This window comes from Trachurus japonicus, chromosome 5 (assembly GCF_045865225.1).
Source record: "Trachurus japonicus isolate A0001 chromosome 5, Traja_1.0".
NCBI classification, from domain to species: Eukaryota; Metazoa; Chordata; class Actinopteri; order Carangiformes; family Carangidae; genus Trachurus; species Trachurus japonicus.
In genome coordinates, this window is record NC_140911.1 from 6,779,488 (window position 1) to 6,851,576 (window position 72,089).

A 72,089-nucleotide genomic window follows, 5' to 3' on the forward strand; every position below is an offset into this window, starting at 1 on the left:
TCCATTTTTGTTCCTTCTCCTTCCTTTACCTGTCTCTGTCTTCCTCGCAGGTTTGGTTCATGCCCTACAGCTTATCTTTAAACCTCTGCTGCGCTGCACCGTGGATTGTGTTGCCACAAGAAGCAAAAGAAAAAAATGGAAACTGGCTGAGTGTCTTTTGGAAAGTTGAAACTTTGTTTAATCTTGTGCTTTTAGCGAACTTCTCCGTTAGTCAGCTGGGAGGAAACTCACTCTTGACGCTTAAATCCCTGTGACATTTGGTTCTGGGAGAGACCCCATCCTAAGCCTATTACAGACACACATGCATGCAGACAGACACACACACACACACAGACAAGCACACATGCAGAAAGAAACACACACTCACTGGCATGCACACATCATGAATACTAAGCAGAAACTTAGTACCATATACTTGTATAAGGTGAGCCAGGGTGCAGAGCAACACACAAAGAGGTTATTCTTGGCGTGGCACAGTGGTGTTTGGCATAAACCTGAGGCTGAAGCTATGAATATAGTTCTTAATGCTCATCTGGACACACCGAGCTTTAGGTGTATGTGTGTGTGCGTGCACGAGAATGTATGTCTGCAACCGTGTTTTTATGTGTGTGAAGACAGATTTGGACACACGGTTGTGTATCTGTATCTGTTCCCTGTGCATGTGCATAGGCTTGTGATGCTAAAATCAATATTCATGTGTGTATGTGATTGGGTGTGTGTGTGTGTGTGTGTGTGTGGGTGGGTGGGTGTGGAGGTGCTGCTAGTCCCAGCAGCTTGGAGAGCAGAGCACTGAGGTCCAGGCAGACCCTATGAGTCACAAAATAAATTTACTGAGAGCCATGCTGACATCTCTCTCCGTCTCTCCCTCGTTCACTCACTCTGTCATCCTCCCTCTCCCCTCTTCTTCTCCTTCCTCTTCTTCCCCTCCGTGTCTGTGGCTGCGTGCGTTCACATGGATTTGCTTATTCAGTCTAATGAGCTGAAACTCCCTCTCCCTCTCTCCCTCTCTGTCCTCAGTCTACATGCAAATGGTCTGTTGAAGGCTACAAGTAAACACCCAGGCATTCATATAGTAAAACGCTCAGTTTGGCCTAGTGCACTGAAAAAGAAGAAGAAGATTTACTTATAAAAGTATCAAGCGCAGGATTCAATCATGCAAACTTTGTAGTACTGTGGGTCTAATGTTGATTGGAGCAGCATGGATCAACTAAACCGTAAACATTTGATCACATTGATTCCATGAAATAAAAAGCTTAAAATCGTGTGTTTTGTTGCTCTCATTGATTGGGGCTGTATTGAACATATTAATAATAACTTGCAAAACTCCAGTGAGAGACATCTGAACTCCATTGGGCAGTGGTATCTGCATTTTTTTATTTTTTTGGTGCATTAAAAGTGAAAATAACACCATTTAAATAAACAGTATAATGTTTACACAAAACCACTACATTTCTGCTTTGTGTTGACCTCTGAAACATGTCTTCACTACAAAATCCTGTCCATAAGCTATTTTGATGAAGTGAGTATAAAGGTTAACTTAAACAGAGTTTGTAATTTGAGGATTAGAGAAGTTATTAAAGAGAGTTATTAAAGAGAGTCTCCAGGATCCAGGTGAATCATTCATTCTTAAAAATGTCATAAAATGTCTTTTATCATCTGTTCTATAAAAAATACAAATAAAGACAATTTATTATGATATTAAATGGTTGATTAAACAGCAGATGTTTGGCATTTATGCATGAAAAATTGGGCTTATGTTGCAAATTGATTATCAAAGCTGTTGGGATTAGTTTAACTCATTAATTGATCAATCCCTTTAATTGTTTTTTCATCACTTGATTGCCTTAATAAAGTATATAAACTGGTCGATTCATCTGTTTGGACTGAATCACGCTGTAAAACTTTTTTTTTTTTTTTTTTACCCACAATGACTCGAAAGAAGCTGAAACGCAGCAGAGAAATCACCATCTGGAGAACAAAAACAAAAACAGGAAGAGGACTTATCAATGCAAAAGAAAAAAAACTACAGAACTGATCAGATGTGAGAGTGAGAGCAACATCAGAACTGAACAAACACTGGGTCATTGTGTTGGTTTCAAAAACATTTTTTTAAATCCTCCTATTGTTGTTGTCTCACAGGTATCTCTGTTTCCTCTGAGACTCCATGTGTGGCAGAGAGAGAGAGAGAGAGAGAGAGAGAGAGAGAGAGAGAGAGAGAGAGAGAGAGAGAGAGAGAGAGAGAGAGAGAGAGAGAGAGAGAAAGAGAGAGCGAGGGCCCCAGCTACAGAACAAAAGCATCTTTGTGAGTGATTGGAACCACATTTTCACCCTCCTCCCTCTCTCTCTCTCCTCTCTCCTCTCTCTCGCTCTCCCAGTCACACCAGCCTGCTGCTCAAAACCACTGAAACAATCAGCGTCAAAAGTTTAGAATAATACTCAGAGACGGTCTCAGCAGAAGATCTGTGTGTGTGTGTGTGTGTCTCCAGTTTCACATCTCTGCGAACACACACCTACACACACAAACACACTCTGTTCTCACAAACTCTTTCACTCTCTCTCTCTCTGCTTCTGTCTGGACTCTCAACCCTTTTTCAATCTCTACATTTACTCCCCCCCCCCCCCTCCTCCTCCCACCTCCTCCCTCCTCCTCCCTGTCTGCCCCTCCCACCCTGCTCGTCTGCTGATCTGATGCTGCATGGTTCGGTTCCGGTCCGGATCTGGATCTGGATCTGAGATGTGGCATCTCAATGTTGAGTTGTTGAGTTGAGATTACTTTATTTATCGCATAGGGTAATTCTGTTTCTACAGTTGACCATTGCAACACATTCATATGCACGAGCATTCATACAAGTGAGAAGGAAAGTGCGAGACAGTACAAATAGAGACCAGGTAAGATAAAAAGTACAATAAGTATAATAAATACATAAATAGAGCAATATTGTACTATGTACTAACTACAGCTTCAAGCCAGCTCAGCATTCAACAATTTAAAGCAGAAGTAAGCGGAATGTTTGTGTTAATATAAGTCTTAAATAGTTATATCTTCCGACAGCAATCACTTACATGGAGTGTTTGGTCCGAAACACGGGTCTGTCAGTCACTCTGCTCTGCTCTGAGCTGAGGAGAAAACGTCTTGTATACTTCCTTGTATCCTACAAGCTTTATCCAATGAGGAGAGAGAACCGCATGAAGGGCTGTGTGTGCAGCCAAGGGATGCGCATGAATGTGGTGACGTAGGGACGAGGACCAATAGATCCATGACGAGGGCGGGGACTGCTAACTCCATCGGCTGACAAAAAGTTAGTCAAAACGACCGGATCGCTTACTTCTGCTTTAATGGCAGAAGGCACAAAAGACCTGCATGTAACGCCGACCTGATGGCATCAAGGTAAATTCATGCCGTCTGGTCAAGAAGTCCTGGGAGGAGCAGTGGAGCAGCAGCTCTCACCCCGGCCGGCTGCCCGCCCGGCGCTGGGTGGCTGCAGGAGGCAGAACCTGTTCTCTCTCTGCTGCTGGGCGTCAGTGGACTGGAAAGCTCTCCAGCCTCTGAAGCCTCCGAGGCCCAAGCCAGACAAAGAGCAGGTCTACGTGCTGAGAGAGAGAGAGAGAGACTGCACTGCTTTAACTGTAGTGAAACATGACAAGATTGACTTGGTGAAGCAGACCTGTGCAAATGATCACAAATTCTGCCATTAAGGTGCTGACAATGCAGCTTTTCTGTATTAGTTAGTCTTTCTTTCTGTCTTTCTTTGCGGATAGGGAAGAGAAAAGGGTTTTCTATGGAGTTTTTCCTCAGTCGATGTGAGGGTCTAAGGGCAGAGGATGTTGTTATGATGCCATGTAAAGCCCTTTCAGACAAACTGTTTGTAAAAACGGGCTATACAAATAAAATTGCCTTGCCTTGCCTTGCCTTGCCTAGCTGAGCTGTTTGATCATCTATAGCACAATGAATAAACTTGTTGATAGGAAGAAAGGGCAAATATTAAATGTAAGAAAGAAAGAAAGAAAGAAAGAAAGAATACCTGGGCTGGCTCACAGGTTGTAAAATGTGGCACAAAAGAATAAACTTGTTGATATTATTGAATACAATGAAATCAAATTCTATTTCATTTCAATGATGCACATGTTTTTATTTAATATCAACAAGGTTATTTTATTGTGCTACAGCCCAGCTAAGATAAGATAAAGTAAGATAAGATAAGAATGACTTTATTAATCCAGAATGGTAATTCATTTGCTATCCAGCGAAGAAAGAAAGAACGAAAGAAAGAAAGAAAGAAAGAAAGAAAGAAAGAAAGAAAGAAAGAAAGAAAGAAAGAAAGAAAGAAAGAAAGAAAGAGAGGACACCAGACTGTTCATTATTAGAAGCTGGTTTGATAGCACTGTTGGAAGTGAGGAATGTGGAAGGATGTTGCCATATTCATACACTCAGTGCTGCAAAGTGTCCCTGTTCACCTTTACAGGAAGCCGTCGATCAGAACCAGAACAAAGACGAGCATTGAATGCACCACAGATCAAATGTGTTTACATAAGGTTTGATAAAGTTAATGCTGACTACCTGTGAATTTAAGTAATAGAAATGAAAGCTTTCATACCTGGCTGCAGAAAGTCTTGACTGGTTAAGTGGGTTTGAGTCCGGAGGAGCGGAAGTACAGTAAGAGGATCTTTTCAGGAAGGTGATAACAAGTCCACTCTCATTGTTCAGAGCTGGGAAAGATGGGGAGACTGAAGCTTGTACAAATACACAAGAATTTAATGTAGCAACGATCTAATATCAACAATCTGCAGGCTCTTTTGAAGCTTTTATTTGGTTTATTATTGCAGAGTGTTCCGTTATGGAGAGATCTGATTTTTTTTTTAATGAATAGGAATTTCCTCATTAACACATTTAACACATAGCGATCTCGTGAAGTAGCTGAAATGAACCCTCAATTTAAATTTAGGGTAGTGCTCTTGTTCGACCGTGTTAAAAAACCCTACAGTAAATGGCAGACTGGTTAAGTTATGCATGTGAAGAAGCAACGGGGAGGGCAACTCTTCAAAATGTGTTCATATGAATTTAGCTCAAAAAGATTTTGAAATGCTGCTGATCATATTTCGTATTTTCACTGGAAGGTTTTCTTGCAGTAAAATCCCAATCTTATGTCTGTGCGAATTATGTGCAACTAAACATTTGGATCACAGAGTCTGATGATCAGCTGAACTGTAAAACCTCATCTGTCCTAAATGGAATACCGAAAATCTCAATTTCTTTAACAAAACAAAAAAGAAGAAACAGACAAAAAAAAAAGAAAATGTATTGGAACGAGACTCTGATGCGACTGTTGCCCACACCATCTCTGACCCTCGTGCCCAGACGGACACTGAGCGCCCACGCAGCACAAATCCTACAAATACTTGAGTGTCACAGCCGGGAGACTGTAACAGATGAGTTATACTGTACACAGATTGAATGGGAGGTTATCAAGCTGTTAGTGAAAATGAGACCTGTCTCTTTTCTTTTCTTTTTTTGCAGCCGTGAATTACCTCGCAAACCTCCACCACGCCTGCAAGCATCAATCACAGAAAACACACACTGCAGCTCCAATATGGCAGGAGGAGAAAGAGGAGGAGGAGACCAGGCCTGTCTGTCGAGGGATTCCTCTGTTTGCAAAAAGAAAGGTGTAAATAGATAATACAAAAGTTAGATGAGTCATGCTTTTCTCTGGAAGAGGGTTTAAAAAGCAAAAAAGAAAAGGTTAAGGTTCAGTCTGAGTATTATTACTGTTGGATTCCTGACATTAACTTAATCTAGCTTTTCTTCTTCTGTACTACTTATCCTCACTGGGGTCATGGGAAAGCTGGAGTCTAACTAACTCAGCTGATTTAGGGCGAGAGGCGGGGTGGGGTCCACCCTGGAGTGGTCGCCAGTCAATCACAGAGCTGACATACACAGACAGACAACCATTCACACCTACGGGCAATTTAGAGTCGGCCAATTAACCTAACCTGCATGTCTTTGGTCTGTAAGAGGAAGCTGAAGTTCCCTAGATAACTCACGCATGCACAAACATGCAAACTCCACACAGGGATTCTAGGTTTCAAACCCAGAACCCTCTTGCTGTGAGCCGACAGTGCAAACCACTGCACCACCGTGCCGCCCACAGTGGTGAATCTACCTTATCAGATCAAATCAAACTTTGTTTATAGAGCCTGCTTCATGCATGAGGCAAACTCAGTGTGCTTTGCAACAAGTGCACGCACAGAAAAAGACAGTGCAAAATAGTGCAAGAAGTGCAGAGTATACAAATGAAAACCCTATAAATCACACACACACATGCACAACTTAACCATACACTATTGTAAAGAGTGTTCACTGATCTCTCACTGTCTCAAGCACTTTATGTTATTACAGAATAAAAGACCTTGTGTAAGATAGAGTCTTTTTGATATTTTGGGACCATAATGTTTTTCCACATGTTGTTGTTTTGATGCAGGCCTGTTTTTTTGTTTTTGTTTTAATTTTTACAAGGTGGTAGCTAAAGAAAAGTGCAAAAAAATAACCAGCTGGTGTTAAAGGCTATGTAGGTATATGGTGGGGTGGTGCTTTCAAGGGTTTCTTGTAATTACCCCCGAGTACAATTACCGTGCTGAAGAGGAATCATGACTCATCGCTGACAATAGGAGCTAGTTTCGTCTTGCACTGGGACAATTTATATAGCCTCATGTGGCTCGTGCATGCCAGACAGATTGAAGGCAATTCCCACAGTGAGTCACAACAGCATGTGAAGCTAAAAGCAGTGACCTTTTTATTCTGGGAAAACAAAAGTCTGGGTAACTTGTCAAAGTCTACGACACATGTAGGTATAGAGGCCTATTTGTCATTTTATGACGATTTAATACTTTAATTGGGTGAATTACTTTAAACTATGTTCAGTCCTGTCTGTATTATCATTGTGCAGAATTGCTTGACAGGTCTGAGTAGATGCAGAGTTAATGCTTTATAATCTGACATCATGGTCTATTAGATGGTATAAGATGGTGAAAATCAACTTAGCACTGATACACAGCATAAAACAAATCATCTTCACGGATTGTTACTAAAATATTAATGACAAAACAAATGGTGCCTGATGAAAGCTAGCTTGTGTTATTGCTGTGTCTGGTTCGGGTTAAGGGGGTAATTATATGACAGTATAGTTCAGCCCAACTAGTTTGTAGCCTGGAGGAAGCACAATCACTGCTGACTGTAGTTTCCTGTCCAATAGCTGCAGCACAGAAGTCTGAGGCAAGTTACAGTGGGAGTGAAGAGAGAGGAGAGGAGAGGCGAGTGCACAGGACGGACACTGAGCTCAGTTGGAAGGCTTTTGGAGAAAAGTTTGTGGAAAAGAAAAGGTGTTGAAGTTCGGATTTTGTTTGCAAAAACCAAAGGCGAGAAGAAAGGTGCAGGAAAGCTACGGTGCAGACAAAAGAGTTGCGGAGCGTCAAGCGAAGCTGCCTGCAGAGAGAGACACACAAACTTCCCAACATCTGGTCCGCTGGAGGAGGACGGGGCGAGCCGGAGAGGGAGAGAAACTTTTTTTGGAGGCGGAGAGAGAGAAAACTATCTCCACTGGAGAAAAATGCATTGAACTGGTGGGTTTGGGACACCTACATGAGCCGAGGGGGAGATCTGGTGGTCGGGGTCGTGTGAAGTGACAAGAGTGGAGAGAGAGAGAACGAGGTTGTCTCGGAGGGCGAGAAGTCCACCTGGAGCGGGACAGAGAATGAATTAGTCCAAAGCCTCGGCTGCTCACAGTCCCAGCCAGAGACAAGGTAAGAAAAGAGGCTGTTTGTTTTCCCTGAGCTGTTGTCGTTAAACATCAAAGCTGAAAGTTATTGTGCAGTATAAACCGAGGCAGAGGAGGAACGAGCTTCACTCTGGAGCTGAGCACGGTCTCAGCATGCACGGACTCGTTTTGGGAAAACAGGGCGCAGACCTGCAATAAAGGTAAACAGAATACGCCCGTTATTAGTCAACGGTGACTTTCAGTGAGCCTGTAAGTCATACTTCAAAATATTCAGCTTCATTTTATTTAGAAAAAAACAGACCTTATTGTTTTTAAAGCGCTGGCACCAGGACAGATCTAGGCCATAAGTTTGGCACTAGTTTCTAAGAGTGCGGTGCCATGGCTTTTCTTTTTCTCGAAACTTATCAAAACTTTTTATTTATTTACCTATTTTTTATTAAAGTTTCTAAAGTCGTCCGGCTGTAAAAGTGGAGAAAAGTCGAATGAGTAACTTATGAGTAATAAAACAAACACGACTTGATGTAAAACTTCGCTTCGTTTACGTGTGTTTTCACAGAAACCTTAGCTGTAGGTTGTCAAAAACTTTTGGATGGCAGGGAGCGAGCGAGCGAGCCGCGGGAGCGCGCAAACAGCTGTCCAGCTGAGCAGCTTTGGCAAGGTAGGCGCGCGCCAAACACGTATTGGCACGTGACCTATATATTTTGTGAACTTGTAGCCCAGCGGACTCATTAATGAGTTTTTTTTTTCTAAAGAAGGTTCTCGATGGTGGCTCCTGATTGGCTGCTGGAAAAACCTCCAGAAAACTACCTGAGAAAACACACCTGCGAGCTGATTATGAAAAAAGACTCAAGTTATAGGCTCTCAGGTCGCTTAGCAACCATTTAGTGAGAAATGTAGGCCTACTGTTCTTGCTTTTATTTGATACCATTATCTTCTAGTTACCAAAGTGTTCAATAGTACTCTTATTATAGGCTATTTTATTGATAAGTTGCCTCAAGCCTATAACATTTAGTACATATGCAATTCTGTCTGCTTGTTGCATGAGCTGTAATGAAGCAGTTTCACTCTGGGATTGGCTGAAATAGCCTATTCATTATCCATGATTTCAGTTTTTAGACACATTTTTCCCTGTAAATCAGCAAATAAAGTTTTGTAAACGTACAACAATGTGTTTATCCAGCTTTTGTTTCACTTCCCCAGTTTTGTTGTTTTTATCAGCTCTAATATTCTCCTTGTTTTCTGTTTTTCAATTAATTACTTATTAGCCCCCAATTCCTCCTTTGCTGCTGTGCCACTGTGTGCTTTTATTTCATGTTTTTAAAGTTCATTGAAAGATTTATCATGATTTGCTTCAATAAAGCATCTGAGGACTTTCAGAAGTGTTTCCCATAAATAAACACCACCATTGTTATTATTTGCAAAACATAAGCTGAAGGAGTTTTAACACGTAGGCCTAATTAAAAAGGAAAGCTGTGATTAGGCGTTTCCGCTGTGCTCATGCGAGCAGTAAGTCAATCTGCCTCTTTAGTCATTTTTAAATAGCTGAAAGGGATTCATGCTGGTTCAAGTTGTGACTGACTACACCTCCCTCCATGAGACATGATCTGTTGGCTTCTTGCTCATTTTATAAGACAATGAGATGTTTTTTTTCATAATCCCTCTCTCCCTCCTTCTCCCTCTGGTCAAGGCTCACTCCGTGGCCCCTCCACCTCCTCCCATAAGAGCCCGGCCTACGTCCATGGATGAGGAGAGGAGCGACCCCGCCATCTCCCCAGAGCCGCCTGTCGATGGGGACGCCGGTCTACCTGTACCGCAGCCGAACTCGCACAGCACCCCCTCCACGGAGAGAGCAAACAGCTGCACAAACTCACAAAAGCCCCGTGCAAGTGAAGGTAGGAAAACAGGTCGACAAAAACAGAAACAGCAAAAAAAAGAAAAGTAAATTAAACCATGTTTCTGTGTCTTAGAGGAAGAACAAAGGATTAGACAAACAGCTGTGTGATGATCGGTCTGAGCATGTCTACACAATCAGCTCACATTTAACCACAAACACCAAGCTCTGCTAAAGCCCCTTTGTTGTTGTTTGTGTGTGTCTGTGTGTGTGTGCACGTGTCAGTGTGTGTGTGCATGTCTCAAAAAGAAAAAAGTCAGAGAGTAGTTATTAACAGATTAAGGGATTTCTGGTGAGAAAGAGGAACTAGTTGATTAGTGCTGAGGAAGAAGACCTCTCCATGCTCTTTCATGCATGTGAACCTCATTATGGTAAGAAGTTGGCCAGTGTGTGTGTGTGTGAGTGTGTGTGGAGCTCTACGTAAAGCGCTTTCATTTCGGTCCAAGCTATAGGAGAGCTTCTGACTCCGAAAACAACAATAGCTTTTGTGAAAAGCTTGATTGATGTTAGTTTTCCAACAAAGTTAAACAAAGTCTTAAGACTCTGTTGCGTTCAAAGCCTGGGAGTTAAGTAATCATAAACGCTAAACTCAGGAGGGCTGTGATCATCATACCTCCCACTAATACCTAGAAAAATCATTGTGTGTTTTGAGCTGTCGTAATGATTCATGAGGTCAGAGGCCTTTCTCACCGAGGGACACAGCGGTTGTGTATGGAGGCGATTGGAGCTTGGGGGACGTTAGCCTACCTACCTCCTCGGAGATCTGAGGGGTTGAGGACCGACTCGGCGCTGCGTAACGCTTAAAAGGTCGCAATGATGCTCCTGGGGATTCGGGAATGAACCTTTGACCCGTCCCCCTTTGTGTGATTGGTCATGGTTAGGGATGACTGACATGGGGAGGCGGGACTGGGAGGATATGGACCAACTCAGGGCCTGAGTGACTCATCCAGACCAGAATCAACCAGAAGGCTTCAAGTTCGCTCAAGCTTCGGTGCGAGTCAAGAGACACGGCGCTGACTGCAGATCAAAGTGCAGGTCCTATGGGGTAATTTGGGGAGGTGTGGTGAACAGTTAAGGGGAAGTGTGCAGAGATTTAAGTGGCTTGTTGGCATGGGAACTCGCCACAAAAATCTTTGGATGGTTGATGGAGTTCTTTTATTTATTTTGTTTCCTTTTTTTTTTTTTTTAAAGGCAGGTCTCAACCTAATCTATTATGATTACTGTTTTAAAACACAAAAAATCCACACACGTCACGCAACACATATACACCTCTCCTCCACCGGTACGTTGCGGTTTACCATGATGTGTGTAAGTACAGCATCAGATTTAATGATAATACCTGAGTGAAGTTATTAAACTGTAGCTTTGCGTCTCGACATGTTCTTGTGGCTCTGCTGACTTGTTGCTGACTTTACCTGTTCGCTCGAAGCCGGCACAAAGTTTAACTGTGGCTTCGCCCACTAAAGTTAGACTGCTTGTCTGGCTGACTGGTCTAATTTGTGTGTGTGTGTGTGCTGTGTGTGTGTGTGTGTGTGTAGGCTGAGGGTATGTAGGTGAGCCAGGGTGGGGAGGAGAAGATTGGTCAGACTACCGCTGTGGGCAACAAGGCGCTGCTTTCAGCGCTCTGCCTCACCCCCTCACCCATCCCTCGGCCCGCAGAGTTCAGGACTCTGGGACAACACAACAGGCACACACAGATCTGCCTGAGACTCAGCACAAACCGTTTGCCCCACGGGTGCGTTATTAGAGCTTGATAACGGGTAACAAGGAAAAATTTGCACAAAGTTCAGTCATTTTTTTTAAATTTCTCCTCCCTCCTGATTCAACTCGAAGCTGCACAGCCCCATGACAAATGTGCATTAGCGTCTCTTTTACCCGTTCCTGACCCCTGTAAATTGGACTGAATTGCCATTTCATTTCGTTTCATTTCATCTGACACCGAGTTAACCGAGCTCTTGTTGGGAGCGCGGCCTTTTGTTTTACCCTAACCAACCTGCAGCCACTGACATATCTGACATATCAATCTCATTTTCGCTTGACGCAGAGCTGCAGAAGCGGTTGCCAGAGGCAGTTAACTGTAGTGTTTATTATAATAATCAAGGAAAAATATTGAGAATATTTATTTTCAGGCAACACATTCAACCTTCGCTGTGAGAGAGGAAGCTGATATCCCAACTCTTAATCCCATCGTCTAAACTCTGACTGGTCGTGTTTCTGTAACCAGCGTTAAACAGATGTCAGTGGGCGGACCTGTTTATGTAAATGTTAAGATGTGGGCGGTGGTGGGTGCTGAGTCAGGGGTCCTGAGCCGGATTACCTCCCAACAGTTTGTACCAGACTTCACCAGACTGAGAAGACTGAGGCTTTGAGAAGGTCTTACAGATGTTAAAGTGATAATATTCAACTTAAAATCAAGCAAGAGCTAGCATGATACTGACTGCCAAGAGTCCCCTCCCCTGAGTTTGGCCTTTTCTGATTGGCGTAAAGAGAGTATATCTGCACTGCTGCCAATGGCTCTGGGTCACAGAAGGCTTTGACAGCAGATCTCCACATCGTGATGTGTTTTGGAGCATATTTCAACTAAATGCTGCATGCTGAGATGCTCATATTTTTGTGGTTTAGAATAAAAAACATTACAATAAAAAAGACATGGCTTAGCATGCAAGTTCATGATCATCTGGTCAAAGGCTTCACTGTCATGTCTATATTACAATATAGGCCGCAGCAGATTCTTGTTGCAGTACCACATTTGGACACTGTGGCAGATTGACAGCAATGTTACCACAATATGTTGTGATACATAAAGTGTGATTACAGATGCACACAATCAATCAGGTTGCAGGTGATAAAATAATCTGTTTATATGAAACAAGGTCTCACGTTTTGGCGATAGTTTCTGAAGCTGCAGGTTTAATTATGACAATGCAGCCTGGCAGAATCAACATGGCAGCAGGCCAATCAAAACGCACCAGATGAGTCCAGAGAGACAGCCGAAGCCCTCCTTGTTGTCACCCCCACAGTCTTTTTTTCTGCTCTAAGTGAAAAAAGCTCGGCTCAGTCATTACAAGTGTGAGTGTTGCTCTCACTCAGGCATAAAGACGCAATGGGGCTGTCTGTTTATACAGGAGCCTCTTACCACCACATGCCAGACTCTCATTCTCTTTCACCACTGGCAGCTTAGTTACTCCCTCTGTTTTTTTTTTCGTGCCCACTTCTCAGGGCTTTTGTGTCTGTTTATCTTTCTTTCTGTCACTTTCTGTATAAGAGCAGAACTATAATTAGTTTTTACATCCAAATCGCAAATTTGCAAGGGTTCAGTTTTAAATTCCAACAACCACAATTTTTTAAATGGGGGGAGCGGCACGGTGGTGGTGCAGCGCGGTTGGTGCTGTCACCGCCACCGCTGCACGTTGAGATGGTTCTGGGTTCGGAGCCGTCGCTGGGTGGAGTTTGCATGTTCTCCCTTTGCCTGTATGGGTTCTGCAGCTACAATCCAAAGACATGCACATCAGGTTATTTGTTTTGAATTTCTTGTATTTTCATCCTTTACATAACCTTTAATGTGTGTTTTGCTTATTTCTATCCACTTGCACCATCATCAGCAAGTCAAATTCTGCTTCTCTAAATTCTGCTTGGTGATAATTGACTTTTGTTAAATGAATTGGTCTGACCTGCAGAGATTAGCAGAGGTCCGTGCGCAATAGGCTTTATGCACAACTCCACTACTTCCTGAATTTAAACAAGCTCCTTTATTTCCTGTCTTACATTATTGGACAAACTGATTAATCCAGGTGTGTTTGCTGACCATTGTTGTGACTACTGAGGTCAGAGTCAGACACACCTGGATTAATCAATTATGTAAAACAGGAAATAAAGGAGCTTGTTTAAATTCAGTAAGTAGTGGAGCTGTGCATAAAGCCTATTGCAATGAGCTCTATGCACAGCTCCACCACTTCCTGAATTTAAGGCAGGTCCTTCATTTCCTGTCTTACATTATTGGACAAACTGATTAATCCAAGTGTGTCTGAGTAGTCACGCCCGGTTGTCCTACTTCCATTAAATGCAAACATGTGAACGTCATTTCCACTCACCTGCATTGCAACTCACCTGCTGTGTGTGTGTGTGTGTTTGGTCAAACGGAGACAAAGCAGTTCCGGTTGTGAATATAGTCTGTCATCTTGCGCGTTTTCTTGATCACGTGAGTGGTATTCTTATATATTATTCTTTTCCCCCTTCGAATAACTAATTAATGGAAGGAAAATATTGACAGATAATTGATCAAAAATATATATAACTTAAATTGTGGTTGAATGTATAATCATGAAAAGTGTCTGGATGTTGAATACATAAATTTTCTGTGTAAAGATCAGGCTCAGTGGGTGGAGCTATAACTTTAAAAGAGAGAGCTGCCTTGGCCTGGCTCTGCCAGTTGTGTCACAGTTGCAGAGAAGAAACCATGTGTCCATATAGTGATGGCACCACCAATGATCCTAGAAAGATAAGTTTGCGAATACTTACTGTTGTTTGACTAATATGATCTTAAAGCAAAGAAGTAACAGCACAGATTTTCTGGTTTGAAAACATAAAGGACAGTTTCTGTCTTTTTGCTCAAAAACAGTGGTGTGTTCAAGTTCTCCTCCAGATACACGGTTGTTGTCTGAGTTTTCTTTTCAGAGATAAACCACCAATGCCTGGTTTCAGACGACATCATATCATTCATGTTTTATTCTGGACCTTCATGATTCAGACATATGAAGCCTCTCTCTCTCTCTCTCTCTCTCTCTCTTTATACACTTGGCCTCCGTTGCCTGTGTGTGCAGGGTTAGATTTTTAAATAGCATTTGTTTGTTTGTTTATCCTCGTGTTCCTCTTTGTGAAATTATTCCAGTCTGAACTACATTTATTTTCTCTCTGTACATGCAGCTATTTGCCTACTTGTCCCTTTTTATTTTTTTTTCATCCCTGAGGTTTGTTGAGGCTTGTGTCTAATTTGGTTTCTCACAGAGATTGAAATAAACTAGCAGCAGTTTGAGGCATTTTTTACAGCATATTTGAACTACAAAAATGAAGTTTTTTTTTTTTTTTTTTTACCCTCCTTCACCACCTCGCAAACATTCGAGAAACTTTTGCCGCTGCTCCTGGAAGTGTAGACTACTCTCTCTCTCTTTCTCTGTCTGACTTCAGGACAGTCGCCAAATCTCCATAACCGATGTCTGCTGGGAAACTGTTGACAGATAGTGTCAACATACGATATATATAAAAAAAAACATACACATAAAATGTCTGTCTGCCCTGTTGAGACAATGACAAACCTCATGGCTCTTCTTCACTTGTAGCAGAGGTTTTATATACCGTAGTCCAATATAACCAATGTTTTCTGGAGCAAAATATTTAGTTTTATCCCAAATATTTTATTACAACCTACTCTGGACTTAATATCAGGATGTAAACATGTGCATTAACACTGTATATGTTTGCCACTGCGGCTCCAGCTCAAAGCTTGGAGGGGTTTATTCATGTGTCTCTATTAATTCTGCCACTCTCCTCCTAAAGTCTTACTCACTCCTGTTTATCCTCAACTGTTTATGCCTGTTTGTTCTTATTTCCATATGTTACACAGCGCTCAGTGTGTGTGTCCATGTTTAGAGAAACCGTAGACATTTCAGGTTTTCCTTGTGTTACATGCAACAGCGTAACAAGGGTTCAGTTCAGTTAGCAAAGCAGCTGTATTTTCCCATGGACCAGAGGAATTTCAGAGACAAAGTAACACAATTAAATTCCCCTTAAGCCTGTTCAACAGCAGACAGTTTTTGTCTTTAATGAGCTTACACTGCTTCATTCTCTCAGCAGCTATAATCTCTGATTTTGGACATATTCCAGTACTGCACTCACACACAGCCCCTCTCTGTGTGTGTGTGCGCGTCTCTGTGTCTCTGTGTGTGTGTGTGTGTGTGTGTGTGTGGTTTCAACTTTTGGCTGCATGCAAATAAAAAACACACCACCACCGCTGTTAGTTGTGTGTTCTTGTGTTCTCTTCTTTTGTTGTGTCCCTCGTCCTGATCAGAACCTCTAGTGGTTTGCGTGTGGTTTCAATCAGTTCCAGTCATTACTGAGCTACTACTGCATCGTCTCCACTGACTCCACTTTATTCTGCTCCGTTGCTCTTCACCTCGTCTCTTCTTCTTCTTTTCCAATTCTCTCGACTCTCATCTTTTAATGTTTTTTTTTTTTTAGAGATGAGTCAGCACAGGGTGTGAATCAGCACAATCCATTTTCTTTTGCGTGTGTCTGAATGGTGTTCTTTCAAGACGAGCTGCAACTGCAACTACGTCTATTAATGATTCATCTCAACACAGTGAATCTATTAAACTTGTAATCCAGAAAATTTTGAAGTACCATTTAAACATAAGTTGAGTTAAAGGGCAAAACCTTCTTGCAACCAGACGCACGCAGCTCGAAGCCGCAACTTTTCAGTATTAGAAACAGTTGCAGCTATAAAAAAAGTTTGACTTCATTAACTCATTTGCCGTTGGGTGAGGATACGTACTGTACGCCTTTGCTCCTCTCGTGCACACAGTAACACATGGTTATCTCAGCTGTAGAAACACACACATGGCTTGAGGCAGAGAGGCAGCAGGTAAAGTCAGCCCGGCCCCCTACACCCCCCCTCAGATCGCAGCACTGCACTCTGCCTCGGGTGACTCAGGATATGTCACATGATTTGCCCGCTCATGTGTTATTTTTTTTTGTTTGTGTGCATGTGTGTGAGAGTGTGTCGGAGCTGTGTTTATGCTTTCAAACGCTCTATGTGATCCATATGTTTCTGCTTTAATGGTTAACTGTTTGTTTACTGTGAGACTGAAATTCCTCCGAATCCCCCCTCTAGGTCCCACTGACACGTGTACTAGTACGCACACATACGTGAATACACACACGCATACACACCGAAGCATGTACAAACCAATACACGTACTCACCCACACGTGTAAACACGCAGCCAGATCTCTTCAGCGGCTCTTGATTGCTCTGGTCTGATTTGAATTAGAGGCTCATCTTTCTCAGATCTCAGAAATGGCTCTGAGGTCGAGCGGTTTGGTGGTTTGATGCTGATGCCAGCGCACAGTTGGTTGAAGGCCTGCTTGGATGGCACTAAGGGGTTTGGTGGGGATGCGTTTAGCTCCAACAATCGCGGTTTCTGAACGTTTATAGAGGGAGAGCTTCGACTGAGTCACAGGACCTATACACGCTTTTAACCCATGGTGCTCTGCTGCTGGCATGCAGCTGAATGAGAATACACTGGGCTGAAGCATGTGCAGGTGTTATATAGATATTCAGAAGTATTTATTGTGTATCTGTGACATTTATTTACTGTATCTAATGAGTGTGCTGATATTTTTTCTCAGATCGAGTGGTAATGGATTCTAATTAAAACAGTTAACGTGAAGTCATGGGACTTTTCATTGAAGACGTCCTCTATCCTTCCCCGAAGTTTGCTTATTCTGGGCTTTTGTGTGGCTTTGATAATGACGTAATGGCCCCTAAAAAAAGCAGCTTCCAGACTATGGGAACAAAACAACACGAAGAATGAGGATCAGTAAAAACCAATAAACGCCACCTAAGGCGCTTTTTAGTTTAAATCATATTCACTGATCTCACTTTTTCTCAAGAACCTGCCAAACGTCTGAAATCGTTAGTCATACGTTGCCCGCCAGCACATGGTGGATTATTAATTCTTTATTATCCATCCTCAATATTATGATAGAATGGAAACCAGCTGCATAGAACAATGGGTGATTATAGGTAACTGATTGGTCCTGATGTGTTACTTGATTAGTCATTAAATGATTAGAGAAGTATTAGGCCTAATGTTTTAGATTAATCGGATAATTTCAAATACATGACAACATGCATGTTTGGCTGTCTGAGTCTATGGATGGAGTTACGTATCATATATATAATGTCTTTTTGCTTTTTGAAGCAACTTAGAAATCTTGTCACACAGAGAAGAAAGTCTAATAGGAATGGAAAGGAGAATATATAATATGAGACAGGCTTATGCATTGCATGACATATATCCCATAATACACACATATCTCCAAACTAGACATTTGGCAGTGTCGAGGGCAACAATTCTCACTAGCGGCTTTCATATCTAAAGCGGGCTGATTGAGACTGATGGATACAACATGGGCTTTAGAAATGGCTTCCACATGCAAGAGTCAAATGTGTATGTGTGTGTGCGTGTGTGTGTTTGTGTGTGTGCAGAGGAGCTGGGGGGGGTGGACAGAGCTCGTATTAGATATAAGAACATTCGAGAATACAGTATGTGGTGGTTCGTGTGTGTGTGTGTTTGTGCACAGGTATGTTTGTATTATGGTCTAATACGAAGGTCCTGTTTACATCTCCTCCAACTTTACACAGAAATCTTACCACACACAGAAACGTCTGCAAATACATACACACAGACACACACAAACTCGTGGAAATAGGCAAAAGGCAAACACAAATCCTGCGATGATGAAGACACAGTTCCCCTTCATTAAGTTTCAGACCACCTTACATAACCAAATACTTCTGATATCCTTTTGTTTTCTGTGAAAATAAAGACGGTGGATCTCTCAGGCCGATCGAAAATTCCCCAAAGCCAGGACGATATTGTGGATTAATCCTGTCGAGCCGCACAAAATCATATAACAGAAATCAGATGGTCGACATTTTAGCTTCACAATTTCAGTATGCATTTCTCAATATGTTTATTTATGTTGATTTATTTTGTTAAATTAGTTTCATCAGCCCTTATGTGTTATGTGGGTTCTCAAATAGCATCAGAAAAAGGCAGAAAAAGACTTCTCTGATCAGTTTAAGTCACGATTGATCAGGAATTTTACCATAATTTGATTATAGAGAGAGAAATTACCAATAATAATGAAATATAACACTACAGTGATAAAATCAGAACATAACTGATTCTCCCGTCAGGTTCAGGTTAAAGCCCCTGTACAGACTTTTCATTTAGTGTTGATTTTGGTGGCCCCTGTGGACGAAAGCGTTTTTTAGCAGCGTAATGTATCTATTCGTATCGTTTCATCAGCGGTCCGACCCGACCATGCCTTCCAGAGGTGTAGAATTAGACTACTTAGAAATAGCGTATCTTCACACTGATGGGCTCATTTACTGTTGTAGGTAACAGAGACACATCAGCAGAAACCAGAGACTTTTGCGTATCCAGTTAAAAGCTCCGTACAGGGGCTTTAAAGTGCAGTTGTATGTAAAATACAATATATATATATCTATCTATATATATATATATATGTATATATATATATATATATATATATATATGTATATATATATATATATATTGAGACAGCTGTATATGCATTTTGATTTGATATGCAGTGAGATCAGCTGATGGATCAGCTCACCTTGTCAGTTTTTATTTATCCTTTATTTAACCAGGTAAAACTCATTAAGATTGAAAAACCTCTTTTTACAAGAGTGACCTGGCTAAGAAAGCAGTGCGCAAAACAACACCACATAGAATTATACAACAAACAGTATAAACATTTACAAATTACAGAGGGCAAGCACAAGAGTCAATGGATCTTCATTCTCCTTTATCCTTTAGGACTGATCTGAATTGAATCAGTTGAGACCATGTTCCTGCCTGAATCTGCACAAGCGCCATGTTTGCTTCTCCTCGTGCGCTAATGAATGAAGCAAACTAGTGTATACAGTAGATATCATACAAAAGTCTGTGCAGGTTCGTTTCTCAGTCATCCAGGTCATTCAGTGCTAAAATTGAAGGCAACAGGACTTCGTTTTCACTTTTTAAAGACGTTTTGCCTCTCATCCAAAAAGGCTCCGAAACAAGAACTGAAGAAACTTTTTGGATGAGAAGTTAAACGTCTTACTCAGCTACCTTCAGCTTTAGCACCTCACATCTATTTGGACAAACTCATAACAGAAAGAGACATCTACACATCTACAAACTACTTCTTCATTTCTTATTTTGCATCTTTTCTTTCAGTCGTCTTACTTTCTGAGACACCGTCTACGTTGTAGCTGTGTGAAAAGTGTGGATTAAGGAATTTATGTGTAGAAGTGAAGAGGGAGTGTGAACTGGAGACGAAGAGTATGAGAAGCAGGGGACAGGAAAGAGAGGACAGATAGAGAAGTGAGCAAGAGTGGATAGAGTAAATAAACATAGCCGGGAAGTGTTGAGTCCACGCACAGGACGTGGTTTGGTTTGTGTGCGCGCGTGCACGTTTGTGTGTATGTATGTGTGTGTGTGTGTGTGTGTGTGTGTGTATGTGTGTGTTTATCAAACCCAGCTGGCTCCCATTTGCCCAGGAATGAGTCTGCACCTCTCAGAGGCCCAGGCCTGCTTTGAAGGCCTCTGTGTGTAGTGTGTGTGTGTGTGTGTGTGTGTACGTATGTATGTATGTCTATGTGTGTGTGTCTGTGTGTGTGAATAATAACAGCTTCATTAGAGCTCTGTATGGCACCGGTGAACACATAAAATACCCAGACATATTTACTGTATGTATATGATGTGTACGTCTTCTTGTGTTCACTTTAAACACACGTACGCAAACAGACACCCACGCACAACGCACACACACACACACACACACACACACACACACACACACACACACACACACATAAAGCCACACAGATTTCAGGTTTCACAAGCATGCACATAGACCCCTAAACAGTCCCAAGGGGTTGGATTTAACTGCTTCCAGATGCAGGTTCAGGACAGAGCGCACACAGCAACACATACAGACAAAATCTTCTGCTCTGTTGAAGTCAGCACAACTACTCCGCTTAAATTAATTAAGTGCTGGTGGATGGGAAATGACATGGGAGTAGACAAGTTTATTACGAGCTGGAAAACAGCTCACTGCTGATAGCTGATAATAAGGAAGGAACCCGGGAACCTGAATGAACTTCAAAAAATACAGTTTACATCAGTGTTTTTCAACGTTGGGGTTGGGACCCCACGTGGGGTCGCCTGGAATTCAAATGGGGTCGCCTGAAATGTCTAGTAATTGATAAAATAAAAAAAAATACTGATAAAAATATTTGTATTCTTTTTTATCCTTTTAAAATTATGATTAAAACACCACACACAATCTTAAACAATTGTATTCTATACTTTCACTTTCTCGAATATAAATCGAGTTCAAATAAAATGCAGCATATACAAATATTTTGATTGACAGCTGCGATCACATGATGTCAAAATGGGCTCACGAGCCAAAAAAGGTTGGGAACCACTGGTTTACATAAAATATATTGTTTTTGTTGTTTTTAACTATGTGTTTTGTTGTTGTTGTTGTGTGTTTGTGTTGCAGATGTGACCCACATCTATACTGAGCCCCTCATATTGAGGACAAATGGCACCCCTGAACGACTGCTCGACAGTGATGGAGACAACTGTAACAGCAGCTTCTCACACTCGGAGCTTATAACACCCAGCAAGAGTATCACTTGTGAGTAAATAGCACCCTCACACACACACACACACACACACAAAGACACACACAGACACACATGCAGACACACATGGAGACACACTCACAGAGAAACTGGTGAGAGTTTTATTTCCATTACCGATCACCGGTCTGATGAGTCACATTGTCCTGACCTTTAACAAATACATTTGCACACCCTGAAGAAATAGGTCGGGTAATCATACACACACACACACACACACACACATGGACAGAAATATCTACATTGTCAGCTAAGTAGGTTAAGTTTCTGATTTCCCACAACACAAGAGAGTCTGAACCCAGATCTCCACACCTTTCCTCCTCCTCCTCCTCCTCCTCCTCTTCTTTTCCATTTTCCTTTGCATTTCATTCTCTGTTTGTCTGTCTGTCTGTCTTTCCTTTGTTGAGACTGGATTGTTAGGCTGTCACCGTGACAACGTTAGGTGAGTGGCTGCTGAGTGACTGGCACCGTTGGATTTTTACTTCCATTACTCAGTCTCCCTTAATTAGTCAAAGTTCATCGGGCGTCTTGGCGTCGGTCAAATAGGAAACGAATCCTCCTCCCCCAAAGAAAAGTCTCAGATTTGATCAATAGAGAGTCGCATGGTGTCACATCGAGGTTCGTTCCACTTATTCTTGTCTGACCTCTCGTTAAAGGGTTTATTTCAATAGTCTTTCTTACAATATAAAGTCTGTATCTAGGGTTTACAGGCCATAAACTACTGTAAATTAATAGTTTTGTAGTAGCGAGTTAAAACTGTAGCTCTCATCAGCGTAGCAATGCACATAATATACATCATTGTATTGCACCCTTGGGAAAAAGTATTATTTAATATGAATGTCTGTATCATTTTGGATAAAGATTTGTTATTGGTGTAATTGGATCCAGAATTTCTTCCAGTTTTGTAATGGCAGCATTCATTTAATCTGTAAAGCTAATTTTGTGACCAATCTACTCTAATATTGTCTGGCATCTAATAGCTTGTCGTCATTGGTACTGCAGTGAGAAAACTGCAGAGGCAGCGACGACTCTGTCTCATCTTGTTTGTACTTTATTTACACTCAGCTTCTCAAGTCTAAACTATTTTCCCCTAAAAAAAACCTCCAGCTGTCCATTCATTACACTTCCCACTTCCCACTGGGTGTATCAGCACCTCTCCACCTCAATTTAGCCGGTGAGAAAATGTCACAACACCTGAAATGTCTCCTTCCAGAGTTAAAGCGCCACCCGTCACCACCCATTTCCCTCCCTCACATTACCAGTCCGGCGGTTGTGTGTCAAGCCAGAGACAGACTTTCTTTTACTTCCCCTTGATGTGCAGTCGCTGCAGCCCTCTCTGTATCAAAGCCAAAGGTTACGCAAGTATAATATGTCATTACCCCCACCACGTATATTTTTCTTGCTTTCACTCTGCTTTGAAATAAGTACAATCTCAGGCTAATTCTTGAACTACTTCTACTATGTCATTTATTCACTTAGAAGACCAAGCTGCACAATAATGACACCCACAAAACTCCAGCTACGTTGTCTCCATGCTCAGCCGCTAACCCAGAAGCACAGTAAAACATTTTAACTGCTCTAAAGTGGCCTAAATCTGTGCTTCCTGTCATTCAAGGAAAAAAGGAGGAGACAGTGCATGTGATTTTTTTTTTTCATTTTAATAAGTCAGAATGTGAATGAGTGATAAATGAAAAAAGGAGGAGCTGACGGTTGCATAAGCCGACATAAAGTTTAAAAGCAACGCTGTTAGAAAACAATGAGCGCTTTTCCTGGAATCTGCGGTCGACCGCGGCGTGACACGCACAAACACACAAACTTGAGCCATCATAATAGCTAGTTTGCAGTAAGTGAAAAACCAGCAGTTCACTCAGGAAACGGATAAGTAGGTGAATGGAGTGTGTTTTGAGCTGTGTAGGTGTGTGAATCGTCTGCTGTCTCCATCGATGTTTGGGCCTCTGTACCTGTCCCGTCTGCTGCTGCTGCAAGAAAAGTCTATTTCAGGCCCTGGGCTGCAAGACAAGAGAGAGAGAGGTTTGAGAGGTTTGGGTCACATTTTCTCTCCCTCTCTCCCTCTTGTTCTCTCTTTCTCTCTGCTTTATTTTACATCCCAATAAAAACTATGAAACCCACCAGCTCCATATGCTGAGCAGGGAGGGTTATGCAACTACAGTAGGGTTGGACAAAGTGTACCGGCCGGCGCTGGCTTTCCATTTGCCTTTACGTGTCTCCTCCCTTCATCCATAGCTTCCGCCCTCTGCAACTTACACAATCACACATGTTCACGTGACTCGAACCACAAGCTAAATATTAAAGGGCTAGTTCAACATTTTGCCATAATCCCTATAGTCATAGCTAGCAGTAGGTTTGTTACCTTTAATTGTCAGTGCAAGCTATTTTTAGAACGGCGGAGCAGAGCCGTGAGCTGCTCAGAGCTACGCTACGGAGGCTCATGGGGTTTCTTGGTTTCCCTCATCAAACTCATCAATTACACAATCCAACAACTCCAAAACGCTCTGGTGGACAAGTTGTGACCTGCACATTCACCACGCTATGAGATAATAACAGAACGTTACCAGACAGAGTTGTTTTAGAGGTAAATACAGAGACTGCTTGCCTGAAAACTGCCCTCGACAGGAAAGCGTATCAGCGGTTTTGCATGAATTTGCCTCTAAAACAACTCTGTCTCGTAACGTTCTGTTATTATCTCATAGCGTGGTGAATGTGCAGGTCACAACTTGTCCACCAGAGCGTTTTGGAGTTGTTGGATTGTGTATTTGATGAGTTTGATGAGGGAAACCAAGAATTCCCATTAGCCTCCGTAGCGTAGCTCTGAGCAGCTCGCGGCTCTGCTCCGCCGTTCTAAAAATAGCTTGCACCGACAATTAAAGGTAACAAACTTACTGCTATGACTATAGCGATTATGGCAATGGGCCAATTTGCCAAAAATGTTGAACTATCCCTTTAAATTCTAAAATTAATCACTTTCTGAGGTGAGCGCAGATGACTGCATAATTATACGTCTGTCTCTTTGACTCCAGTCCTGTATGGTGTCTGCTTCGTCACTGTTTGTTTGTTATAAAACAATCAGCCTGGTTAAGCAGGTTAAATGCACTCGGTGTCATCTGCATCCAATCAGTCATCACCATCCTCATCATCATCATCATCATCATCTGCTTCTCTGGCTTTGTAATGACTGGTGTTCATGAGGAGTGATTACAAAATATAGCCACAACGCTCAGGCCTGTGTGGTGGTGATGTCATGGCGGTGTGGTGTGATATCTGCGAATGTGTGGGCGAGAGAGAGAGAGGGTGTTTTGCGAGCGAGAGGGCGAGCAAACAGAAGCAAAAACAGAAAATTCCTCAGCTCGTATGTTCTGTCTCGCAGTGATGACATCAGAGCTGCAGTATGCGTCTGGCTCAGGGCCTATGACAAGCTGTCTGAGAACAATGTGCAGAGAGAGCTGTTAACATGTGTGAGTGTCTGTTATGACCTGAATCAAACACACACACACACACACACACACACACACATGCACATGCACAAGCTCTGTGTCAGTGATGTCATGACCACACTGCAGCCTTTGACGTCACAGTCACAGCGGGACACACATGTTCACAGATGTTTAACCGCTTACACGCTTTGTGGACTCAAAAAGGAAACGATGACAACATAACAATTCATCGCAGTAGCTTTTTTATGACACTTTTCATTTTGTTTATTTTTATCAGTTTGAGATATTTTCAACCAAATGAGATCAGCCCAGAGGAAATAGAAGAGAGGCCCTCTTTTTCTTTTTTTCTTTTTTCTTTTTAATGCATGTGTAAATGAGGACATGAAAGTGTGAGCAAGAGAAATGCTGAGTGGAGCTGTTTGTTATTATCTTGTCATCAACGGGGAGGAGTGTGCACTGTGTTGTTAGTGGGAAATCTAACAGGATTGTGACACTGCCTTTAATTAGAGCCCAGTCACTGTGCTGAAACTGTTTTCCATCTCTGCTGTTCCGGATTAGACTCTCTTCTTCTTTATCTCTTTGTTGGTCGCATTTTAAATTCAGGAATTTTATTTCACATTTGCCATCTCTTAGATAACTCTCTTACTCAAAGGGGGGATCTGATGGAAAGTCCAGCTGTGTCAGGGGTCAGAGGGGTCATGGACGGATGAAGTGGGAGGGGGGTTTCAACTAGGATTAGTGCGTCATGTTGTTCCGGCATGTTCGCCGTCTTTTCCTCCTTTTCTTTTACAAAATATGGGCCGAGCCCCATCCAGATATTTACAAACTGTTTCCATCCATTTGTCAGGTGAAATTCACACAGATGCCAAAAAAGTAAAAACTTAATTAAGTGTTTTTCCCAACAGCTGGGTTTGAGTGAATAAAATACACACACAAAGAGAAAAGTTGAAGCTTTTCCAGGAGTTTTTTTTTTTTTGTTGCAGTATTGGGCAAGTTGTTGTTGCTGCTTTTGCGTCAACTACTGTCATATTTCATGTTTTTCATGCAACCACAAGGAGAGAGAAATGAGTTTGGCAATTTACTAAACAAAATACAAATTCTCATGCACATTCCGTTTTTTGGTTTGGTTTAGACGAGGCTCTGCTGCAAACATGTGCAGGCACGAACACATCCGTCAACTAACTCCCAATCAGTCAGCACTCTGACTGCTCAGACAGTTTGATTGTGTATGTAAATACTCTACAAGTGGTTTTCAGTATATTAGGAGTTAATTTGTAAGATTATGTTAGCAAATGATATCTCTAAGTGGTTTAATAGACTCTTATTGTATTTTTAGATTTTTACAAAAAACCTTGACACTTTCACAGTGAAGCAGAAACAGACAGGCCAACGATGACCTCAACCTCACATGAGACATTTCTACAGTACTGCCATCATCTCAGGTGATGACTCAGTCTGTAATGCAGAGTTGAGTCTCACACCTACATGCATACAGCAAACAGGTCTGGCCTGCCCACCTGTTAGATCACACTTACTGTTTATTGTAAGAATAACAGCTCTATTTGGTTCATGTGAGGATAGTATTGGTTATTTTTAATGTTAGAAACCAAATGCCTCACTGAGACTTTGTCATTCCTTTTTGCTGAAAGTGCAGCTTTCTAGTAAACACTCATGGGCCAAAATGAGTTCCAACAACTGAATCTCCAACACAATAATTATGACAGTGAACTCAGATCTGCATTTGCATTTGTCTGTAGCATAAAGCTGATCATTGTGACAGTGCATTTTATTAATTATTTTTTAAAATCGGTAATACTTTATAATAAGTACACACTATTGAGCATTAGTTAAGCATTAATAAATACTGACTTCTTCATTCATAACGTATGAATACTCATTAGTATGTAGTTTATAAATACAGTTAGTGCTTATCAATGATGAGCAAAACATTTTTAATTGTGTTTATAAACTACATACTAATGAGTATTCATGTGTTATGAATGATGAATTCAGTATTTAAAGCTTAACTAATGCTTAATAGTGTGTACTTATTATAAAGTGTTACCAAATAATCCATCAAAACGAAATGTTCTGTCCGCTCTACAAAGGAAGTTTTCAATATAAAGAACTATGCAAGATTTTTACCTTAATTAAACATATTTGGAGTAATTGTGATGGCTAAATGACTTGTTACAGAGAGAATGGAGGCTCTCTGACTTCCACCTAGCGTCTCTTGGCCGAAAACCAGGTGTCCCGCTCTCGTCTCTGCAACACCACGACACAAACGCACCCTGTAATCTGTAATCTGTTCTTTATGACAGATTAGACTACACAAAAATACACATTGTAAAACGCATATGATATATAACGTTATCCACCGCTCCATGGATTGCCTTCTCAACAGCTTTGTTAAAAAAAAAATGCATATGGCCACGGGGGGAGGGAGGAGAGTTAGCAAAACAGCGAAAAAGCGAGCGGACTTGCACAGTTCCCCTTTAAATAGCAAGTGGAAGCAACAGAAGTCCGTTCTTCCACTCTTTAAATCACAGTAATCCTCGGACAAAGTGATAGCCAGATGCACGAACAACGGAGTTTGTGAGCAAACTCCACAATAAAAGAGGATCAAATGGATTTTTTACAACTGAAGTGCTGTAATAAGCATCTCTGCAGGGGTAATGCTTCATTTGAATGATGGGATACCATAAGCCGCTTTTTATGTGTTATGTTAAAATGGCTAAGACCAACTTGAAAGTAGAATAAACATTTATTTTTGGCCAAAGTTGAGTCATGTTTTGTCTGGCTTTCACCTCGTTATGAGGCAGTCGTCTTTAAAACGCTCTCACGTGACATTTCCAGTGTGGTGGGTGGGTGCATCTAAGCAAGCCTTACTAACGCTGTAGTGTTAGTTGCGGCTCTGTATACGGCAGCCAAAAATGTGGGAATTCTCAGTGAAAACAGTTTTAGATAACACATTTCAACACCGATGTTTCATTTTCCCCATTTCACAGAGTTAGTGCCTCACGCTAATAGGCTTTGGGCCGCAGTTAAAACAACACTGTAACTTCGCAAGAAAAGCCAAGAGGGGAGTCAGAGGTTAAGATGCTTCTGGGAAATCTGGATTGAATTTTTCTTTCTTTCTTTTTTCAGAAAAAGTTTGAGTGGATTTTGAAATGTTGCGTAAATATTGTGAAACTGAGCCATTATGTGCAGGCCACATTGAGATGCTTTGCCTCCATTCAGTCGTGCTTGAGAAAGCACAAAAGCATTTATGCACATTTGTGCATCGTTAGTACGGCAGCAGATTTTGTGGGTGTATCATCCATCCATCTTTTCCCCCCCTTGTGTTGTTCACTTAGGATTTAATAAAAAGCACATTTTAAAGTCGGATGAAAATGAACATTTCATTTCTCTGCATCCTCATGACTCTATAACCTACAAAAAAAAGACAGACAAACTGCGCCAGAGGAGACGGTCGGATCGAGCAGCTGGAACAGAGACAGACACAGCTCAGTCACTCTGGTGACTCATTCCAGCAGGAGGATAAGTAGAGACAGAGATGAACAGCGCTGCTCTGGTCTGGGAGGGAGGTGTGTAAGTACAGGGTAGCTGAGAGACGCCAGCAGAGGAGGAGGAAGAGGCTGAGGCTGTGTGAATTTGAGGGGCGGGAGGTGGGGGGTGAGGGTGAGGTGAGGGGGTGCACGGCTGCTGCAGCATTTCATTTCATTTCATTTTGATTTATTCCATTCATGGTATACATACAGTACTACACATGGTTGCACATATTTACACATTGTACACAAATGGAGCAGGATGAAGAAAAACTTATAGTACCTGCCCCTCTCTATTGTTATAATTACATTGGCTTACTATCAACACCAGTATTATACTCTATTTCAAAAAATTAAAGATGATGAAACATGTAATAATAACAAGAATACAAACAAGCAAAATAGCAATGGACACCACTCGTCTATCTATCTTTTCTTTTTTCCCTTCTTTTTCTCTTTCCCCTTCTTCTTTTTTTGTCTTTAACTGAGATATACTTATACAACTTTTCAGTTCCTTGCTTTGTGAATGCCATAGTTTTACACCTGCAACAGAAAAACACATTTGTTTTAAGCTTAGCCTTGCAAATGGATGTTTAAAATCAAGCTTCAGTCTGTTATTCTCTTCCTCCAGTTTGAACAAGTTCGGTAAATGTTCTGGTAATGAGCTGTTCTTCTTTTTAAATTGAAAAAAATTTAACTGATATGGTGACTCACTCATCTTGCTCACCGGCCGGACACATCCCAACACACACATACACACATGATGCACATTCACATCCGACTCAGTGGTCAGCGGACCCCCAGCAGACTGAACTGCTGTGTTAGCGCCACACGCACACACACACACACACTTTGCGGTTTCCCAGTCTCATCATGTTAATCCCACAGTCATTTGGCTCTTTATTTGCTGTTATTTTTAACTAGCTCCCACTGCTGAATCATTGTGTTTATGAGTCACACCCATGCATCCTGATGGTCCAAAAAATGCTCAAGCAGCAGCAGCAGCAGCAGCAGCAGCAGCAGCTCATTTCTTCTACTTTGTTCTCCTCCTTTTCTCTCTCGCTCCATTTTCTCCCTAACTTTCTTGATCTCAGACAAAGGGACCTTGTGTTTTTTCTGTGCGTGTGTGTGTGTGTGTGTCCACACGTGTTCTTGCATGCATATATTTGTGTGTGAGTGGGCCTAACCTCAAGCTCTGTTTGGAGACAGTCCTGACTCCCTGTCTCTCTCTCTCTCTCGCTCTCTAACTCTCTGTCTGTCTGTCCGCCTGCCAGATCCGCCTATGTACAGTACTGTGTTCACACGCGCACGCACACTCAAGAAGTATGAATTTCTCAACAGCTCTCAATCCCCTGTAGGACAATACAAAACTAGAAGAAATACTGAAAAATTGTGCACAGCATCCCTCCCCTTCCTCTAATCCCCGTCTTCTCTTACCGACCCACATCCTGGCCAGCTCAGGGTGTTAAAGTACAGTATTGTGCAAAGGGTAAAAAAAAAAAAAAAGAAAAGTAAAGAAAAAGGGAGCAACCAGAAAGAAAGAAAGAAGAGAGACAGAAAGGGAGGACACAGAAAAAGGGAGGAGATGGTCTGAAGGAGTGAAAGAGGAAGAGAAAGAGACATAACACAAGAGAGCAGCAGGTATTGACTTTTGACATACTTTAGCAGACAAAGTATGGCTCCTTCTCACTCACTCACTCTCCCTGCACACACACACACACACACACACACACACACACACACACACTGGCCGTGCAGCCTGCCAAACATCTGGAGCAAAGTTAGAAAACGCTGAATGAAAGAATCTTTAATAACACTGGATTGGTTTGAGCGACCACGGCCATCAGCCAATCAAAACAAACCCTGGTTGGGTTATCTGTCTCTGAACGGTTATCGAACAGACGCTTTTATTGCCAGTCGTGTTTCATAGCGGGCGCTCAGGACCACACTCTGTTTGCAGTGTGTGTGTGTGTGTGTGTGTGTGTGTGTGTGTGTGTTTATCTGAGAGGTACAAAGTTTCTGCTTTGATTTTCTGTGGGTCCGTCCTAGTCTGCGAGGCCCTGTTAAGTATCACCACACCTTTCCACACCATATGCTTTCAGGTCAAGAAAATATTTAAGGCCTCAATAGGATGGTATTAAATACTACCATAATATATAAAAACCAGGCTTCCATTTTATTCTTCTTTTTCAGGGGTGTGTGTTTGGTTTGGCAGCGAAGGTGTGCTTTTCTGCCTCCTCCTCTTTAGTGGAGTAGTTAGTACTGTGTGCAGCGCTCGGAGGTAAATTATTCTAGTGTTTTTCTGAGCCAAGATCAACAAAAGTGCATGTGCTTTAAGTGTTTGTGTTTGTTGATACTCTATACTGTCTCATAACTGCATTGTTCGCTGAGACAAAACTCCTCTCCTCCTCCTCCTCCTCCTGCTGCACACTCTCCATTTATCTTGTCTTTTTTTCTTCTTCTTTACCCTGCAGTCTCTTTCTAGTTGTGTAAGAGTCTAGACAAGTAGGATCAGGGGTCAGCTCAGTAAATACAGAGCTCTTCCCATGAGCTATTGCCTTTGGGGTGGGCTCTGTAATTGGACTCAATTTCCCAGGGCCTCCCTCTCCATGACGCTGCATCAGCACAAGTATGCACGCACACACACATAACGCACACGCATACATACTGAGAGAGGCCGCACAGCTCAACACTGATCAGAAGCATTACGCACAGAAGTTGGTGAGCGTGCACCCACACATGTATACGCACACAGACAAGACAGACCTTTCATACAAAGCCCCCAACTTTACTTATAGTCCAGGCAATCTAGCTCATTTGGACTCAAAAATAGAACTAATTGTAATGTTTATCACCATACATCATTTCTATGAGATGTCCAGAACAACATACTAAAAGTCCTAAGAAATCCTAGTTGAGAAAATATGTTTAATTTTCATCAATCCAAGATTGATATACAGTCTATGGTGTCAATAAGGGCAGACAACAATACAACCCAATGGGACTATTTTCCATATTCAAATTCATTTTCAAAGAAACTTGTCATACAAAAAATGTTACTTGTCATGTATACTTTCATTGTGGTAGGAGTGAAGGAAACAAATAAGCCTATTCGGGTGTATTTTGGGTATATTTGATTAGTGTATGGCTCATTTGCATATTCAAATTAATTTTCAAAGAAACTTGTAATACAAAAAATGTTACATTTCATGGATACTTTCATTGTGTAAAGTTTCATTGTGATATGAGTAAAGGAAAAAAAATAGCCCCATTGGCACCATAGACTTTATAGTAAATCAATCTTGGATTGATAAGAGTAAAAACATACTATTTCCCCAACTAGGATTTCTTAGGACTTGTAGTATGTTGTTCTGGACACCTCATAGTAATGATGTATGGTGAAAAAAATTCTATTACAATTAGTCTGTCGTAAAATGCTATTTTGCCTGGACTATTAGGTTATACATATATTTACTGCTTTCAGCCGCTCAGTTGTGAGGTTTTGCTGTTTTTCAGTTGTTGTGTCCTTGGATTTTTGCACCATTTGTCTGAAAAAATAATTAATTGCATTCAAAAAACAACAGTTTATGAATACGGCTATACACAAACAGAAGACAATAAAACACTACCTTCATATAGCCAAGGTTATTTTGTCTGCTTCTTATACGGTGCAATTAAATTTAATATGATAAACACCCAACGCAACTGGTCTGATGTCATGTGAAAAATGAAAAATGTTATTTTGTCCTCAGGCTTTCTTTATTTAATTATAACGTCTTTTCCCTCTCCAGCTCAACCTGCAGCCAGATCCACGCCCGTCCAACACACCCAGCCATGTCGGACGCAGCCCGGCGGCCAGCAGCTACGCAACGGAGCGCGGCAGCACTCGCACTCGCACACACACTCCTCCTCTCACACGCACTGTTCGCAGCAGCACACGCACACGCCGCACACGCACACGCTCCAGTCCAACGGCGTTCGGAACGGAGGCCCCCATCCTAAGCTGGGCTCGCTCCCGAGAGGCGGCTCGTCCACCTCCTCGTCCTCCTCGGCGGGACCCAAGCACACCAAGAAGTTGCAGTCCAACCCGTCCATCACCTCCCAGAGCAGCAAGAGGAGCAAGAGCAGCTCCAAGAGCAACAGCTCCCAGATTCCCACAGAGGCACAGGACGGTGAGATATCGACACTGACAGAGGGGCGGGGGCAGGAGGAAGGGGCAGGGGGAGGGACAGGTAGCAAAGTTCAACACAAAGGCTTTCTTCCAGTTGTCTAATCAGCGTAGGAGATGATGGACTTTCCCTTGGAAGATTTTCTTTTATGAAAAACCAACAAAAAATGTAATTCTTGGTTCAGTTAGGTACTTTTTATCCCCTCTAAAGTAAAGTTTGTAAATTGCATTACAGGCTCCATGTTGTACACTTTTCCAGGGTTTTATTTGAACTTTTGACATCCCTAGCATGATGATGGATTTAGGCCGGTTCAGGGAAGAGGCTTCATTTCTTTTCTCTTTTTCAGTTACTTTTTTATTTTTCTCATCACATTTCTTTGATATCTTGCACCTTGTTAGCTCACCTACTGAGGGGAAGCAGACAGTGGAGGGCAGTGATGATATCTTCTATGCGACATCACATAGAGGAAGAACTTCTGTCCGCTTGTCTTAAAGGGACAGTTTCTAAAGATGAGCTGTGTACATTTATGGCTGGTTGGATGCATGGGACAGTATTTACCATATGTGACCCTGAGACCTTTACCTTTAATTTCCACAACATGGGGCCTTTAAGAATTATTTATCAACTGCATATCCCTGAACCGAACTCACCAAGCTAGAAAATATCTACGATACTAATTTCACTTACCTGTAGGCTGACTCCACTGCACTTGAATCGGATGGTACTGTATCTCTCATTTTCAGCTCAAAGTAACTGTTAAATGCTGACAGACTGAACTAAAAAACTTAACTTTGACTCTGAGAGCTCAACAGAGACAAAAGTGAATATGTGTTTAAGCAGAGAAGTAAAGATGTGGTGGGACCAAGGGTTTTGTTTTTTTTACTCCCTATCAAAAAGCTAATGTCATAAGTCAGTGTGCTAATGCCAGCAGGATGTTGGTTAGCTGCCCTTCGTATCTGACCGGTCACTGAAGAAGGAATATTTTCATGTAAACTAATTATGTCATCATGTCTCATGATTTCTCAGCCATCACACTGACTGATTAGATTTTTTTTGGAGCAGACTTTGCTTCATTGGCGTGTTGTGTAAACACTGTGTCTCTGTCTCTGTCTCTGTCTCTCTCTCTCCCCCACCCAGACTGCTGTGTTCACTGTATTCTGGCCTGTCTCTTCTGTGAGTTCCTGACTCTGTGCAACATCGTGCTGGACTGTGCCACCTGCGGCTCCTGCGCAGGCGACGACTCGTGTTTCTGCTGCTGCTGTGCGTCGGAGGAGTGTGGTGACTGTGACCTGCCCTGTGACATGGACTGTGGCATCATCGACGCCTGCTGTGAGTCTGCAGACTGCCTTGAGATCTGCATGGAGTGCTGCAGCCTTTGCTTCTCCTCCTGAGGCCCCAGACGTCCGATACTCGCTCATACAAGCCCAGAAACGATATCCGACCGCGGCATCTTCCAGGAGCTGAGAGGCGCTACATGCAGTCTTTGTTGCCTGGGCTTTGTGTTTGACACTATATTGGCTGGCCTAGTTGGCTCCACAATATGTCCAGTGTTTCTTACAGGGTTTGCCAAGTAAAAGATGTGACCTAATGCTGAGAGCAGTCAGTGGTGAACTCTTCCTTCCTTCATTGATCAAACGATGGGACAGTAACTCCCCCTGCTTTGTCTTTGCTGTTGGTCTATTGCTACACAGCAGGCTGTATGTTTTCCAGCTGTGGTCCATGAGAGTCTGCCAGGCTGTGCAGCATGTGGACCCTCGCTGAACAAGCTGTTACTACAATAGAGCCCCTTGTGCCGTCTGAATGACTGGAGTTCTCCAAGCATGAAAAATGACCTCCAAAAGGCAAATGAGAAAATGGCTCCATTTAACTGGATTTTAGTGTTTCTGCAGATAAGGGATGGGGAAAATGGACGCTCAGATCTCAGTAGCAATGTAGTCTGTCCTCCTGTCCTTGGCAAGGTCAAAGTCTCCCCCAGTCTGATTGCCTACAGTGGCCTTTGAGTCCGAGCGGCGGATACTGAATTCACCGCCGTCTTCATCCTTGTTGCAATGTATAAGATAGAGAAAACAATGGTGGCTTGTGGCAATATTACAGATTTTTTTTTTCTTTTGAAATGCTAAAATGCATCTTAATTAAAGGACTTTATATAGAGAAGAATCATCAGAGCGTCACGCAATCAGCCTGGAGATGGGTCCCATTAAAACGAGTACTGTAAGTGATGAACATCACAGAGCGAGCGGTCGACAGCATCATCTGCAGCGGACGTATTTCTCTAACACGTAACATGTGAAGGGAGAGAGTTCGTAATCAAACATCTCTCCTCGCTTAACGTTTCACATCTTGTTTACTTTTTTTTACTTTTTTTTTTCTTTACATTTTCCCGAGGAGCTTTGACTGTATCCAGTGAATTCCTCCTCGGGTGATTTGGTCTGAACTGGTAGAGGATTGGAAGGCATCCATCATCTCCTTTTTTTTTTTTAACACATTTCATTTTCCTTTTGTCATTCTAGCTATGTGAACAAAAGGCCCTGGCTTAGCTTAAGGCCTGAATTTTCAAGTAGATTCCTCGCCTTTACCAAATCTCTATTAATCCTTGTTTTGTAGATTTTAGTTAAGATATTTGCATTTCTCCTCTAATGTGAAAATCACATTTCTGTGTTATCAGGTTTTTGCCGGGCTCTCTGTAAGGCAGACATTGCTCAACATATAATTTAATTCCTGGAGTGAAAATCTCACAACATTATGCTAAGTTAGATCCATATGCTCGTAGTATGAATGGTACGCTTTTGATAACAGGCCCGCACTCTCATACGCTCAGACGCATACCTTCTCCAACCCAATACCTCTTGAGATGTCACCTAGATCTGTTGTGCGTTTTTTTTTTTTTTTTTTTAAATGACTTGATACAAATCTCTCTCCTCTCTGATCAAATACTGTTTGTGCAATCCTTTCCTCTTGGAAATACCAAAGAGTTTTCCTCTTTACTGGACCTTAGTTTCTAGACCTATAATTACTTGTAAATAGAAGGTTTTGCTATGCTAATATGGCTGCGGTTGATTAAACCCTATTTTAAGGGCTGAAATCTAACACTGTTGATGATGAATATACACTACGGCTGTAACCAGCCTGATAACACAGAAGCAGAGTATATGCAAGTTTTTGGGAATTCAGCTAATAAGATAATATGCCTCCTCCTTGTGTCTGTTTATATCGTGGAGTGGATATGTTACATAATTTGGGATTCATCCGAGACGAAATCCTGGAAAGCCCTGGAAAACAATGCAATTCTTTACCCAACAGAGAGATTTATGAAGGGAGAACTGGATTTATATACCGTTGCATTTAAAGATTATAACAAATGTCACTTTGTTTGAGTTACAAGACCAAGTGGATGATGATGATGCTTCATCTCGGGACAAGCTTTCTGTCACCAGACCAACCATGTCCAAGAAAACAAACAACAAAAACTAAATGCTAGTTCCATAACAACACTGGTTTGATATCTACATATACATAATAAAACAGTAAAACCGATTCATACCACTGGGAAACAGTTTGTACATTTACATAGCAGAGCCAACAGGCCAATATTAGCTTTAACTGGCCTCCAATGTTGACAATGGCAAGGTGTTAAAACAAACAGCTCACCTTGCTAACACGCAAGGTTCTCGGTTAAGGCGAGCTGGAGTATAATAAATACATAATATCACATGTTTTCTACTGGCTCGTTTCACTGTAAAAACAATAGGTTCACTGTTTTTAATCCAAGCCCGGTTGACATGTTGTTTCCTATCACTTATGACTGTGCATGACCACAACCTTCGCTCCAGCTCACGTTACAAGGTTCTTACCGCTCCGCTGCAGCTTCTCAGTGGGCTTGAGCACAGATTTGATTTTATTTAGCTCAGATTCCTGCTGTAGCTGGAAAGTCTTACAAAAGAAAAAACCTACCTGTTATACACGGCAGTGCTTTGCAACTGCAACCAGTGGATCACTTAAACACGTCTGACCTTCCTGTGAGGTTCCTATTTTCCTAAAGTAGCTTCATCAAGAGGTAAAAAAAAAATTAAAAAAAATCTCCTTTTGGACCATAAAGTGCAGTGAGAATGTGCAGCGGGGTGGTAAGTCTGTCAATACGAAAAGCTAGGCCGTGCTATGTGACATAAATCATGTTAAACAACATTTTAATAAGGTCTGGCTTGAAAAACAGTGAACACATCATTTAAATTTAATTTAATGGTATTGGAATAATTTTTTACGACTTAGTCATTAAATACTATTTCATGTCTATACTGAGAAGTGCTGCAAGACTCGTGGAGAACAGAGGCAGTCTGGAGACACAGAAAACACTGACTGGTTGGTCTGGAGATAGAGGACAGAGTCTGGACATAGAGAGTCCCCAGATGAACACTGGTCTTGCACTTAGATCGCTTTCTGGATTTTAGAGTTGATCATGGCGACGTGGATTTGATGCTGTGTTTGTACCAGACAGGCCATCATCTCATTTCCAGATGTGTCTCGTGTTATTAAGTCAAGGTATCTCAGTAATACTGGAAGAAAACACAGGTTTACATTCAGTATTATCTCAGTATTATCAGTATTTTTTTTTGTCCGAATTACCTTGACCACAGAAATTTCTAATTGTTGACTTTTTTATAGATTTATTATCTTATTATGAGTTGGAACTTGGATATTGATTGATTCAAAGGGCTGGCCACCTCTGCCTGTAGTCTGAAAGTTATCCTAGCCCAGCTGAATTGTTACTAGACTGTAGTCCACTATAATGTCATTTTGTTTACAGTACCCCCATTTAATGTCAATTTGAATTGCGGTCCTGGAAGTCACATTAAAATCTCTTTTGTTTAATACTGAATAAACAATGTGAACTCCAGGCCACATGTTTCATTCTTTCTTTATTTTCACAGTGGCTCCAATCCTATTACGCTGTGCATGTATTGCATTCTGGTTACATAAATGCTCCAGTTGCATTTCGGGTTTAATCTATGACTATATTATATGCAGCAACCCTATAAAATATGCAATGTATGCCACAAACACAGGCTCCCAGGTGAACTCTGACATCACAGAGACACAGACAGGTGAGCTATACATTTGAGCTTTTCATTTAAAAGAATGTAAAACATCTGTTTAGAAATTATGATAGAAGCTGACAAGTCACCATATATGATGATATAGTTGAATACAATGATATTTAAATCATTCATAAATTAATAAATGAACATTTCAAAAATGGATCAGCTTACAGCTCCAAGTTATACAAATGTAAACTTGACCAAAACAAACTAATGTTGCATTCAATTGTATTAAACTATATTCCCACACTAATTAGGACTAATAATGCTAAATAATATCTATCGCCTCACCATCAAGGGACATTAATGGGTATTTGAGTTCATCCTGGGACTGTGAAGGTGCGTCAAAGTGAATATTTGAGTGCTGAAAACAAACTTAACATATTAACATGAGGATGAACAAGGATAAAATGTTTCTGAAGCTGTGTGTGTGTGTGTGTGTCCAACATGTGCAGTGTAGCAGCGTTGGACCTACTGGGGCTTCTGTTAGGGTAATTTTCTCCCATTTTAACAGTGTTGTTGCTCATCTTTTCCCTGCTGTGTTTTATTATTTCTCCATTAATATACTGTCATAATCATGTGTAGCATCTGCAGATTTTCCCATCGCTAAGCCCCATCAGTTTTAGCTGTCTCCGAGCTGAGAGCTGAGAAAACGGGGGAAAAAGGAGAGAAAACAGAGCAACAACTGGGCTCATGCAGAACAGAGCCCTTTAATGTGTTTTTTTTAAGGCTTGCCAGAGTCGTTCAGTAGGAATGTGTGTTGAGGCCAATACATCAATGTGTGGAGAAATGCAGGGGACTTTTACTGTGTAACATTTGCTTCTTCTTTTTCTGCCTTAATCTTTCAACCCTCTTCATTTTATTTCTGAATTTTATCCTCACAGCACTTTGTCTCATGAAAACAAGTCCTGTTAAGTCCAGTATTTGTGTGTGTGTGTGTGTGTGTGTGTGTGTGTGTGTGTGCCGTCCACTGGGTGTGAGATGTTGGCCGGCCTCTGTTTCATGTAGACTGTGTGTGTAGAGTTTACACAGATAAGAGGATCACACTTTGGCCCTGAGGCGTGTGTCTGTAAAGATGTCAGCTACTGTATGTTTGTCTGTGTGTGTTCATGTGTGTGTGTGTGTGTGTGTGTGTGTGTGTGTATGTGTGTGCATGCGTGTGTGCGGCTGTAAGAGAGAGACTCAGGTTGGACAGAGGGGCAATTCAAGATCCTCAGTGGGAGTAGAGACACAGAGGACATCTTTGGACATCTGCAACTGTTTTGCAGGAAGCCATGCAACAGAGGACCCTCATTTCCTTTTCCATGTACACAACACACACACACACACACGCACACATGCACGTGCACACACAAAAACACATGCACAAACTCAGCAAATCAAAAATGATGCACACCCACAAAGCAGGCACAAAGCAGGCACAGGGGACAAGTGGCTATTGAATATTAACCATGAAATTACAAAGGCTGCATTCTAATGGAGGTGATGGGGTCAGAAGCTCGGATGGAAATCATAAATTAATACCCCTGACATGACAAGCCACTCGCCCTTGGCTCCCACCAAACACAGCTCTCCCCTCCTCCACTGAAGTCACAAAGACACCAAGAAAAGGAAATACTCGGTTTTATTATTAATGCCGGGTCAAAGGAACGCCACAACACACACAGAACTCATACAATATGCCTGATACTTTTCTGATGTGAGTATTGTATGAGAGGACAACCTTCATGTGTGGCTACATCCATAGGGGTTATTGTTAAAGTGTTCCTGCGAGACCTCTATTACAATGTCAGTTTTGCATCCTTTGTCATCCATTCAAATGTGCGTCTTTCATCAGCGCGGCGGCGATATAAGTTTTGACTATTCTGACACAAAGCAACAAACACTATGTTCTATTGAATATGACTCTACTGCATTCCTTTACCCAGCAGCTCTCAAACAATGGCCTTCAGATTAACTCATTTGCACTCAAGTACATGTGAAAGTCATGGAAAACCCCCCTTTCATTCATCGCCAACTTGGGGTCATGTGTTCCAGCACATTCATACATATTCGGTTATAGGTTCTTCTTGTCCATCACCTATATATCTATTATCTGATATTTTCTTCTATGCACATAAAAGTGCAGCAGCAACAGCAGCAGCATGCATGAGCTCATAACACACAACAAAACTGAGGTGAAACAGCTCTGTGACAATAAAGAAATATATATATCAGTTGTTACACAGATCTCTACTTGTTCCAGCCAAATAGAGCATGTTGTCTCCTCTAACCCTCGGCAAACAAATAGTGTGGAGAAAAAAAAGTTTCAAGCATTTGAGAACAAAAAAATGAAAAGAGGAATCTGTTAAAAGCGAGGACATTTTTTTCTAATGTTAAAAGTTCATAAACCTTTGTAAAGAACATCAAACCATAAAAGTGGATATTGTTATGAGTCTCATCTAATCAAAAAACGTTCCTCCACAAAGAAACTGTTACCTGTGCACATGCACCAGAGTCCTTTTAAAATCTGGTTTTTGACTATAACATAGTCTTTATTGCAATATTTCATATTAATGAAGCACCAAACAGAAACTGGATTCACAGATATGACACACTGCAGCACTTTTACTCTGCAGTAACATATTTACATAACACCTGTGTTCCTTCATTGTCCCATCCATCATCATAATCAGCACCACCATCCTGGCTCACATACATACAGTATGTGTGGGACTGAACCACAGTTATTTTAATAAGACTTTGGTCAGAAACGGGGCCATAACTTAATTGGCCATTAAAAATACAAAAGTATTCAGAGCTGCAGTCGAGGACTCCTACGAGGTATTGAATATCCACTCTGAAAGACGCATTTTCAGTTCAAGTCAAACAACATTGATTGCTTTGGAATCAGCTTCGAACTCTGAAGGCTGAAGTTCTAATGCAATTCTGTTTAATCACCATATGTTGTTGACCAAAGTTATAAATGGTCGCTTGGTAATTGTGCAAAGCACCGTGCACCACCATGCTTTTTTTGTGGGGCCAGAATTAAAGCAGCGCCATGCAAATTGCAGAAAGACGGACTGATATGGAGAAAGTGCCAGTAAATAACTCTGGATCAGAGCTAGAAAAAAAATAAAATAATACCACTTCTGGCTGTGAATCAGAGGGAGGAGAGCTCTATTCGGGCAGCTGTGTGAGTCAGTGGAGCCGGTGCCAGTAAGTCCCTACAAAGAAACATCTTTTCCTCCTACATGAGAGCGAGAGTGGATGAAAAGAGTGGGGGTCAGAGACACAGAAAGAAAGAGAAATAGCATATTAGAAAGAAAGGCATTATTACAAAAGCTACCACAATGTACTTTATACTGTAATTTTGCTACTATATACTGTATTTCTTGGAATAGAGCTGTAGAGATTAACTGGTGCTCAAATATTTTCAGCCCTATACTCTTCTGAAAAATACTCTGCAATACAATATGATTTAGAGCCAATAAAACGCTGAATCAAAGACGAGTCAAGAGCAACAAATCTACTTCATTAAAGGGAATATAACCATCTTTCATAAAATGGCACGCTGTGTTCATTAGATGCTGATTACATGTTCTCCTCTTTAACACTGCGCTGTAGTGTTTTACAACAAGTTGAACTGAACCAAAATCATGGCAAGCAGACAAGCTTGGATCAGCAACAAAAATGTGTGTGTACTGTATCGAGTTACTGCTGCTGCAGGACTACTGAGGGAACCACAACCCAGTGGGCTTCACACACGCGCACACACACACACACACACACACACACACACACACACACACACACGCACACACTCATGCGAACACATACACACAGAATTGGCAGGATTGAGACATTTGTTTCTGCCTCAGTCTCACGGAAGCAGCAGCAGCAGCAGCAGCAGCAGCAGCAGAGCAGTGTATAGTATAGGCCCGGGCAGAGGGAGTGGGTGGAACTGAGCCTGGCTGGAGGATAGATGACCATTTGCATGCGTGAGCCTTAAATCATATCCCAGATCATCTGATACGTGTTTTGACGTCAGTGAGTGTGAGAGAGACAAGACACAGGAGACTCTCTACATAAAGCTGCTGTGAAATGGAGGATTTGTGCCTAAGTGCCTGCTTATAGGACAGAAACGCAATCGCCCCTGACTCCCAATATATGCTTGGAGTGATGTTCTCATTACAAATGCCCATGTCCAGTCCTGGTGCAAAACCTGCCCCCTTTACTTCGTCCCTGCTCTGTTGAACAATGACCATATATCTTCCTTATAAGACGATGACAGATAGATTAATCTAGTGAGCTAGATCCCAGTGCTGTGAGAGCATCTGGTAGATATTGAATCACTGATTAATCACCTGGAAGATCTCACTCTGAGACACAGTAAAGTAATTTGGTTTAATGGCCACGCGTATACCTGTACAGCCCGACATTATACCTGATCAATCTGAGGTACTGATCCAGGGTCAGTTTGATCATTTCCCTGCAGAGGTTGAGGGCGGCTGTGACGGCAGGAGCTGTGTTTGCTCCGGTAACAGTGTCTCAAATGGTATGGAAAAAACCAATAAAGGAGAGACTGTCCTGCATTTGACCATAGCAACTAACAACAAATATTAGCACTGTTTGGTTTTTTGGGAAACCAGGCCATTGTGTGTTGAATAAAAAGAGACCCCAGAGTGCAGGGCAGGGATGATGTGCAGATGTGAACTGCAGGATTTAGGGTAAAAACCCATTCCCACTCCACCGGCCACAACCGCTCGTGCAAATTTCAACCACAACCGTGACTTTACCCTCGCCTCTACTTGAAGGCGAGTTTAAAGCAAATGCAGAAATCAGTTAGGGATCATTAAAATGCTTTATCCATCCCAGCTGCTTGTGAATTCAGCATAAAGGGAGAGAAAGGCGAACAATAAAAAAGGAGAAATTGAAAGATGGGGAAGATATAACTCCTAACTGAATACATAATGATTGCCATGTTAGCAAACACACACACGCACACACACACTCTCTCTCTCTCTCTCTTTCTCTGTGTCTTTCTCTCTCAGAGCCCAGCTCCTGTGTCAGACAGGGGAGGTGCATACAGAACAGGCACTGCCACTTAAGAGTTGGCTTTCATCTGTGTGGGTGGGAGATGCCAGATACCCAGTTGCTGGCACAGTGACAATAAAGCACTGCCTAAATGTTGGCTCTCCATTAGCTAGGAGTATTCCTTCTGTTTGGCTGCAGCTTTTAGATTTTTTTTTTTTTTTTTTTTTTGGCCTGATGACTCACCGAAAAGGCCTTGTAAAAACAGTAAAACTCATGCAACTGACAGTTATAATTTGTTTTAATAATGGATTATTTATTGCCGCTAATTTTCTCAGCTTGTTTTCCAATTCAACCGAAGAGCTTAGTGATGGCAGGGTAGCTACAGTACACTGCAGCAAGAAGAAGTTGCTTGGAGACTCATAATAATATCTTATAGCTATGTAAACTGTTTGCCCTGAGGGGAGTAAAAACTAAGAGGATGAATACAGAGTTTAAAAAAGCTGGGTGCTCCTCCTGGGTGCTCTCATCCATCAAAGAGTGCAGTGATGATGGGCAACACTTGTGATCCGGCTCCAGCTGGTTGGCCTCTGCTGGTTCAGCTCTGCAGAGTTAATCTGCCTCAGACAGCCTCTTTTTTAATAATGTCAGCCACGTCAGTCACATTTTGGATCCAATGTTAGTACGCCCCCATCTGGGTTTCTCAGACCACACCTCCATTATACTGGTTTCTGCCATCATGAAGGACCCCACCCACCCAACAAAATGGACTGTTTGTCCCCCTCCCCTCAGGCAGAAGGCTGTGGAGCCTCAAAGTCAGGACATCAAGGCTGAAGTTCAGCTTTGTTCTACTGCTGATGATGCTGTCTTTTTTAATAGGCTATTGACATGTTTTTGTTTTTTTGTAACTATAAAATTTCGTTCAACGTGTGAACGCATGTTTAGAATGACAATGAATAAATTAAACTACCTGATTTGTGACCTAAAAGAGCCATTTGTTTTTCCAACACAACATTTAATAGCTACACAGTAATCATCACCAAATATTAATTTACAGCAGTAGGAATAGGAGTATATTCGGCAAATCAGCTTATCACGCAAGAAAGTCACAACAAACAGATTTTGCACAATGGTTTGCACAGCTAAGTCTTAAAATGTGTGCATTGCAATACCTTCTCATCACAATCCACGCCATCTACTCTCAATAACACGATCGCGACATTGGACCACCGCTCACATTACACAACAATTAACAGTTAACAATTAATCCACACTCAAACCGAAGCAACAATAATGTTAACTGTAGCTACTCAACAAGCTAGTATTAAAAGGTTTACAACAGATATATGACAGACAACCAGTGCTGTGTGTGTGTGTGTGTGTGTGTGTGTGTGTGTGTGTGTGTGTGTGTGTGTGTGTGTGTGTGTGTGTGTGTGTGTGTGTGTGTGTGTGTGTGTGTGTGTGTGTGTGCGAGAGGGAAAGAGAGAGAGAGAGAAAGTAGGTAAAAACTGCTAGCTGTTAGCTGTTAGCTACCGTAGCTCAGGCGTCGGTCTCCCGTCAGGTAAAAGCTGCCGTTTGTTCCTCAAATGAAGCTCATTACGTTGTTGAGCCTCTCCTCCGGCACAGTTTTCCATCACTGCTGTTGAATTAGCCGCTAAACTGCTGGAAGCTAAAACCAAGGGGGGCGTCTGTTTGTTTACAATTCACGAAAGCAACGTGAACGTACGTGCCGCTCACACTTTTAGTAGAGTTACGCCAAGTGAGGCAGCGTAGCCTCTGCCTCTATGGAGACGAACCCCTCTTTATCTTTCTGCGGCCATATAAGGTTCATATTAATTATTACTGAGCACTGAGGAGCGTGTGACAGAGACACAAGACGACCTGAAGCCTGCTGACGTGGGTTTATTGAAGACGGACCGGCATCTTGTGAGTTAACGTTAGTTCACATTCGGCTAAGCTAACAACACAGCTAATGGCGGTAGCCCGGTGTTTACTGCAACATAGCCTAGTTGTTGTCAACATATGTCTATGGTTGTCATGACATGTCAAAAGCTTAGTTATCAATGAAGGGGCATATTTTGTTGTTACTGAAAGTAAATAAATGTGAACTTTAGCTGTAATGTTTACTTTGCTAATTGGATTTGATTTTTTTTTGAGTAGGCTACATTTAACACAAGTAGTTGTGTTTTATTTCTTGATTGGAAAAACAAGTGTACAAGAATTCATGGCTTTAAGAAGTTTCATCATAATTGATGGTTACAAGAGTTATTAATTATGGTTGATTTGTTAGAAAAGAGCTAATAACAATTTGTAATTCTAATTCATTTATTTGTAATGCAGGCTTGGCTTTTGATCCCACTGCAACTTTCCTGGGATTCTGGAAACTGGAACTAGATTTTCTCGCTGACAAGAAAGATGGCGAGCCACTGGGAGACCTGATCGCTTCATTCAACAGAGAGGAAACTCATCCATTCCTTCCTCCTTCATCACACAAATTCACCTACGTGGTAGGTTTTGACACAACATCCACCTGCTGCTGACGTGTTACAAATAGGGATGCACCAAGAAGAAGTTAGCAGGGTTACGGTTACTATAAGTAGCAATGTTTTTCTTCTTGTCCACAAACCAACACCCAACAATGTGTTTGTCCACCTCCTACGACTGTCCAACCACTCAGCCCTGTCTGTGGCTCTCATCTCCAGACTTATTTGTTTCAAATAGGAACATAAACCTTTTTAAAAACTCTAGTGAAAAATTCATTATTTCTTTCCAAAAGCAGCAATAGCTGGCCATTGTTGGTTTGAAATAAATGTACCAGTAATCTAAAAGGAGGACTTGAATAGAATTTGTTGAGGAGTGTTTTCGGGCCGTGGTTTTGGTGAATGTTTGGTGTGATAATGAGTTATTATGGAAGCATTCGGGACGGAGTTTAGTGACTGATAAACTATAGTTCCAGCTGCATTCACTGGAACAAAGGAACCTGTCACCCAGTTCAACAGTGTGGCTCACTGATGTGCTTTTAATAGCTTCTGCACAACAATGGATGCCTATGACTCTGGCTGCACAGAGTTGTTGCTGTTGATGCGCTTTGCTAATAATAAGAAAAACATGTTTATTTATTTTTCATTTTAGGTTTATTTATTCATCTAATTTTTTCCTGAAACTCCCATGTTTGTTTGTTGTTGTTGTTGTTATTAAGTAGATTACTGTAATTATGAGATAACATTATCTAACTAAGCAACACCTACAAATAGTAACGGGAGGAGGAACAGGGCTCTATCTAATAGCGGGATAATAGGATGAATGGGCCAAGTGATGAATGGACAAAGCGAAAGGATAAAAAGGAATTGCTTGATACTAGAAATGTAGCGAGAGAAGGAGATTAAGAGCTGAGGTGATAAAAACTAACGAGAAGACAGAGACAGAGAGGGGAGGAGAGGCATGGCACCCCACTGCTTTAAGGGCACGGTTATGCAACTTTTGGCCTTCATCCAAACCCTTGTGGCTGCTTTTAACCGCAGCGACGTGGCTCCGAGGGGCACGGAGGAGGAGGAGGAGGAGGAGGAGGAGGAGGATACAGGGAGCCTCGCCCCACAAACACAACCATCCCCTGATCCCAGACCCCAACTTCAGCCCTGGTCCTCGACACCTTTGCATCCTGTTCGACTGAAATGCTCCCTCACCCACGACCGACAACAAGTTCAGCCTAAAAACTGCTCCTCGTGTTCAGAATCCAGCCACCTATTTTTATATTCAACACCTTCAGCAGGTCTCGTTCTGACCAGATTCTTTACTTTGGCCCGTTCCCCATCAGAAAATATGAATCTGAACAGAATTTGTTTACTTGTTATTACTAAGTTGGGGCTGAAACAAGCTGAGAAAAAAATCGCTGAAAAGTGCACATAGGGTCGATGGAGAGCAGAGGAGGTCTGGTTGGCTCTGCAGACTGGTGTTGACTAGTGCCTTAATGAGTATGTGTGTGTGTGTGTGTGTGTGTGTGTGTGTTTGAGTGCATGAGTGTGTGTTTCTGTATGTGAACGTGTGAGCGTGAAAGCAAGCTAAATGTCAGACAGGCAGTTGGCAGGCCACACGAAAACAGGCTCCTGTTTTTGAGTCAAGCTGACTCATGCCACCTTAAGCAAACAGGGAACACAGACCAGAGCCTTGTCCTTATACACACACACATAAGCGCACACACACACACACACACACACACACACACACACACACACACACACACACAAAATGCATTGGTAATAAGTCAACATCTCATGGGTCTAAACAGCCTCTCCGGTTTCTGCTACGTCTGTTTGGCTTTGATACACTCGGTTCTGTCTAATTCACCAATGACCTACTGCAGAACTGCAGCCCTGTGCTGCCAGCTCAAAAACCCCAATGTGAACACATTTATTGGGTCATCTGGACAGAAAAACCAAGGCAAAAGTGCCCATAAAGGTAAAAACCCACCAACAAAACTCCATTGTTTTCCGCAGCCAGTAAAAGCAAAAAGGGAAGGAGGGACACGGCGAGGATTAAAAAGAAGAGGGGGAGGAAAAATCAAGTGTGAGAGAAGCATGACGTGAAGAAAAAGAGAGTTCAGTTTCTGTTTTTGAAGGGAGGTTAAATCAAGAAACACACAGAGAGTCTGAATTAGGGGGGTGACGGCCCTGTGGGAACGCACAGGAAGGGGCGCCTCGTCCACGTAAACACTTATTTCCTGTCCTGCGTCAGACAGAGCACCCTGGACTATTGTCTCTGTCCATCTGCGTATGTGTGTGTGTGTGAGACTAAAAGAGAAAAAGAAAAAAACAGCATAGTCACGGCATGGTGGGTGGGAGGGATTGATGGCAGAGATTCAAAAAGATCTGGTCCAGTTGACCTCAATGCAAGACCGACACCTCAGCCAGTGAGAGGGGAGGTGGGGGTCAGGAGACGGGCAGCAGCGTGGGCTGGGGTAATAGCCCAGAGACTGTTTAGGTCAAAACGCTCTCATTTCCATGACAACCTCAAAGCCCATTTCCTTCTCAGCGCCTGTTGCTCTTGTGTAGTTGCCCACCTGCTGTCACACGTCCGTCTTGGAGGAATGACATCTTTCAAACACAGTCAGAGTGCAGCGAATCACAGCTCTCCATCAAAAACACCACGGACCCAAACGCTGTGTTCATGGGGAAAGATCATGAAGTCTTACCTGCAACAGTTTACCAACATCTAGTTTATATAATTGTATTATTTTTTGGGGGATTTTTTTTTTTGCTTTTATTCAGGCAAAATGAACACAGGCTCTAGTGAGCTGGAAAACCAAGAAACTCAGTAACGGACACAATCAGTAGATTTTAACTTCATGTAAAAGTCTTAATGCTATGATATAGCAACAATAAATCGAACAATAATCGATTATTAAATTAATCGTCAACTATTTTGATAATCGAATAATCGGTTTGAATAGTTTTTAAAGAAAAAAAAAGGCAAAATTCTCTGATTTCAGCTTCTTAAATGTGAATATTTCTGGTTTCTTTGTTCCTTTGTGACAATAAACTGAGTGTCTCTTTGGTTTGTGGACAAAACAAGAGATTTGAGGATGTCATCTTGTGGTTTGAGAAACACTGATTTGACATCAACATTTTTTAACATTTTATTGACCAAACAACTAATCGATTAATCGTTTAAATAATCGACAGATTAATCGATAACGAAATATTGCAGCCCTAGTCCAGTTACATTAACATGTCACCCAGTCTGTTACAGTATAGTAAATGGCAACCACATCTGTGATTTTGCATGAGATGTCTATGGATTGCTATGAATTGTGGTTCAGATATTATTATTATTACCCCCTCAGGATGAGCTGTAATAACCTCAGTGACTTTAAATCTAGAGTCATTATTGAGTCTAAATGAATTTGTTTATGACTGAATACCTGTAAAATTAATGACATTCCCACCGGCCTCTGCAGCTACAAGAGTTAGATGCTAGACTAAGTTAGTGAACATGGTAAATATTGGACCTTTTTAACAATATCAAGTATTTTAATTGTGAAAGTGAGACAAATATATGAATAGGTGTTTTAAAGTGATTCTCCCCATAACAGACTTAAAAGGGGTAGTTCAACATTTTGGCAAATTGGCCCATTGCCATAATCCCTATAGTTTTAGGAGTAGGTTTGTTACCTTTAATTGTCGGTGCAAGCTATTAGAACGGCAGAGCAGAGCTGCGAGCTAATCGGATTTCTTGGTTTCCCTAATCAAACTCATCAAATACACAATCCAACAACTCCAAAACGCTCTGGTGGACAAGTTGTGACCTGCACATTCACCACGCTATGAGATAATAACAGAACGTTACCAGACAGAGTTGTTTTAGAGGTAAATTCATGCAAAACCGCTGATGTGCGTTGCCTTCAGGGGCAGTTTTTCGACAAGCAGTCTCTGCATTTACCGCTAAAACAACTCTGCGTTTTGGAGTTGTTGGATTGTGTATTTGATGAGTTTGATGAGGGAAACCAAGAAATTCCATTAGCCTCCGTAGCTCTGAGCAGCTCGCGGCTCTGCTCCGCCGTTCTAAAAACAGCTTGCAACAACAATTAGAGGTAACAAATCTACTGCTATGACTATAGGGATTATGGCAATGGGCCAAAAAATTTGCCAAAAATGTTGAACTATCCCTTTAAACAAAGATGTTTCAGTCAGTTTCAGTCTGATCTTGGACCACTTGTACCACTGTGTGGATCTGGTTCAACATTGCTGTGATTACATGTATCCCACTAAGTCCTGCTGATGGGACCTGAACATCTTAACTTCTGACTTGATGAGTCATGAGCCTCACTCCATTATCAGTCTAACGAAGGGCCCAGAAAAGCCACCACCAGCTATCGAGCCGCCGCCATCTCACCGTCCTATCTGTTTCCGTTGGCAGGTGGGAATGAGGCTGTTCTCGGCTGCCGGGCCTTGCCGCGGTTCTCCTCGGGCCGGGCAATTAGATGGGATGGTGTCGGCAGGAGGATGGAGGGGAGAGGGGGGGGGGGCAAGGAGGCAGCTCTGCAGACAGCTGGTAATGATGTCCTCTCACACGCTGCACCCTGAGGATAATGGCTGTGGCGAGGACCCGGCACGTAGAGTGAGATGAGGCGGAATAGTCAGCGTAACTGAGTCCGGGGTGCAATCGTCTGAGCAGCCTTGTCTAGTCATCTCGCTCTGATTCCAGGGCGACTACACCACGTGTAAGTCAGCCTAGCATGCAGCTCATTTCAGACTGTGATTCTCTTTCCTCCTATCTTAGATCTGATAGCCACCAGACTGAGTTTAGAGGAACACAATTAAGTTTTTTTTTTCTTTTTTTTCTTTTTTTCCCCCCACACATGTGATGATGAGAAGTCACAGGATTGGGTAACTTTTCTCTGCGTCGTGTCAATGGCAGAAGTTCATATCCAGCTCTGAGACAACAGCGTTCGCAGCTCCGCAATACATGCATCTCCTTTATCATCCTGACAGAGAATCTGAATAGAAGCCGTTTTATAAAACCACATACCTCCCTTTCTCACTTTTATGAAATTCTTTTTCAGGAGGAAGCAGGGGTTTGTTAGTTTCACCGCTGATAAAAAAAAATGGCTGTGCTCTGGCTGATAATGGCTCCACGCCTGTCAGTGTTCTCCTTATGAATTTCCTGTGTGCCCTGTCGGTGTCACAGTGAGAAGCGGAGCCGCCGTGTCAGCTGCTTCATGGATGAGGACATCATGGAGGCCCGAGAACCAGATAGCTCAATTACACCGCGCCGCTACTTCTGTACTACTAACGACAGACTGACTGGTCGGATGGAGATATTTAAAGGTGTAGACACACATACACACACCTTGCCCGGTGCATCAAGTCCTCAGTTCAGCTTGACTGCTTTTGTGTCGTTCGGAGGAGTGTGCATATGTGTGTGCGCCTCTGCAGTGGACGCCGCTGCTGACCTGCTAGGAAGAAGAGAGGAGGAGAAGGGGAGTGGAAAAGCCAATTAAAGGAAAGATCACTTGTGTGTCTGCTGGAGTGTCTCTGAGAGCCTCTCACGGTTAACCTTTGCAGCTGGAGAGTGAGGAAACGAGAGAGGAACGAGGGAGAGGATGGAGAGGGAAAAACCGGCCAGGGAGATCAGGCGTTTCGACTTTAATGGTCCCTCAGTGTTAGAGTGAAGCTGGTTAATTTGCCTTTTCCCTTCTCTGGGTGCTGCAGGGTTTAGCTTCTGTCAGGCAGGCCGGCGTTCTGCGAGGAACTTATGCAGGAATAATAGAGGCCACATGGACGTGAGATATTGTGAGTCTGGCGAAGGAAAAAGTGTGCGCTGATGGTGGTGGTGAGGTCGATTTCTATTCTAGCTGAGTTGATTTTACACTTTGCCTTGTAGATCACACGGCGCTGACATCAAAAGTAAAAACGCCATCATCAGCTCTGAATGAGCTGCTGTTGCCTTTTGTGAGAGGATGTGTGAGGAAGCAGAGGAGTAGCTGCTGTACGCACTCGCTATTGTGTTACGGGCCATGCATCACAGAAGCTGAAGACAACACAAATTGGGGCTAAATTAATGGGTATGTGTGAGTGCATACAAGTGTGTGTGTGTGTGTGTGTGTGTGTGATGGGGGGGTGGGAGGGGCAGGGTTGTGACTGACAGTGTGTGGCAGCATAAATTGGGGTTAGATTAATGCGATGCAGATCTGCCTCTGTGCTCTGACCCTCATCAGGGCAGAGATGAGCTGTGTGTCTCAATTAACCTCAGCAGCACACAGAAAGCAAAGCATATATACAAACACACACACACACACACACACACACACACACACACACACACACACACACACATGCATCAGGATGATGCTGCCAACCCAGAGCTGATGCAGAACATACACTGATGCAATTAAGCTCAGCTGCGTGTTGGATAGTCGTACTGTAGCATCACTGGGAGGAGAGAAGCTGGAGGCCAAAAAGCATCTTCTCCCTCTCCCTCTCTCCTCTTCCTCTTCCCTCTCCTCTCCTCTCCTCTCCTTCCTTCTCCTCTGTCTCTCTTCTTCCTCTTCCTCTCCTCTCCTCTCCTCTAATTGTATGCATGGCATGTAGATCTCCTCTTCCTCTTTCTCTCCTCTCCTCTCCTCTCCTCTCCTCTCCTTCCTTCTCCTCTGTCTCTCTTCTTCCTCTTCCTCTCCTCTCCTCTCCTCTAATTGTATGCATAGCATGTAGATCTCCTCTTTCTCTCCTCTCCTCTCCTCTCCTCTCCTCCTCCCTCCTCTCCTCTCCTCTCCTCTCCTCTCCTCTCCTCTCCTCTCCTCTCCTCTCCTCTCCTCTCCTCTCCCCTTTATCCTCTCCTCTGCTCTCCTCTCTTCCTCTCCTTTCCTCTACTCTTCTTTCCTCTCCTCTTCCTCTTCCTCTCCTCTCCTCTCCTCTCCTCCCCTCTCGTCTCCTCTCCTCTAATTGTATGCATGGCATGTAGATCCCTGCAGTGCTGCCAGAATGATTGCAATTAAAGGGAATCCCTCCTTCTACCCCCCCTCCACCATACACACACATGCGCGCACACACACACACACACACACACACACACACACACACACACACACACTCTTTCATGCACACAGACACACACAGACACACACACACACCTCTCCTCAAGCTCTCCCTCATCCATTGAAGGCTGCTGCTGCTGGTGTGAAGTAGCACCACCCAGACTGGAGTGGTCTTAATCAGACTAGAGGGTCACAAATGTCTTTCTCCTCCTCCTCCATCCCTCCTTCACTGTCTGCTCTCTTTCACCAGACCCATCCTTCTCTCCCTCTCTCCTTCTCTCCCTCTATCTCCGTCTCCACAAACACACAGCAGTTTGAATAGAGGAAGCAGAGAGAAAGAGAGAGAGATAAGAACACATACGCGACCTTCAGGTTCGATTTACATGTGAATCCTTGTTGAATACGATTTAAATTTGGTCCATGTAGATCATAATAAGTGACAGAGTCTGTGGGAATTTTATTGTTGCCCCATCACAATAGGTGGAGACGGAGACGAGTGCCGGTGTCTGAGCCGTTGTTGCCGTCGTGGCGATGTGAGAGCACAAACACTACCTGCATCATGCTATCATGTAGATGTGGACAGCTGTGCGGCACCTCTGTGAAGAGGCAAAAGCAGTGAAGGAGTGCGCCTCACAAGGTCAAAAGAAAAGACATTGCTCCTCCTGATGGCAAGACGCAGCACTGCAGGAGGCTGAGGAGAGAATAGGTGAGAGAAAAACACATGTGGAGACATGTAAGCCAAGATGGTTAGATGTAGATTGAAGGTTTAAATAAATACACATGGCGGAGAAGCATGTGTTATTTATTTATGGCGAACATTTGATAGAATAAAATCAAAAAGGAAAAAAAAAAAAGCAATAATACACATCTGTCTCAAACACTTAAATATCAGCAGTTGCTTTTTTTATAGTCAGAGACGATAGGTCAGCTTGCCTCGTTTTTACAACGAGAGCCGATCCGACAGGAGGGCAGCACAGAAAACGATGAGGTGGTGACTGTGTGGAGAGTGTGTGCTGGTATTCCTCGCTGCGTTTCTGTGTGTGTGTGTGTGGCTGGCCCGCCAACTGGCCCAGATGTTGGCTAATTAACACCAGTGTTAAAGACGCTCTTCATCTGGGTGATTAAATAATCAAATAATTAATTCATTAAGCAGTGGCTTGCACTGCCTCTTATGATCTCTGGCACACAGCCTGCCAGCGTGAGAGGGGAAAGCAAAGAGGGGCAGCAGGGTGGGGAGACAACGAAGGGGCCGGGGTGACAATAGCAGGAGCTCAGGAGCATGCAAGCCCAAAAAAAAAAAAAAAGGCAGTGTATTTTAGTGTAAATGACATCTGTCGTGCATTTTGATCCATTCTAGAGCAAAGAGTGAGTCTGGCTGCAGAGGGAGGCACCGCCGTTCCCCACTGTGCCGAGGCTGAAAGCCTTCATCAAACAGATTAGACTGTGGTGACGGTAGCAGGGAGCCCTCACACCCCCATAAAGTGGTCATAACTCCCCAAAACCCCAAACGCACACGTGGGCCTCTCTCTGTATTTATATGTTTCATTATCTTCCAAGGCAAATGAAATTAAACAAAAGCCAAATGCAGTGGAAGAAAAACTTCCTTCTATGTGTGTGTGTGTGCGTTTTATGTGTGAGTGAGTGCGTTAAGAGGAATAGAAAGATCATCTCTCATTACTGGGCCAGAACATTGCCCCCGCGTTAACAGAGTCAGACCAGACAGATAGATGGAGCAGAGACGTGAGCTGGTGGGGGTCAGCGGGGAGGGAGGGGGGGGGGCACAGAGGGATGGAGACGGTGACAGAGATGTTTCATCACGCTTATTTCCACTGGTGTAAGGTGGTAGCATCAGCTGGGCAGGACAGGGGGGTTTTGGGGATGGAGGTGGAGATGGAGGGTGGGGGGGGGGGTTGGCAGTGGTTAAGGTTGGGGTTGGTGTGTGTACCTCACACTCACACACACACACACACGTACACACACACACACACACACACACACGTCCAGGCTTCCGCAGCCCTCATTTTAAACACTCCTTTAGCCATAATCATTTTCATATAATTCACTTTCATACAATTCCTTCTCCTAATCATTATCAGGCCCACTAACGTCTTAATGACTTCATAAATTTAAGCTATAAAAAGTAATGGAGAAAGACAAATGAGATAATTAGGAATAAATCTTAGTGGAAAGCCATTTATCAAAACATGGAGAGGCCCTGAATATTCCCCACCATTAGGCTCTGCTGTAATTAACACGGGCTCTCAGTTATGAAGGAAACCTGGTAGCAGAGATATTAAGATCCAAAAGCCTCACTGTTATTAAATTGACCGATGAATCTGCGACGTATAATATGATGTGGATTATTAGGATCCTTTTTAATTAAAAAGAGCGTTAAGATTTTTTTTTTTTTTCATATTTAAATTTTTAACGCTTTAATGGTGGCTTGAACTCATCTCTCTGTGGTTATGGGGCAATGAGACGAAGAGAGAGAGAGAGAGAGTGAAAGAGTGAAAGAGAATGAAACAGAGGGAGAAAGAAAGTGAGTGAATAAGTGTGTGTGTGTGTGTGTGTGTGTGAGAGAGAGAGAGAGAGCAGCAGTGGAGAGAAAAAGCAATCTCTCACACTCGTACTTTCATACTCTCCTTTGGTGAAGACTGTGTAAGTACATGAGAGAAAATGGTATTCTAATTTAACAAACTCCTAACTAATGCACATACAGACAAGACACTATTAATTCATATTATCTTTAAAAGTGTAAAATGTAATGTAATGGTTTGCTCTGATTAGTGAGAGTAAGAATCACATTCAGCGTTTTTTTAAATTAAAAACTATAATTCTGCACTCTCCTCGCTCACTCTCACACACACACACACACACACCATACACTATCTTCTCCTTTGTCCTCTAAGAACAGGCAGCCTCCACACTTTCAAAAGGATGTCATCGAAAAAGTCGGGGATTTTCCTTTTTTTTATTCTCTCTCTCTCTGTCTCTCTATCCGTTGACCTTCAATCTGGTTCTGGTTCTTGAACAATGCCCCCCCACCCCGGCCCCCCCCCTTTAAGATTCATCTGATCTCCATTGATTTTCATTTCTGCCCATTCAAAATGTACTTATTCTTTCTGTGACTTCTTTTAAAAATGGTAATGTGAATGTATTGTATTTGACAGGATAAGCGCTCATATTCGAAATTATACGAACATTAATGAAACCGCGTTTATGGAAGTATAAAGTACAAAGCCTTATGTATATATAAAACATATATAATAATTGTTGATTCTCGCATCGAGATTTGCATCTATTTTTAAAAATATTATTATTACAGAACGGCCGGATTGCCTTCAGTTCTGAGGCCTTGAGACGTTGCATTCAGATATAATGACTGAATTTATTTCAATTATATCAGTAGATAAAATAGGACCACACATTCTTCTTCTACACATGCTGAGCTGTGAATCCTAAAGCTGCAGCTTCTCCGTCTCACTGGGAGGAGACCAGCGGGACGAAGCCCTAGTTAGTTAGTGTGTGGACTTTAACATATAGAATCTGTAAAATGCTTTTGAGACGGGGGGAGAAAGTACAGTACTCGTCTTCTTCTGCCTTATGCAAATTATCTTCATATAAATGACATGCCAACCTCCAATCACTGACCAATTAATGACCTTCGGGGGCATCTTGTGACACATCAACGGCACTAATTTATACTTGGCAGGTCCCCTGGTGCGTGCCGGAGAAGTTTGTGTGCGTGAGTGTGTGTGTGTGTGTGTGAGGTCCCCTTCTGCATCAGTTAAGCTCATTACCATGGAAACCCAGTTTGCAGATGTGTGGGTTTGTGACACCACAGCCAGTATCCTCGTCTCAATATACTATACAGCCTCTGTGTGTGTTTTTTTTATATTATTATTATTATTATTTCATGTGTGTATTATCCCACTCACATGTTTGACTCATGTGTGCGTGTGTGTTTGTCTACCTCAGTCCATCCAGCCGTGGTCGTGGCCCCGATCTCTGCCGCCATCTAACACCGTATCAGCACCATCAGCTTCTGCTCCGTCCCATCAATCATCGCAGTTAGTAACATCTCTCAGTGTCTGTCTCCACCGTGTGTGTGTGTGTGTGTGTATGTGTGTGTGTCTGTCTCTCATTCACTCCCTAACTGCCTTATCAGACGTCTGCACCAGCAGCTCTCATTAGAACATTAATTGAAAAAGTGTAATTAATCCTGAGAGGTGGCGAGACTGGACTCTGGCCAAAGAGAGAAAGAGGAAGAGAGAGAAAGAAAGAGAGAGAGAGGGAGGTGGACACAGAGCTGGGGGTTTAATATGACCCAACACTGCCCCCTGTTGTCACTTTGCTGTGTGTCAGCACCTCTCTGCAGCTGGACCAGGCTGCTGCTGCTGCTTCCTCCCATCATCCTGCTCTGACAAGTACAATTCATCACACGTCAGCCTAAAATCATCTCTCACATTTTCAGTTTTTGAAAAAAATTAAATAACTCAAAAGAAGTCTTTTTTTTTTGCAGGAATTGCAAAGAAAATCTTTTCACTTGTTTAAATTTTTATTAGAAAACACATTATTACTACACCAAGCACATGCTGTCTTCTTACTGCGTATATTTTTTAGTTAATTTCTGAGCCTTATCAGATTTAAATTTCCATTATCTTTTAAATAACAGTCATGTGTTTTTTCAAATTTGAAAAAAAAGCACCAAAGCTTGTGTATTGGCTCAAGAATGATTAAATAATACAGTAAAGTTGACAACAACAGAAGCAGCAGTTTATAACAACAAAATATAATTTAAGAAAAATGAAAAAAAAATACATTTGGTATCAAAACAGTCAAGAGTTATTATTTGCTTCCTGCCACTTTTCTACCACTGAATTAGAAACAGAGCCACAGACGCTCACTAAGGTGAGATGGTAAAATAATGGATGAGGACACCTGAAATAAAAGAAGAGAGGTGCCTTGTTCAGGTTCCTCCGTGCCCCCTGTGGAGAGGAGGAGAAGGAGGAGAAGGAGGAGGAGGAGGAGGATGGAGAGCCGAACGGAGGAGCACAGGGCCTGCTCTATTATTCTAATCCTTGGTTGTGTCTGTGTGACCTTTGGAGGGATGATTGTTTCTCATTTAGGAGTGTGAGGTGTGATCTTCCCACCCGTTTGATCCCACTCACCTGACCTTTGTAAATTGGCTGTTAAGCATATCGCAGCTCGACCCTCGTGCCTCACACATGGCCTGTTAATAGACACAAGCCGAGCAGCCGCACCCCTTATAAGTATTTAGGCGTTTAGACCCACACGCATACAGTTATACGTTATAGATAGGAGCGTATAGATCCTGTTTGTGTTTTCATTTTGGTGCTAGATTCGTTTCACCTCTCGCCTCTTGCTGTGAAAGAAAAAATGTGATTGAATTTTTATGTTTTTCCACGTCTTTTCTCTTTTGTTATGGCACACATGGACACATTGTGGTCACAGAATGATTTATATGCATATGCATGCCTTCAAACGAAGAAGGGGAGGGGAAAAAAAAAAAACATAATAAAATTGTCCATTGTGCCGATCACCTTTTCTTGGCTTGGTTAATGAGTGGCAGAGCTGAATGGCAGTGAGGTGATTTTTCCATCAGACTGATGAGAGGAGAATTAAAGCCCACAGCTTGGGGTCTGCAGCACCATTACAGAAGGAAGAAGGTCTGAATTCATTCGGCCCGGCCGCAATTCTAATTAACAACTCAATCCCACACAGCCAAAGAGAGAGAGAGAGAGAGAGGAGGGAGGGATGGAGGGAGAGGGAGCCCCAGTATTGTGTGGAGGCAGCTCTCTGTTCTGGAGAAATGTCAAAAAGATTGGTTCATCTTTAATCACACACTGAAGCTACACTATCATTTTGCAACCTCCAGCCCTTTTTTTCTGCACACTCTGTTTTTTTTTGCGTGTGATTTTTCTTAAAGATCCAAACATTTCGCAGCTCGCCGTCTTCTGTACACTTCTACCCCCTTTTTCTTTAACTTCTCCTTCCTGCACCGCGCCGTCCGCTGCACACACGGTGCAGACGGGAGTATACGTCCCATGGTTCTGTAAAGCTGCAGGCTTATGGGGGACATTTCCCTGGATTAAAAGGATGATTTCATTAGCCTCCACGGGTGTCAGGTTTCATTCTAGGGATTAAATCCTGCAGATTAGAAGCCAGGGCTATTCTCCGGCATCTCATTAATATCTAATAGCACGGGAAATGTAATTTGGAAAGCCTGTCTTTCTGATTACTAAGCAAATGTATGCTTTGCTCTTTAAGACCGTAAATTGGGCTTTGAACATCGTCTCTGTCCAGGGTTTTAGCCCTCATACCCCGGGCAGGGTCACACACACACACACACACACACACACACACACACACACACAGGCAGCCTCCCTCCCTCCCTCCCTCACGCCAAAGCACAACTCGTGGGAAGGTCAAACTACACGAGCTGCAGCAACTTTTGTCTGTCCCGCTGCAGGCCGCGCCGTGTTGATCGCTTCTCCACTGAACCACCCACCTATAAGATGCTCAGAAAGTCTGTAATCACAAAGCATGATTGAAGCCGTACTAGGTTCACAGTTCATCTGAGTCTCTCCTGGTCTCGAGGGAGAGGTTGTTCTGAGCAGCGAGGATGCCACCGCCGCCTCCTTCTTCTTCTTCTTCTTCTTCTTCCTCAGTGTCCCGTCAGCCTGTGCTGCTGCTGCTGGCCCGGGCCGGTCCCCACAGAGTCCCGCTCCGAGTGCTGCGCGCCTCCTGTCAGTCAGAATGCCCCTCAGCAGCCTCCCTCACTGATGAAGTATGGACAATGGAGAACAAGGTGGGCGCAAGGGGAGCCAGCCGACTTAATGAGCCAATTTCTCAGATAATAAGATTGGTGGATATGCTAATATTTCTACCTTAAGGAGATAATTATGATGTAGAAGATAGAATATTTTATCTTAAAGCGACAGTGCACTGGTCCCAAACCTATCTGTGATTTTTTTTTCTTATGGAGGGCATGGGGAGGAGGAGGAGGAGGAGGTGGGGTGGTGGTGGTGATGTTCAGTTTTCTGTGTTTGAGCTGTGGGACAGTAGGAAAACAATGCCAACAGAGCCTTGATGCTTTTAGTGTGTCGTGTGTTTTTTGGGGCTGAGCCTTTGATCATGCTGAGCATTTGACACAAGGAGGAGAGGCAGGGGACTTTCAGCCTTCATAAATATTTATCTCATTACTGCGGGCTGAAAAATCACAGAAGAAAGGATGAGGAGATATCAATTGATCTTTATTGTTAATTGACCCAAAAGTATACTCTTAAAAACCGAACAACAAAAACATTGTTCATCGCCTTTTCTCGCCATCCCCTCCTCCTCCTCCTCCTCCTCCTCCTCCCTCCCTTCCCTCTTGTGTCTTAGAGTCTGATACAAACTTAGTCAACTTATTTTTTTTCTCCCCCCCCCCCCTCCCTCCCCTGTCCTCAGGCTCTTGTAATAACTCGCTGGTAATTTTGTTTTTGTGTTTAACTTTCTTATCGACACAAATGTCCCCCCCTCTCCGTCTCTCTCTCTCTCGCCTCAATTCCCCAAATGGAACATGCTCTGCCACCTTGATGTGTATAACTAGAGGTTAAATGATAAAACGTGTTATTGAAATGTAGGCCTGCTGATTATAGCTGCAGTTCGTGGCCCATTCCAAATAGCCGGGGGGCGGGCGGGGAGCGAGGAGAGGGGCCGTGTGGGTTAACAGTTCAATAAAGAGGGGGAGGGATTGAGCAGCGCTTGTCAAACTCTCCCTCTGCTCTTTCACTCAGTCTCTCTCTCCTCTCTCTCTCTGCCCTGTTTTAATTAGGCCATAACAAGCTCAATCGTGTAATTAAGAGCTCAGCTGGACCAGAAAACAAGTCAGCCATTAGCCCCGACCGGCCCAGATTAGCCACAGCAGCTGCTAAGCCCAAGCAGATACAACACACAGATGGCCACATGTGGAGGCGTCTAGTCTGCACAGATCGGAGGAATCTCTCTCCACTTCCACTTCTTCTTCCTCTTCTTCTTCTGAAAACTTCAGCTGTTTGAAAAAAAAAAGAAAATCTTAAAAAGACTCCACCGGCAGCAGCCTGCACAAATATTTTGACGAAAACTTTTCATGTCAGCCAGCCCTAGGTTAAACCTACACACACACTTAACGCAGGTAGACTTGACAGCATGCTTACACATACACACACACTCACACACACACACACACATGCACGCACAGTCGCACACCCATATCTGTGTTTGTACTAAGAAGAATCTCTGCAGTGACAGGTATCCCCCAGGTGTTTTGTTTCACAGAAACACTTTATTTGCTTTGTTCACTAAAAAAAAGTGCAAAGTGAGAGTGACAGCATGATGGCCTTTTTAACAGAACACACACATACACACACACACACACACACACACACACATGCATGCAAACTCACACAGAGACTCACGCATACAAATCTCTTTATCAGACTGATGAATGTGAGCAGCTCCCTCACCTGCTCTCAGTGAGCCGCCGCCGCCGCTGCCTTTTGTGGCTCCCTCCAGCTGCAGCAACACCTAATAGAATTCATGTATATGTAAAAGATTCTTGCATCCTATTATGTACAATAAACTGCTTGCTTTATCCGCGGCAGCACCTGGTGAGTGGCACAATCTGCCAAACACACCCTCTTTTCCAAATCAAATTTATTTAGTTAGACCTCCATTCAAACCCACTCATGTAAGCTATCATGTTACACTCTGAACTGAATAACTACAGGCGGGAAATCTAATTCATTTCATATTCACAGCAGTGCCGCGCCCAGGCTCCCTCTTTACAGGCCCTGTATCAGTAAATTGTCAATTGCAGATGCTCCGCCACGCGACATTACAATGCAAACAAGGTTAGTTTTCAAACACCTGATTTGAATAAGCTCAACAAGGAAACATATCAGGCGGCGCTGCTTCAATGGTCTTTGTATTGCTTCCAGGAGAGGTGAGGGAGAGGGAGGGGGCTACTGTGGAGGAGCAGGGACACTTTTTTGCAGGCGAAGGGGTGATGCTGCGCTGATAGCACCGGAGGAATGGCAGTTAATTTGAATATGGCACCTCAAGCCACAATGATTATTATCATCACCAAATCAAGGAAATAAATGAGAAGAGGGGCTCCAAAAATAGCGTTCAGAGCCTTTTGTGCATAGCAGGTAGGGCCCAGTGGGGGGGAAGGGAGAGTGTTCGCTAGCTCATTATCCAGGGCTGGGCTGAGGGGAACGGAGGGATGGAGAGAGAGAAATTGCATTAATGTGACCACGGACACTCTTTTCATAAGCATCCGCTCTCCCTCTCTCACTCTCTCTCCCCCTTTTTCTTTCCCACTGTCTCTCACTCTCACTATATGCCCTGTTTAATTTGAGTGCCAGCGGGAGGTAATTTAGCCATGCTGCTGTCACCTGCAATGAGGCCAGAGATAGTGGGTGGGAACTGGGAGAACAGATTGAAACTAGTGATGCTTGAGACCTTTTCCTTTTCACTCTCCTCACCCCTCTCTCCATCCCCATCATCTTGTCATCTCTATCTCTCTATATTTCTTCATAAACGCTAATAGCCCTCTTTCAGCTCCCCCACCCTCTCCTCCTTCCCCCCTATCCTTTCCTTTTCCTTTTCCTTTTCCTTTCGTCAGTATATATCCTGGATGGATCCCTCACTCATCCTGCGTCCCTGCATCACATCTGACAAAAACAACCACAAAACAACTCACACAATAACTTCAGAAACTTTTAAAAAAAAAACACTAACTTTGGTGAATTTTATATATTTATATTTAAACAAAGAAGAGTTCCCGTACGCATAGCCAACTTGCAGAATTTATAGCGACGTTTCGGTACTAGTTTTGTGCCAACACAGGAAACCATAGGAGTGGCTGTGTGACACAAACCAGTCACTTTCCAACACGTCTTGAGTGTGAGGAATTCAAATATTAAATATCAACAATATGAAAATACAATCAATAGAAACAGCATCAATATACAAAAGTGGTGAAGTGCATTGAATACATACAATAACTACTAAGCTGTCGTGACTGGATACATTAGGTCCTAATGGAAGGTAATGGCTAATGATCACAGTCAGAAACAATAAATACGACAGATATCGTACCTAAATATAGGAAAATAGAAGAAAGAGGAACTTGCAATAAAAAGTGTGCAAGGATGCAGTAAAGATCTGAAACGGTCTGAAAAAAAATTATATTTAAAAACTTTTTATTTTATTTTATTTTGGAGCCAGTGGAGACGTTTGAGTGAACTCATTCAAATGTTCCCTGCAAAAACTCAAGGTCTTACCAAGAATATCTGTCTTATTTCTTCTCAAAATGTCTAATTTCTAGTCAAAATGAATCTCTTTCCACTTAAAATAAGACTCATCACCTAAAAATGAACTTGTTTTTAGATAATTTTCACTTGTTTCAAACAAATTTTCACTTGAAATAAGTAGAAAAATCTGCCAGTGAAAGCAAGTTTTTTGTGCTCGTAAGGAAGAAAAACTTGCTTCACTATCAGATTTTTCTTCTTATTTCAAGTGAAAATATGCTTGGAATAAGTAAAAAGTGTCTAGAAACAAGCTACTTTTTAATGTGATGAGTCTTATTTTAAGTATAATGAGATTTGTTTTGACTCGAAATGAAATTTTGACTAGAAATAAGACAAATATTCTTGGTAAGATTTTGAGTTTTTGCAGTGTTTCTGCCTATTTCAGCTGTGTTCAGTCTGCACATTGTCAAGGTTTTTAGTCCCCGTCACCCTCACCCGTCTCTATTTCAGCCCACTGTCCACTCTGTCCCCTCAGCCCTGTCTCCACCTCGTCCCCTCATCTCCGTCCGTCCGTCCGTCTGTCTGAGACTGTAGGAGACGGTGGTGTTGGTGAGTCATCCTGGCAGTCGTTTGATTCATGCCGCTCCAGGCTCTCATCTCCCCGGAGAAATTACCAGTCATTTTAATCGGACCCACGTCTCTAATTCATTACACAACCCCATCCTGACACATGCACGCACACATAGACACACACACACACAGAGTGAAAAAACCTCTCAGTCAGATAGCTACCTTCACATAGTCACCTCCGTCTTTGGTGTCAAACGGCACTTAACATCCCTGTCAGTCACACATATTCAGAGGAGAGCTGAAGGAGAGAAAGAAAGAGAGAGAGAGAGAGAGGGGGGAAATGGGGCGGCGGGAGAGGGCGGGTGGGGGGGCTAGAGGGTATTTAGCCTGCAACTCATTTCTCATCACTTTCCCACACCGTCTATTAGTTCTCCACTTAGTCCTCCCTTCTATACCATCTGTTCTTATCTGTCTGCTTTCCTAAATGGGGTCCCTGCTTCTCCTCTCTGCTCAAATCCCATCATCCCCTTCCCCCTCATTTCTTCACTTCCAGAGTTCACGGTGGAGAAGACGCCGCTGCCGCCGCCGCTGCTCTCCGTTTGCAGGCGCGGGGGGAAAAAAAGTTGAAGGTGACAGCAGGTGTGTGACATGCAAAAATCAATAGTGCGATAATTTGGGGGACATTAAGAGTGAATTAGCACAAAGGATGTTTCACGTTTTAACCTGTCAAACAGCGTCATTATGAACATTAGTAACGGCTGTTATCTATAGTATTTACTGTGCTTATGCTGACTCACTTATTTACTAATGCTTTTAAATGGAGCAGGGGTCACTGATGTTATTAGTTACATCACAGCGTGTCCTGTCCACTGTTCCTCTTTCATCGCTTTTTATTTAATAACTTCTACAAAGACGGTGCAGGATATAAACTTTTAAAGTTTAAAAATTCAATTTGCACAAAAGGTCTCTATAGAAAAAAATTCTCTCCAGTGCAAATCTCTGGGGATATAAAGAAAATGCTGAGGTTTCATTATAGCGTTGTATAGAGTAAAATGATTTTATACACTCAAGGGTCACGATTTAACTGTGACCATTCATCGTTTAATCATTTAGACAACAAAACATTAGAAAAGAGTCCATCACAGTGTCCTAAACTCACATCTTTACATTTTTATATTCTGTCAGACTCACAGTCCGAAACACAAAGACATGAGAGAAACTGCAAACTCTCACATCTGAGAACCTGGAACAAAAACAGTTATTGTAATGAGGAGAAAGTACAAGTACAACTTTACTACCTTGTGTGGACAGATTCACAGGAACTAACATATACTTTAAAAGTTTAAAATTTTAAAAAAAAACTTGATTTTTCCCTCGTCAAATGCAGACAATAAGTTTTAGTGATTTTACAGAGTATGATACCGACATTGTGTCACTGTTGTTTTTCACTGGTCAGTTTGTAATAATCGTGTTTCTATAAGGATGTAAAGTCTGAACACACCTGAACACAGATTACATTCAGCACCCGGCTTCTGTTTGTGGCCGTGCACGCTCGCCTTTGTCCGCCTGTTTCAATGCTCCGGCTTTGTCAAGCTTTTTCGTCCACTGCTGAGATACAGTGGTTATTGTGTGAGTATAGGATGTCCCAGTGGTGCTCTGCTATTTAAATACTACAGAGTTAGGTACAATCTTTTAGTACAGGGAAGGTGACTCTCTCTGTGCTCCTGCAAGTATTTTCAGGAACATTTAAGTTGATATCTGTATTTCTACTTATTATGATTTTTGATTTATTTTAATTAATTTCATGACCACTTCATCATTTCCCATCACAGTGAGTTTATTACCTAAATACTTGTAGGTGTTAGTCCAGAAAATGAGCCTCCAGTTGATGTTTTTGTTGAGCCTTTTGGATTTATTGACACATCCCTTTATGGTCTATAAAGTAAATCAATAAAGTCATGCTGTTAGATTATGATATAAATCACAAAGAGCAGCTTTAGTTTAGACTCAATGCAACACATACGCATGCACACAGTAAAACTGAGATACTATATCCTTTAATTCTGACCACACTTCTGTGTGATGAAACTAAATATATTTCCTGCTATATGGAGCCAAACAAAGCTTCTTTTTTATTTTTTTATTTCATGTCATTCTTCACTGGGTCATAATTAATCCCATTATAAATCAGACAAATAAATCATCCCAGAGAGAAACGACATCCTCAGTGTGAGTACGGAGAGTCAGAGAGGCCTGAAAAGGGCAGAGAGATCTGCATGAAGAGACAGTGACAAGATCACTGCAGCTATTCTGACAATATAAACCAATTAAAACACACACACACACACACACACACACACACACACACACACACACACACACACACACACACACACACACACACATACACACACTCCTCTTGCAGCCGAACAGCAAGGTTAAATCCAGGGTGAAAATACTCAGCTTTGTGCTTGACGCTGTTTCTCTAATTACCAGGTCTTGATGAATAAAAAGTAAACTTTAGTGGCCACTTGCAGGTCGTCATCAGTCCTACACACACACACACACACACACACACACACACACACAGACTACACACAAACACACATCAATTTGTGTATGATGTTACATAATTCGTGTTTACCGGGGGGCCGGAGGTGAGCAGCTGTGACAGCACAGGGGCCGGAGGGGCAGTTTGCTGAGGGGAGGTGAGCGAAGGGGAGGGTCAGAGGAGGAGGAGGGAGGGGGGAGAGGCGGGGGGGCGACCATGTTGGACAACAGGAGAGGCTTCTCCTGGCGTTAATGGGCTCTTTGCATGGAGGAGAGGTTCATGGAGTGTCAGTCCTCCTTCCTCCTCCTCCTCCTCTCTACCTTTACCTCCTTCTCTCTCCTGCAGGAGGGAGCAGCGACGGGTCACTGATCAGGATTAATGGCTGTCTTTTTGATTCTTTCTCTCATCCTCTTTTATAACACTCCACCCCTTCTCTCTCTCATTCATTCTCACTGCACAAGACAATAAAGATAGTGTGTGGTTAGGGTTGCAAAGGGGCGGAAAATTTACAGTAAATTTCCAGAAACTTGCCATGGGATGTGGGTTTTTTTGTGCTTTTTGGCCTTTAATTGAAAGTTGAGAGAGAGAGACAGGAAATGGGGAGGCAGAGATGGGGGGAATGACACGCAGGAAAGGGCCGCTCGATGCGGGATTCGAACCGGGGCCACCTGCAGTGAGGACTGTAGCCTCAACACATGGGGCGGGTGCTCCACCAACTGAGCTAAACACCACCCCTCTCCATGGGAAGTTAAAGGGACAACGAGGAGTTTTGGAAAAGCGAAGCGTTTTCACACTACATTTATGAGCCTCCGCGCGCACCGTAAAATTCTTTGACCGGCGCAAGACAGACTCATGTTTTCATTCATCAATAATTAAAGTCAGAGGTTCAAAGAGGTTCACATACCGTCGTAGTTCCGACCATAAACGGCGATTTGGCTGCGTTATTCTCATGACTCGCCACGAAGGAAACGCTGGTCGGCTCGACCAGCATTTCCGCCACCACTAATAATAACAAAATAACGATAGAGACAGAACGATATATTTATCGAAAATGGGCCCATTAACAAGTGTGGGTAGCGGAGATTCTTCCACATTAACGTGAGACTTTTTTATAACCGAATAGAAACTCCTCGTTGTCCCTTTAAGCTGGGGGATTTGGGAAATATTCCAAATTGGAAACTTTCCATGGGAATTTATGGGAATTATCTGGAAATTGGGGGTAATTTAAACAAACTGTATCATGTAAATAGATTTTTTTGTCATAAGAAGACATCCATGCAAAATAATACAATTAAAAAACATGGCATTTCAACAGATTTATTTATGAGTAGAACTTTATCAAGTTTTAATTCTTGTATGAACAATGAATTCTTTTACTGAACAACAAACACATGAATGTTGAGTAAAATATTACTCACCCCCCCACCCAATCAAAAAGTAAAATGACCCCCAAAAGTGTGGCCTCCAGGGTTCAAGAAATCATCTGTGCATGTGATGGAGGAATAGCATATAGATATTCAAGTGTACTTGCATTAAATCTGGTTGTTTTAGCCAAGATTATTATATTTTCCCCAACTGTATTTAAGTTTCCTGTTAAGGGCCAACCTTCAATTTTGTAAATTTCAGATTTATTCCCGTCTATATATTCCTGTTAATTCCCATACAGTATATTCCCATTAATTCCCATGGAAAGTCTCCAACTTTGAAAATTCCCGGAATTTTGCAACCCTATGTGTGGTTGATTATTAGAAGTAGAACTGATCATTTTATTCTAACATATTTATTCTTTTGATCAGATGAAATGAAACAAACACTTCTTTTAAGTTCCCTCTCTCCTCCCAAAAAAAAAAGAAAACATCCCCCTTCTCCTCCTGCACCTCTCCCCACCACCATCACAACCCCCCCCCCCCCCCCCCCCCCCCTCCCCTCCTTAAAGATTCCTGAGAGCAAGCCAAGGTGTACAGTTGACAGCAGGCTCTAGCGATTAAGTCTTTTCATTGGTTAATTAGCCCCTACAGCAGTCGCACACAGGCGAGGCAAACAAGGACCGACTCACCAAACGATCAAAGACACAGCCTGTCAGGAGGCTCAAACACTCGCTGCACCTGTGGGACAGTCACACAGAGACACACACCCACCCTCACACACACACACACACACACACACACATACATACACAGTGTCGTACCTGTGGGATGGTTTCTCTCTCTCTCTCTCTCTCTGTCTCACACGCACACACTCATCACGTATCGTACCTGTGGGAGATTCCCCCGTGTCTCTTATTCCTGAGCTGAAAGTTCTGCACACACACACACACACACACACACACACACACAGGGACACATCTTAACAAGAACACACACACTCACACATGCTGAGATACTGGCATGTATGGGTGCACACACACACATACACATACAGAGACACTTGCTCTAAACACTTAATCAGCACAGAAAAAGAGGGCAGGAGGAGCAGAATAAGCATTTTGTCATCTTTACCTCCAGAGAATATAGATTTTTTAAAAAGATATATTAAACTGCTGTTGGGTGAGTTCACTCAAATTGGGTTAAAAAGGCAGATTCTATGTTTTGATATGAGAAAAAGCTGCTGTGTCTACTGTACACTAATTAAAGCATCCTGGAAAAAGGGGAAATAGAGCGATGAAAAAGATAAGAAAGAAATTAATATTGTTTTTGAAGCAAATTTTACATTTTGTGAAACATTTCATGTCATAAGGTTCAAACAGACACTGTATACACATAGGAGGATGAGATATCATTATAGGACAAATAATTTTGTAGTTTACTCATCGGGAAGAAAAGGTTTTCACATGAGATCTGTTGATTTTTGTCTAAACTTGGCTGTCTTGATAGAATAAGAAAAGCAGATTTGTCACTTTCATTTTGTTTCTTTTACTGGAAACACACAAACTTTGGCTATGTGCATAGACATTTTATTTTATTTTCATCTTTTCGACCGGACAATAATACACAGAGACCGACCGGGTTGGTTATTTATGAGCAAAACACTTTTAAGAAAACGCTGACATTTTGAGAATTATGCTTAATGATACTAATCTCACTTGTAGGGGAAATATGGAGCTGGAGCCAGCAGGAAGTTCACTTAGGCGGGTGCATGAAGTGGAAAAAGGCGGAAACAAGTGGCTGCAATAAAAACAACACATTGCGGTTTGACAGGTGGGTGTATGCCGAACAATGTGTTGTTTTTGATATTGTATGAGATTAGACAAACAAGATACAACGCGTTAATTAATGAGCTTTCGTGGCGGCTACTGGGCAGATGTTGTTGCCTTTGGACGGAGCCAGAGTGGCTGTTTCCTCCTGTTTCCAGTCTCACCGGCTCCACTGGCTGCAGCTTTGTATTTACTATAAACCAATGTAAGTGTGGTATCAGTGAAACTTTTGGAAAAAAACAAACAAATGAGCATAATTCCCTCTAAAATATGTTGCACTGGTATAATTTGCACTGTTGTTGTGAGAGTGGGAGACGAGAAAGCCGAGCCTTTTACCAGGATGAACTTTGTAGGTTTGTAGCATTTCTTTTTATACAAATTAATATGAATAATATAATGCACAGAATAGTTTACATCATGAATAAATTAGTTTTTTGTTTTTGAGCCAAATGAGACAAGTTGAACCTGTGTACACTGATCTCTCTGGTTCAAAGATAAGTCATTATTTTTATCCTGTATGAATTGAATGAATGAATTTATATTTATTTAAGTGTCATGCACCAATTAAGGCACCCAGTCTAAAAGGGCTTACAAGACACATTTCATATAAAGACAACAAACAAAATCATCAGAGTACAGACAAAACAAAAACCACATGGAATTCACATAAATAATTCACTTTTTCTTATGTGCAGGCACTTTTTATGGAAGTAGCTATAGTAAAGACTTCTTTTCTGTAGAACCATTCCAACTTTACCTCATCATCATCAGCATTTTCTGAAACAAAAACTGCCTGGCTTCATCATATAACGGACAATGAAACACAAAATGCAGTTCATCCTCGATTACATTTAGATAATGTGCATAGTCTACCCTAATATTTCTCTAAATAAAATAGTCAAAATATTTTTACCGATATCAGGGAATCAATCAAGAAAAACTTAGGCACACCTTAAAGTTGGACAGGTGCATGGGAGAAGACCAACAAAGTGAAACAAAATAAACCACTGTCTTCACTCACAATCAGGTATTGATTTATTAAGAAAACAAATGTTTCGATCCTTACTCCTTTGTCAGGTTGGATGGACCAATCAGACAATCATGCCATTCATTGAGACGATCATGGCACCAGTGTATCTGTCAGCAACATGAAGAGACAATAAAATACATGGAGCATGTAGCTTAAAGGTGGACTCTCTAGGATTTTCCTAAAAAACAGAATATAGACTTATACAACAGAAATCCTGCTTAATCATCACCTGTGAGCTTCTATTCACATCTGGTTGTGCCACTGTCTGCAGCTTAATGGCGTCCAGTCTCTGTCTTGGTATTATTTATAGGAGAGACTTTGAAGGCTGAAGTAGAGCAGGGTTCAGTGTGAACAGCAGTTGAACATGGGTCAGTCCTAACAACTGCAAAACTACAGACTCTACCTTAAAAATAACAGGTAATAAAAAAAAAAGCTTAGGTGCTATATATATTTACAAAACTGATACAAAAGTTGAAGGTAGAAAAATAATCCCCTAAAGTCAGTTATCGGGGAAGAAACAGACGTTTAAAGCATAAACCTTTTTAATATAAATTGCTCGCTATGGTCGGTGGGAACAGCTGACATTTCCCAGCAGGCCTCTCTGGCATTAGCTCCTGTTGAGTGAGTGCATTCTGTTTTTTGCAATAATTCAGGGCAGTTAACCCGCTATGTATGAGTCTGCGTAAGATGCCGCTCAATTGCCTCAACGTCATTTGTGACAAACTAATGGTTTAAAAATTCAGATTTTTTTGAATTCTGTTGATGGACACCACAATGGAGCGATCAGGCGAAGCATAGCAGCCTCTGTGCTAGCGGCTGGCCCACAGCACTAAAGAACAGTAATGGTTCTAATTCCAATAAAGAGAAAATCCAAGGTCACACTGTGAACTTCCTCCCTATCAGAAGACCACAAAGACTGGCTGGGAGAGTGCATAATATCCTCACAGCTATTTTTACCCTCAAATTAAAATCTATGACATGTTGAAATGACTGCAGTGTGCAAGAGGGGTATTCAAAGCAGACACTAATGACGCTTATTAATGGCGTGAATGAAGTCTTGACAGGTCGTGTGTCATTCTGCAGGCAATGCTCCACTGGCATAATGGCTAATGTAAGTGGGGATAATTATATATATTATACCCTGTCTTATGGTATTTTGGCAGGAGTATGAGGAGCCGGGCAGTTAGAGAAGAGAGTGAAAGCGCTTGCTCTTTTTGAGACAGAGGTGTGCACGTGTGTGTTTGTGTGTGCGCACATGCATGTATGCGTCCACCACCACCACCACCCCCTCCTCCTCATCCTCCTCTTCATCCTCATCCTCAGCACTGGTCCTTTCAAAGGATGAATAATAGTAAGACAACAGCACCAAACAGTGGCTGAACGAGATGTTTGCATAAAGAGACGTCAGATAAGCATCATTCACAACAACATTTTGTTCTTGGCAACAATGTGATGTTCAGAGTCAGAGCTGAATAATTTGTGTTTGCGGCTGCTGAACAAATTAAAAAAGGAAAAAAGAAAAGAGAGGTGGGGGGGGGGAGAGAAATGAAAGCGAGATGAATGGCTTTCTCTGACAGAACAAATGTAGAGCACATTGGGAAAGTGATTAAGTGTCTACGTTTGTATGATGCATTGTGGTTTGCTTGCTTTGTCAAAGGCACAGAGAGACAAGCAATGACCATTAAATCCATGTTAGAGGCCCCGAGCTGCGAGGAAGCACCTCATGGATCAGAAGAGGGAATTAAGGAAAGAAGGAAGAAGAGCAGGTGAAGGATGAAAACATCAGTCAGTCAGTGAATACACATACAATTGGAAATAAACTTAAAATAATGACTGTTTTTATTATTAGTATTAGTCTTAATTATATGTTAATGGTCCCTCTGTTTACAAAGAAGAGGATGTATTTTTTATTTAAAAGAGGATTCAAAACCTTTTTAAAAGTAAAATAGTAAGTATAGTTGTTGCACATTGTATTATAAGCATAAGAACCAGAACAAAAACAGTGTAAATTCTCAATAATCAATATATACAATATGATTAATCAATATAGACCTATTATTTTACTGCTCTTATTACCCTAACCCTATTGTTAGTAATGTAAATCTCATTACAATGGAACAAGACTGATTTTCTATTAACTTCAAATTGAATCAGACTAAAAAAAAAAAAAATAGATGCTGGTCACAAAGTTAAAACAAAAAAAAAATGTTATAAGGTTATAAAAAAAAAAGAAAAAAGTAATGAATTCATGAATAAATAAATAAATATCCAGTGTGGACGTGCTGATTGGGAGTCAGTGCTGCTGGTGGTGGTGGTTGAAGGTTCAGTGCAGTGGATGTGTGAGGAGAGCTGGGGAGGGGACAGCCGTGAGGGGCTGGTGGTGGGGGGTGGGGGGTGTGTGTGGGGGGTGGGGGGTGTTGGCTGGCTGAGTGGATCTTAGTGGATCTCTCCTCTCTGTGATGTCGGAGGAAGAGA

General features: G+C 42.3%; 1 protein-coding gene across 4 annotated transcripts; it reads left to right on the forward strand.

Annotated features, from left to right (window-relative positions):
* Nucleotides 1-7,249: 7,249 nt before the first annotated feature.
* Nucleotides 7,250-37,227, forward strand: mdfi (MyoD family inhibitor). Of its 4 annotated transcripts, none has more exons than XM_085775832.1 (5): nucleotides 7,250-7,614; nucleotides 9,457-9,661; nucleotides 21,024-21,161; nucleotides 31,957-32,337; nucleotides 33,472-37,227. In XM_085775832.1, the coding sequence occupies exons 2-5, from the start codon at nucleotides 9,508-9,510 to the stop codon at nucleotides 33,723-33,725; spliced, it is 927 nt and encodes a 308-aa protein (XP_085631958.1). In that variant the 5' UTR covers nucleotides 7,250-7,614; nucleotides 9,457-9,507; the 3' UTR covers nucleotides 33,726-37,227. The 4 variants fall into 4 exon arrangements, with proteins under 4 accessions (XP_085631958.1, XP_085631957.1, XP_085631960.1 ...); XM_085775831.1 differs by having other exon boundaries at nucleotides 7,255-7,794; XM_085775834.1 differs by lacking the exon at nucleotides 7,250-7,614 and adding an exon at nucleotides 7,900-7,969.
* Nucleotides 37,228-72,089: the final 34,862 nt, after the last annotated feature.

Excerpts from the sequence above, each read along its gene's own strand:
- mdfi (XM_085775832.1), top strand. The coding sequence starts at position 9,508 with ATGGATGAGGAGAGGAGCGACCCCGCCATCTCCCCAGAGCCGCCTGTC. Across the intron at positions 21,162-31,956 it reads ACCCAGCAAGAGTATCACTT|CTCAACCTGCAGCCAGATCC; the intron begins GTGAGTAAATAG and ends TTCCCTCTCCAG. Across the intron at positions 32,338-33,471 it reads TCCCACAGAGGCACAGGACG|ACTGCTGTGTTCACTGTATT; the intron begins GTGAGATATCGA and ends TCCCCCACCCAG.